Source organism: Lithobates pipiens, unplaced genomic scaffold (genome assembly GCF_037356315.1).
Source record: "Lithobates pipiens isolate NorthernLeopardFrog02 unplaced genomic scaffold, aLitPip1_a1.2 Scaffold_8, whole genome shotgun sequence".
Taxonomy (NCBI): Eukaryota; Metazoa; Chordata; class Amphibia; order Anura; family Ranidae; genus Lithobates; species Lithobates pipiens.
The window spans coordinates 692,566,145-692,637,612 of NW_027507903.1; the positions used below are offsets into that span (position 1 = coordinate 692,566,145).

General features: G+C 50.0%; 2 protein-coding genes across 2 annotated transcripts in view; both read left to right on the forward strand.

Moving 5' to 3' along the window:
• The window catches only part of LOC143962555 (uncharacterized), a 79,636-nt gene extending 60,733 nt beyond the window's left edge, over positions 1-18,903 (forward strand). The window contains exons 14-20 of the mRNA XM_077471821.1: positions 1,396-1,476; positions 4,020-4,100; positions 7,067-7,147; positions 10,423-10,503; positions 13,047-13,127; positions 15,907-15,987; positions 18,773-18,903. Of these exons, the coding sequence (XP_077327947.1) occupies positions 1,396-1,476; positions 4,020-4,100; positions 7,067-7,147; positions 10,423-10,503; positions 13,047-13,127; positions 15,907-15,987; positions 18,773-18,903 (617 nt within the window). The remainder of the gene's footprint in view (positions 1-1,395; positions 1,477-4,019; positions 4,101-7,066; positions 7,148-10,422; positions 10,504-13,046; positions 13,128-15,906; positions 15,988-18,772) is intronic.
• Positions 18,904-27,396: 8,493 nt separating this feature from the next.
• On the forward strand, positions 27,397-56,040 carry LOC143962455 (L-selectin-like). Its single transcript, XM_077471725.1, has 5 exons — positions 27,397-27,480; positions 29,427-29,606; positions 32,165-32,245; positions 47,037-47,096; positions 53,930-56,040. Exons 2-5 carry the CDS (start codon positions 29,516-29,518, stop codon positions 54,295-54,297), a joined length of 600 nt encoding a protein of 199 aa, XP_077327851.1. The 5' UTR covers positions 27,397-27,480; positions 29,427-29,515; the 3' UTR covers positions 54,298-56,040.
• The last annotated feature ends 15,428 nt before the right edge of the window (positions 56,041-71,468 follow it).

Here is a 71,468-nt window from a genome sequence, read left to right on the forward strand (position 1 = left end):
GTTTCACATTCCAAATACATTATAAACAGGTCTCAATGTGGTTCCATTTCTTGGGTAGCTCAGCTTTGCTTGTATGTCTGTGCTGACTATCTCCCAAGTCCAAATGTGTCTGCTGTGTCTGGCCATATCTCTTCTTGCAGAGCCACCTGAGATGCTGGACAGATCCCTGGGCAATTCCTTGACCAATCTTGCCTTGTGTCTTGTTAGTCTTGAACCTAGAACCCTTTGCTCCTCCCATGAACTTCCTATTCCTACTTTTGCACTTCCTGTTTGCCAGATTATTGAGCTCTCTCCAGCGGAGATCTCCCTCTTGTCACTCGTGCTGATGTCCCTATCTTCCCTACTGCTCATTACTGACCTTTGGCTTGCTCCTCTTCTATGCTTCCCTATGATCCCAAACTGCAACCAATCATTACTGACCTTTGGCTTGTTTACCAATTACACTTCTGCTCACTCCCTACCTGCTTTATCTGCTTCTGGACCCCGGCTTGTTCCCCTCCTGGTGGGGCGATCCTGAGGAGCACAACCTGGTACTAAAATGCAGCAAAACCCATCCCCTCCATCAGAAGCTCTGGTGAACACCGGTTAGTGCTTAGAGTCCACACCACGGCTGAGCTTGCCTCATCTACCAGGCTGACCTGCTTATATACCTATCCTGCTGTTTGGTGGGAGCCTCTCTACTAATATCATTTGTACTGACGTCCACATCTTCACTACTGCTCATTACCGACCTTTGGCTTGCTCCTTGACTACACTTCCCTATGATCTCAATCTGCAACCGCTCATTACCAACCTTTGCCTTGTTTACCAACTACGCTTTTGCTTGATGCCTACCTGCTATATCTGCTATTGGCCCCAAGCTTGTTCCACTCTTGGCGGAGCAATCTTGAGGACCCGTAACATGGTACTAACATGCAACAAAACCCATCCCCACCATCAGGAGCTCTGGTGAACACCGGATATTGCTTAGAGTCTGCACCTCGGTTAAGCTTGCCTCATTTGCCAGGGTGACCTCGCCTTCAACTTGGGTCTCCTCCACCCTTAGTCCGTGCAGTGGTCCTCTTCCAGGACTGCAGCATAGCCCATCAAGCAGTAATTCTCCAGCACACACGGGGGTCCTCCAGAATATTCTTTATTGAACACGCCTGAAAACACAGGGTGACCCTCTGGTGTGCTTCAGCCTCTTAGGGCTTTAATTGATGAAGGCCTAAGAGGCTGAAACACGTCAGGAGGTTGTCCCGTGTTCTTGTGCATGTTCAATGAAGAAGATTTTGGAGGAGCTATGTGTGTGCTGGAGATTTGCTGTTTTGGCAAACGCAGACCTGAGCTCGGCAATGGAGATGTGAGAAGTTTGTATCCCACATGATGTTCATTATGGGTCATTTTCCTTCACAGCTTCCACCATATCCAGTACCTCCAGCACCTCCATCTCTCCATCGCCAACAACATCATCCCAGACTCCTGAAACCATCACAGGTACACCAATGTCTTCAGCTTTCTTACTGGTCTTCCACCATATTTCCTGAACCAGTGCCAGGGGGTCTAGGTATCCTAGAGGTGTCAGTAATACAATTCAGCCGTCTTTGGGGAAGTAGATTGGAGAACGTAAGAAGTCATTTAGAATTGCCAAACAAAAACCCAACGCGGCACAAAATGGCGCCCACACCTCTCTTATCGAGAATACACGCTTTTATTCTGGCGCCCGATGTGGGGGATATAAATCATTTCTTCTGAAGTCAGAACCGAGGTTTGGAGGACTTTTTACCTTTTATTGCCCGCTGAGGCTGACTCAAGAGCTGGAGGGCCTTCCATCTGGGGGATTCCATTGGGATCAAACTGGAGATGAAGGTTTAAGTCTCACAGAGATTTTATCTCCTTATTAGTGGAAGTCGTTTTATAATGTCTCAAGTCTCCTCTTTTGTCTCATAATCTGCTTCTTCTCATAGGATTGGGGTGGGCAATTAATTTTCCAATGGGGCCACGTGAGAAACTGGGAATATATGGAGGACAGAAATTTTAGGTTGAACTTAAATCTGCTGAAGGAAACTTCCCAGGTGTACGGGTGCACAGAACGAGACATGATATATAAAATACAAATCCATATCGGGAACCAACCCGTATGTAATATAGTGATCTAGCACCTCCTTGGGCCAAACATACACAGGGCCAGCAGAGCAGCCTGTCTATGGGAACCCCGTGATGGTTTTTATACTTTCCCTCTATTGTAATTCACTCCCCTGGAATGTGACATCACATCAAGTCAATGCCGACCAGTGCGGGCAAAGATTCCATCCCTTACCTGTTGGTTAGGAGAGTAGAACTGGACCTGGCAACATCATCACACATGCCCTCACCACCATCATATCCTTGTTGCTCACCTCCAATGGTCTACCTCAGTCATTTGTGGTGCGGCGTCACCCTTTCTTCATGGCTGAAGCCTTTTAGAAAGGGCGGAAGTGTGACCACCGTCCAAATGTGTCTGCTGTGTCTGGCCATGTCTCTTCTTGCAGAGTCACCTGAGATGCTGGGCAGCTCCTTGGACAATTCCTTGATCAATCTTGCCTTGTGTCTTGTTTGTCTTGAACCTTGAACCCTTTGCTCCTCCCATGAACTTCCTATTCTTACTTTTGCACTTATTGTTTGCCAGATTATTGAGCTCTCTCCAGTGGAGATCTGCCTCTTGTCAGTCGTGCGGACGTCCATATCTTCGCTACTGCTCATTACCGACCTTTGGCTTGCTCCTTGACTACGCTTCCCTATGATTTCCAACCTGCAACCAATCATTACTGACCTTTGGCTTGTTTACCAATTACACTTCTGCTCACTCTCTACCTGCTTTATCTGCTTCTGGGCCCTGGCTTGTTCCCCTCCTGGTGGTTCAATCCTGAGGACTGCAACCTGATACTAAGATGCAGCAAAACCCATCCCCTACATCAGAAGCTGTGGTGAACACCGGTTAGTGCTTAGAGTCCACACCACGGTTGAGCTTGCCTCATCTACCAGAGTGACCTGCTTATATACCTATCCTGCTGTTTGGTGGAAGCCTCTCTACTAATATAGCTACTAGTCTCCATGCCTGACCCTTGACCATGACACCAAAGCTTGCAAACACAGTCCATAACAAAAATGGTACACCATTCACCTTCTCATTGGGTCTCCTCCACCCTCAAACAGTGCGTGGAACGTCCCCCTCAATTCCTTGACCAATCTTGCCTTGTTTGTCTTGAACCCTTTGCTCCTCCCATGGGACTTCCTCTTTTAGCCATGCCTTTGCACTTCCTGTTTACAAGATAGATTTTTGAGCCCTTTCCAGCGGTGATCTCCCTGTTGTCACCCGTACTGACGTCCACATCTTCACTACTGCTCATTACCGACCTTTGGCTTGCTGCTCGACTACGCTTCCCTATGATCTCAACCTGCAACTGCTCCTTACCAACCTTGGCCTTGTTTACCAACTACGCTTTTGTTTGATGCCTACCTGCTATATCTGATATTTGCCCCAAGCTTGGTCCCCTCCTGGTGGAGCTATCCTGAGGACTGCATCATGGTAGTAACATGTAACAAAACCCATCCCCACCATCAGGAGCTCTGGTGAACACTGGTTAGTGCTTAGAGTCTGCTAATCGGTTGAGCTTGCCTCATTTGCCAGGGTGAACTCGCCTTCTACTTGGGTCTCCTCCACCCTTAGTCATGGAGTGGTCCTCTTCCAGGACTGCAGCATAGCCCATCAAGCAGTAAATCTCCAGCACACACGGGGCTCCTCCAGAATATTCTTTATTAAACACGCCTGAAAACAAAGGGTGACTCTTAGGGCTTTATTTGATGAAGGCTTTAAGAGGCTGAAACGCGTCAGGAGGTTGTCCCGTGTTCTTGTGCATGTTCAATGAAGAAGATTTTGGAGGAGCTATGTGTGTGCTGGAGATCTGCTGTTTTGGCAAACGCAGACCTGAGCTCGGCAATGGAGATGTGAAAAGTTTGTATCCTACATGATGTTCATTATGGGTCATTTTCCTTCACAGCTTCCACCATATCCAGTACCTCCAGCACCTCCATCTCTCCATCGCCAACAACATCATCCCAGACTCCTGAAACCGTCACAGGTACACCAATGTCTTCAGCTTTCTTACTGGTCTTCCACCATATTTCCTGAACCAGTGCCAGGGGGTCTAGGTATCCTAGAGGTGTCAGTAATACAATTCAGCCGTCTTTGGGGAAGTAGATCGGAGAACGTAAGAAGTCATTTAGAATTGCCAAATAAAATCCCAACACGGCACAAAATGGCGCCCACACCTCTCTTATCGAGCATACACGCTTTTATTCTGACGCCCGATGTGGGGGATATCAATCATTTCTACTGAAGTCAGAACCGAGGTTTGTATGTAGTATAGTGATCTAGCACCTCCTTGGGCCAAACATACACGGGGCCAGCAGAGCAGCCTGTCTATGGGAACCCCGTGATGGTTTTTATATATATTCCCTCTATTGTAATTCAATCCCCTGGAATGTGACATCACATCAAGTCAATGCCGACCAGTGCGGGCAAAGATTCCGTCCCTTACCTGTTGGGGTGGAGACTAGAGCTGGACCTGGCAACATCTTCACACATGCCCTCACCACCATCGTATCCTTGTTGCTCACCTCCAATGGTCTACCTCAGTCATTTGTGGTGCGGCGTCACACTTTCTTCATGGCTGAAGCCTTTTAGAAAGGGCAAAAGTGTGACCACCGCCATCTTAGTGACTGGCAGATCAATGAGGCCAGAAGCACAGCTATCGCTAACCTGTTGACTGCCCGCCCCGGTCCAGGGAACCCGCACTCCTCCCCCAGAGTCATAGAGTAGTGACAAACCCGCTGGGGGAGAAAATGACGCCACCGCCATCTCTTGTAGACACCTGATCTTCAAGACATTACGGTGAAGGTGCCTAGGCACGCACACACAGAGTGTTATCTTCCCTCAACCAGGAGCTTCTTCTTCACACTCCTTCGTTCTGTAGTTCAGCAGGTCTATTCAGATCCTCATGTTAGTGTAACTGGGGCCTTCATCAGGGCCCTGGTGCAAGAAACCATAAAGGGCTCCCCTGAGAACTGTCTGGGATCCCCCCATGATGGCTGGACAGGGGATCAATAGCCCTGTGACCCCTGTACATACCCATCCTCCTATCCTGGATTAGAGGGGAGCCACACCGGGGGCCCCCTGGTGTATCGGGCTGAGGTGTAATTGAGACCCCTGTACATACACCCCTCTATCCAGGATTAGAGGGCACTAGATAGATTCCTCCTTGGTTGGGCTGGAGAAAGGTTGCTTGTGAGCACATCACCAGAACTCTGGATCTTCTGACAGGACCCCTCTGACCACAGTTGCTGCGCTCCTCCTGGCTTCACTCTCGTGGTCGGCCGTTTCACATTCCAAATACATTATAAACAGGTCTCAATGTGATTCCATTTCTTGCATAGCTCAGCTTTGCTTGTATGTCTGTGCTGACTATCTCCCAAATCCAAATGTGTCTGCTGTGTCTGGCCATGTCTCTTCTTGCAGAGTCACCTGAGATGCTGGACAGATCCCTGGGCAATTCCTTGATCAATCTTGCCTTGTGTCTTGTTTGTCTTGAACCTTGAACCCTTTGCTCCTCCCATGAACTTCCTATTCCTACTTTTGCACTTCCTGTTTGCCAGATTATTGAGCTCTCTCCAGTGGAGAGCTCCCTCTTGTCACTTGTGCTGACGTCCCCATCTTCGCTACTGCTCATTACCGACCTTTGGCTTGCACCTCTTCTATGCTTCCCTATGATCCCAAACTGCAACCAATCGTTACCGACCTTTGGCTTGTTTACCAATTACACTTCTGCTCACTCCCTATTTGCTTTATCTGCTTCTGGACCCCGGATTGTTCCCCTCCTGGTGGGGCGATCCTGAGGACCACAACCTGGTACTAAAATGCAGCAAAACCCATCCCCTCCATCAGGAGCTCTGGTGAACACCGGTTAGTGCTTAGAGTCCACACTACGGTTGAGCTTGCCTCATCTACCAGAGTGACCTGCTTATATACCTATCCTGCTGTTTGGTGGAAGCCTCTCTACTAATATAGCATCTAGTCTCCATGCCTGACCCTTGACCATGACACCAAAGCTTACAAACAGTCCATAACAAAAATGGTACACCATTCACCTTCTCATTGGGTCTCCTCCACCCTCAAACAGTGTGTGGAACTTTCCTCAATTCCTTGACCAATCTTGCCTTGTGTCTTGCTTGTCTTGAACCCTTTGCTCCACCCATGAGACTTCCTATATAAGCCATGCCTTTGCACTTCCTGTTTGCAAGATAGATTATTGAGCTCTCTCCAGCGGAGATCTCCCTGTTGTCACCCGTACTGACGTCCACATCTTCACTACTGCTCGTTACCGACCTTTGGCTTGCTCCGCGACTACGCTTCCCTATGATCTCAACCTGCAACCGCTCCTTACCAACCTTTGGCTTGTTTACCAACTACGCTTTTGCTTGATGCCTACCTGCTATATCTGCTATTGGCCCCAAGCTTGGTCCCCTGCTGGTGGAGCTATCCTGAGGACCGCAACATGGTACTAACATGCAACAAAACCCATCCCCACCATCGGGAGCTCTGGTGAACATCGGTTAGTGCTTAGAGTCTGCCCCTTGGTTGAGCTTGCCTCATTTGCCAGGGTGATCTCGCCTTCTACTTGGGTCTCCTCCACCCTTAGTCGTGGAGTGGTCCTCTTCCAGGACTGCAGCATAGCCCATCAAGCAGTAAATCTCCAGCACACATGGGGTTCCTCCAGAATATTCTTTATTGAACACGCCTGAAAACACAGGGTGACCCTCTGCTGTGCTTCAGCCTCTTAGGGCTTTAATTGATGAAGGACTTAAGAGGTTGAAACACGTCAGCAGGTTGTCCCGTGTTCTTGTGCATGTTCAATGAAGAAGATTTTGGAGGAGCTATGTGTGTGCTGGAGATCTGCTGTTTTGGCAAACACAGACCTGAGATCGGCAATGGAGATGTGAGAAGTTTGTATCCCACATGATGTTCATTATGGGTCATTTTCCTTCACAGCTTCCACCATATCCAGTACCTCCAGCATCTCCAACTCTCCATCGCCAACAACATCATCCCAGACTCCTGAAACCATCACAGGTACACCAATGTCTTCAGCTTTCTTACTGGTCTTCCACCAAATTTCCTGAACCAGTGCCAGGGGGTCTAGGTATCCTAGAGGTGTCAGTAATACAATTCAGCCGTCTTTGGGGAAGTAGATCGGAGAACGTAAGAAGTCATTTAGAATTGCCAAACAAAAACCCAACGCGGCACAAAATGGCGCCCACACCTCTCTTATCGAGAATACACGCTTTTATTCTGGCGCCCGATGTGGGGAAAATAAATAATTTCTACTAAAGTCAGAACCGAGGTTTGGAGGGCTTTTCACCTTTTATTGCCCGCTGAGGCTGACTCAAGAGCTGGAGGGCCTTCCATCTGGGAGATTCCATTGGGATCAAACTGGAGATGAAGGTTTCAGTCTCACAGAGATTTTATCTCCTGATTAGTGGAAGTCGTTTTATAATGTCTCAAGTCTCCTCTTTTGTCTCATAATCTGCTTCTTCTCATAGGATTGGGGTGGGCAATTCATTTTCCAATGGGGCAACGTGAGAAACTGGGAATATATGGAGGGCCAAACTATTAGGCTGAACTTAAATCTGCTGAAGGAAACTTCCCAGGCATACGGGTGCACAGAACGAGACATGATATATAAAATACAAATCCATATCGGGAACCAACCCGTATGTAATATAGTGATCTAGAACCTCCTTGGGCCAAACATACACGGGGCCAGCAGAGCAGCCTGTCTATGGGAACCCCGTTATGGTTTTTATATTTTTCCTCTATTGTAATTCACTCCCCTGGAATGTGACATCACATCAAGTCAATGCCGACCAGTACGGGCAAAGATTCCGTCCCTTACCTGTTGGGGTGGAGACTAGAGCTGGACCTGGCAACATCTTCACACATGCCCTCACCACCATCATATCCTTGTTGCTCACCTCCAATGGTCTACCTCAGTCATTCGTGGTGCGGCGTCACACTTTCTTCATGGCTGAAGCATTTTAGAAAGGGCGGAAGTGTGACCACCGCCATCTTAGTGACTGGCGGACCAATGAGGCCAGAAGCACAGCTGTCGCTAACCTGTTGACTGCCCGACCCCGTTCAGGGAACCCGCACTCCTCCCCCAGAGTCATAGAGTAGTGACAAACCCGCTGGGGGAGAAAATGACGCCAAAGCCATCTCTTGTAGATCTTCAGGACATTACGGTGAAGGTGCCTAGGCACGCACACACAGAGTGTTATCTTCCCTCAACCAGGAGCTCCTTCTTCACACTTCTCCATTCCATAGCTCAGCAGGTCTATTCAGATCCTCATGTTGGTGTGTCCAATGGGTATTGGTGTAACTAGGGCCTTCATCAGGGCCCTGGTGCAAGAAACCATAAAGGGCTCCCCTGAGCCCTGTCCGGAATCCCCCCATGGTGGCTGAAAACATAAAGGGCCCCCCTGAGCCCTGGCCCAGACCCCCCGTGGTGGCTGAAACCATAAAGGGCCTCCCTGAGCCCTGACCGGGACCCCCCCATGGTGGCTGTACAGGGTACCAATAGCCCTGTGACCCCTGTACATACACCCCTCCTATCCAGGATTAGAGGGAGCTGCACTGGGGGCCCCCTGGAGCATGGGGCTGAGTTGTAATTGAGACCCCTGTGACCCCTGAACCATACACCCCTCCTATCCAGGATTAGAGGGGAGCCACACTAGGGGGCCCCCGGAGTATGGGGCTGAGTTGCAATTGAGACCCCTGTGACCCCTGTACATACACCCCTCCTATCCAGGATTAGAGGGCACTAGATAGAATCCTCCCTGGTTGGGCTGGAGAAAGGTTGCTTGTGAGCACATCACCAGAACTCTGAATCTTCTGACAGGACCCCTCTGACCACAGTTGCTGCGCTCCTCCTGGCTTCACTCTCGTGGTTGGCCGTTTCACATTCCAAATACATTATAAACAGGTCTCAATGTGGTTCCATTTCTTGGGTAGCTCAGCTTTGCTTGTATGTCTGTGCTGACTATCTCCCAAGTCCAAATGTGTCTGCTGTGTCTGGCCATATCTCTTCTTGCAGAGCCACCTGAGATGCTGGACAGATCCCTGGGCAATTCCTTGACCAATCTTGCCTTGTGTCTTGTTAGTCTTGAACCTAGAACCCTTTGCTCCTCCCATGAACTTCCTATTCCTACTTTTGCACTTCCTGTTTGCCAGATTATTGAGCTCTCTCCAGCGGAGATCTCCCTCTTGTCACTCGTGCTGATGTCCCTATCTTCCCTACTGCTCATTACTGACCTTTGGCTTGCTCCTCTTCTATGCTTCCCTATGATCCCAAACTGCAACCAATCATTACTGACCTTTGGCTTGTTTACCAATTACACTTCTGCTCACTCCCTACCTGCTTTATCTGCTTCTGGACCCCGGCTTGTTCCCCTCCTGGTGGGGCGATCCTGAGGAGCACAACCTGGTACTAAAATGCAGCAAAACCCATCCCCTCCATCAGAAGCTCTGGTGAACACCGGTTAGTGCTTAGAGTCCACACCACGGCTGAGCTTGCCTCATCTACCAGGCTGACCTGCTTATATACCTATCCTGCTGTTTGGTGGGAGCCTCTCTACTAATATCATTTGTACTGACGTCCACATCTTCACTACTGCTCATTACCGACCTTTGGCTTGCTCCTTGACTACACTTCCCTATGATCTCAATCTGCAACCGCTCATTACCAACCTTTGCCTTGTTTACCAACTACGCTTTTGCTTGATGCCTACCTGCTATATCTGCTATTGGCCCCAAGCTTGTTCCACTCTTGGCGGAGCAATCTTGAGGACCCGTAACATGGTACTAACATGCAACAAAACCCATCCCCACCATCAGGAGCTCTGGTGAACACCGGATATTGCTTAGAGTCTGCACCTCGGTTAAGCTTGCCTCATTTGCCAGGGTGACCTCGCCTTCAACTTGGGTCTCCTCCACCCTTAGTCCGTGCAGTGGTCCTCTTCCAGGACTGCAGCATAGCCCATCAAGCAGTAATTCTCCAGCACACACGGGGGTCCTCCAGAATATTCTTTATTGAACACGCCTGAAAACACAGGGTGACCCTCTGGTGTGCTTCAGCCTCTTAGGGCTTTAATTGATGAAGGCCTAAGAGGCTGAAACACGTCAGGAGGTTGTCCCGTGTTCTTGTGCATGTTCAATGAAGAAGATTTTGGAGGAGCTATGTGTGTGCTGGAGATTTGCTGTTTTGGCAAACGCAGACCTGAGCTCGGCAATGGAGATGTGAGAAGTTTGTATCCCACATGATGTTCATTATGGGTCATTTTCCTTCACAGCTTCCACCATATCCAGTACCTCCAGCACCTCCATCTCTCCATCGCCAACAACATCATCCCAGACTCCTGAAACCATCACAGGTACACCAATGTCTTCAGCTTTCTTACTGGTCTTCCACCATATTTCCTGAACCAGTGCCAGGGGGTCTAGGTATCCTAGAGGTGTCAGTAATACAATTCAGCCGTCTTTGGGGAAGTAGATTGGAGAACGTAAGAAGTCATTTAGAATTGCCAAACAAAAACCCAACGCGGCACAAAATGGCGCCCACACCTCTCTTATCGAGAATACACGCTTTTATTCTGGCGCCCGATGTGGGGGATATAAATCATTTCTTCTGAAGTCAGAACCGAGGTTTGGAGGACTTTTTACCTTTTATTGCCCGCTGAGGCTGACTCAAGAGCTGGAGGGCCTTCCATCTGGGGGATTCCATTGGGATCAAACTGGAGATGAAGGTTTAAGTCTCACAGAGATTTTATCTCCTTATTAGTGGAAGTCGTTTTATAATGTCTCAAGTCTCCTCTTTTGTCTCATAATCTGCTTCTTCTCATAGGATTGGGGTGGGCAATTAATTTTCCAATGGGGCCACGTGAGAAACTGGGAATATATGGAGGACAGAAATTTTAGGTTGAACTTAAATCTGCTGAAGGAAACTTCCCAGGTGTACGGGTGCACAGAACGAGACATGATATATAAAATACAAATCCATATCGGGAACCAACCCGTATGTAATATAGTGATCTAGCACCTCCTTGGGCCAAACATACACAGGGCCAGCAGAGCAGCCTGTCTATGGGAACCCCGTGATGGTTTTTATACTTTCCCTCTATTGTAATTCACTCCCCTGGAATGTGACATCACATCAAGTCAATGCCGACCAGTGCGGGCAAAGATTCCATCCCTTACCTGTTGGTTAGGAGAGTAGAACTGGACCTGGCAACATCATCACACATGCCCTCACCACCATCATATCCTTGTTGCTCACCTCCAATGGTCTACCTCAGTCATTTGTGGTGCGGCGTCACCCTTTCTTCATGGCTGAAGCCTTTTAGAAAGGGCGGAAGTGTGACCACCGTCCAAATGTGTCTGCTGTGTCTGGCCATGTCTCTTCTTGCAGAGTCACCTGAGATGCTGGGCAGCTCCTTGGACAATTCCTTGATCAATCTTGCCTTGTGTCTTGTTTGTCTTGAACCTTGAACCCTTTGCTCCTCCCATGAACTTCCTATTCTTACTTTTGCACTTATTGTTTGCCAGATTATTGAGCTCTCTCCAGTGGAGATCTGCCTCTTGTCAGTCGTGCGGACGTCCATATCTTCGCTACTGCTCATTACCGACCTTTGGCTTGCTCCTTGACTACGCTTCCCTATGATTTCCAACCTGCAACCAATCATTACTGACCTTTGGCTTGTTTACCAATTACACTTCTGCTCACTCTCTACCTGCTTTATCTGCTTCTGGGCCCTGGCTTGTTCCCCTCCTGGTGGTTCAATCCTGAGGACTGCAACCTGATACTAAGATGCAGCAAAACCCATCCCCTACATCAGAAGCTGTGGTGAACACCGGTTAGTGCTTAGAGTCCACACCACGGTTGAGCTTGCCTCATCTACCAGAGTGACCTGCTTATATACCTATCCTGCTGTTTGGTGGAAGCCTCTCTACTAATATAGCTACTAGTCTCCATGCCTGACCCTTGACCATGACACCAAAGCTTGCAAACACAGTCCATAACAAAAATGGTACACCATTCACCTTCTCATTGGGTCTCCTCCACCCTCAAACAGTGCGTGGAACGTCCCCCTCAATTCCTTGACCAATCTTGCCTTGTTTGTCTTGAACCCTTTGCTCCTCCCATGGGACTTCCTCTTTTAGCCATGCCTTTGCACTTCCTGTTTACAAGATAGATTTTTGAGCCCTTTCCAGCGGTGATCTCCCTGTTGTCACCCGTACTGACGTCCACATCTTCACTACTGCTCATTACCGACCTTTGGCTTGCTGCTCGACTACGCTTCCCTATGATCTCAACCTGCAACTGCTCCTTACCAACCTTGGCCTTGTTTACCAACTACGCTTTTGTTTGATGCCTACCTGCTATATCTGATATTTGCCCCAAGCTTGGTCCCCTCCTGGTGGAGCTATCCTGAGGACTGCATCATGGTAGTAACATGTAACAAAACCCATCCCCACCATCAGGAGCTCTGGTGAACACTGGTTAGTGCTTAGAGTCTGCTAATCGGTTGAGCTTGCCTCATTTGCCAGGGTGAACTCGCCTTCTACTTGGGTCTCCTCCACCCTTAGTCATGGAGTGGTCCTCTTCCAGGACTGCAGCATAGCCCATCAAGCAGTAAATCTCCAGCACACACGGGGCTCCTCCAGAATATTCTTTATTAAACACGCCTGAAAACAAAGGGTGACTCTTAGGGCTTTATTTGATGAAGGCTTTAAGAGGCTGAAACGCGTCAGGAGGTTGTCCCGTGTTCTTGTGCATGTTCAATGAAGAAGATTTTGGAGGAGCTATGTGTGTGCTGGAGATCTGCTGTTTTGGCAAACGCAGACCTGAGCTCGGCAATGGAGATGTGAAAAGTTTGTATCCTACATGATGTTCATTATGGGTCATTTTCCTTCACAGATTCCACCATATCCAGTACCTCCAGCACCTCCATCTCTCCATCGCCAACAACATCATCCCAGACTCCTGAAACCGTCACAGGTACACCAATGTCTTCAGCTTTCTTACTGGTCTTCCACCATATTTCCTGAACCAGTGCCAGGGGGTCTAGGTATCCTAGAGGTGTCAGTAATACAATTCAGCCGTCTTTGGGGAAGTAGATCGGAGAACGTAAGAAGTCATTTAGAATTGCCAAACAAAAACCCAACGCGGCACAAAATGGCGCCCACACCTCTCTTATCGAGCATACACGCTTTTATTCTGACGCCCGATGTGGGGGATATCAATCATTTCTACTGAAGTCAGAACCGAGGTTTGGAGGACTTTTCACCTTTTATTGCCCGCTGAGGCTGACTCAAGAGCTGGAGGGCCTTCCATCTGGAAGATTCCATTGGGATCAAACTGGAGATGAAGGTTTCAGTCTCACAGAGATTTTATCTCCTTATTAGTGGAAGTCGTTTTATAATGTCTCAAGTCTCCTCTTTTGTCTCATAATCTGCTTCTTCTCATAGGATTGGGGTGGGCAATTCATTTTCCAATGGGGGCACATGATAAACTGGGAATATATGGAGGGCCAAACTATAAACCATAAAGGGCTGCCTCTGAACCCTGGCTGAGACCCCCCATGGTGGCTGAAAACATAAAGGGCCCCCCTGAGCCCTGGCCGGGACCCCCCCATGGTGGCAGTACAGGGGACCAATAGCCCTGTGACCCCTGTACATACACCCCTCCTATCCCGGATTAGAGGGGAGCCGCACTGGGGGCCTCCTGGAGCATGGGGCTGAGTTGTAATTGAGACCCCTGAACATACACCCCTCCTATCCAGGATTAGAGGGAGCTGCACTGGGGGCCCCCTGGAGTATGGGGCTGAGTTGTAATTGAGATCCCTGTGACCCCTGAACATACACCCCTCCTATTCAGGATTAGAGGGAGCCGCACTGGGGCCCCCTGGAGTATAGGGCTGAGTTGTAATTGAGACCCCTCTACATACACCCTCCTATCCAGGATTAGAGGGCACTAGATAGATTCCTCCCTGGTTGGGCTGGAGAAAGGTTGCTTGTGAGCACATCACCAGAACTCTGGATCTTCTGACAGGACCCCTCTGACCACAGTTGCTGCGCTTCTCCTGGCTTCACTCTCGTGGTCGGCCGTTTCACATTCCAAATACATTATAAACAGGTCTCAATGTGGTTCCATTTCTTGGGTAGCTCAGCTTTGCTTGTATGTCTGTGCTGACTATCTCCCAAGTCCAAATGTGTCTGCTGTGTCTGGCCATATCTCTTCTTGCAGAGCCACCTGAGATGCTGGACAGATCCCTGGACAATTCCTTGACCAATCTTGCCTTGTGTCTTGTTTGTCTTGAACCTTAAACCCTTTGCTCCTCCCATGAACTTCCTATTCCTACTTTTGCACTTCCTGTTTGCCAGATTATTGAGCTCTCTCCAGCGGAGATCTCCCTCTTGTCACTCGTGCGGACGTCCCTATCTTCCCTACTGCTCATTACCGACCTTTGGCTTGCTCATATTCTATGCTTCCCTATGATCCCAAACTGCAACCAATCGTTGCCGAACTTTGACTTGTTAACCAACTACACTTCTGCTCACTCCCTACCTGCTTTTTCTGCTTCTGGACCCCGACTTGCTCCCCTCCTGGTGGGGCAATCCTGAGGACCGCAACCTGATACTAAGATGCAGCAAAACCTATCCCCACCATCAGGTGCTCTGGTGAACACTGGTTAGTGCTTAGAGTTCAAACTACGGTTGAGCTTGCCTCATCTACCAGAGTGACCTGCTTGTATACCTATCCTGCTGTTTGGTGGAAGCCTCTCTACTAATATAGCTACTGGTCTCCATGCCTGACCCTTGACCATGACACCAAAGCTTGCAAACACAGTCCATAAGAAAAACAGTACACCATTCACCTTCTCATTGGGTCTCCTCCACCCTCAAACAGTGTGTGGAACTTCCTTAATTCCTTGACCAATCTTGCCTTGTGTCTTGCTTGTCTTGAACCCTTTGCTCCTCCCATGGGACTTCCTATTTTAGCCATGCTTTTGCACTTCCTGTTTGCAAGATATATTTTTAAGCTCTCTCCAGTGGAGATCTCCCTGTTGTCACCCGTACTGACGTCCACATCTTCACTACTGCTCATTACCGACCTTTGGCTTGCTCCTCGACTACGCTTCCCTATGATCTCAACCTGCAACCGCTCCTTACCAACCTTTGCCTTGTTTACCAACTACGCTTTTGCTTGATGCCTACCTGCTATATCTGCTATTGGCCCCAAGCTTGGTCCCCTGCTGGTGGAGCTATCCTGAGGACCGCAACATGGTACTAACATGCAACAAAACCCATCCCCACCATCAGGAGCTCTGGTGAACACCGGTTAGTGCTTAGAGTCTGCACCTTGGTTGAGCTTGCCTCATTTGCCAGGGTGAACTCGCCTTCTACTTGGGTCTCCTCCACCCTTAGTCGTGGAGTGGTCCTCTTCCAGGACTGCAGCATAGCCCATCAAGCAGTAAATCTCCAGCACACACGGGGCTCCTCCAAAATCTTCTTTATTGAACACGCCCGAAAACACAGGGTGACCCTCTGGTGTGCTTCAGCCTCTTAGGGCTTTAATTGATGAAGGCCTTAAGAGGTTGAAACGCGTCAGGAGGTTGTCCCGTGTTCTTGTGCATGTTCAATGAAGAAGATTTTGGAGGAGCTATGTGTGTGCTGGAGATCTGCTGTTTTGGCAAACACAGACCTGAGATCGGCAATGGAGATGTGAGAAGTTTGTATCCCACATGATGTTCATTATGGGTCATTTTCCTTCACAGCTTCCACCATATCCAGTACCTCCAGCACCTCCATCTCTCCATCGCCAACAACATCATCCCAGACTCCTGAAACCATCACAGGTACACCAATGTCTTCAGCTTTCTTACTGGTCTTCCACCATATTTCCTGAACCAGTGCCAGGGGGTCTAGGCATCCTAGAGGTGTCAGTAATACAATTCAGCCGTCTTTGGGGAAGTAGATCGGAGAACGTAAGAAGTCATTTAGAATTGTCAAACAAAAACCCAACGAGGCACAAAATGGCGTCCACACCTCTCTTATCGAGCATACACGCTTTTATTCTGACGCCCGATGTGGGGGATATCAATCATTTCTACTAAAGTCAGAACCGAGGTTTGGAGGGCTTTTCACCTTTTATTGCCCGCTGAGGCTGACTCAAGAGCTGGAGGGCCTTCCATCTGGGAGATTCCATTGGGATCAAACTGGAGATGAAGGTTTCAGTCTCACAGAGATTTTATCTCCTTATTAGCGGAAGTCGTTTTATAATGTCTCAAGTCTCCTCTTTTGTCTCATAATCTGCTTCTTCTCATAGGATTGGGGTGGGCAATTCATTTTCCAATGGGGGCACATGATAAACTGGGAATATATGGAGGGCCAAACTATAAACCATAAAGGGCTGCCTCTGAACCCTGGCTGAGACCCCCCATGGTGGCTGAAAACATAAAGGGCCCCCCTGAGCCCTGGCCGGGACCCCCCCATGGTGGCAGTACAGGGGACCAATAGCCCTGTGACCCCTGTACATACACCCCTCCTATCCCGGATTAGAGGGGAGCCGCACTGGGGGCCCCCTGGAGTATGGGGCTCAGTTGTAATTGAGACCCCTGTGACCCCTGAACATACACCCCTGGTATCTGCAATTAGGGGGAGCTGCACTGGGAGCCCCCTGGACTATGGGGCTAAGTTGTTATTGAGACCCCTGTGACCCCTGAACATACACCCCTCCTATCCATGATTAGAGGAGAGCCGCACTGGGGCCCCCTGGAGTATGGGGCTGAGTTGTATTTGAGACCCCTCTACATACACCCTCCTATCCAGGATTAGAGGGCACTACATAGATTCCTCCCTGGTTGGGCTGGAGAAAGGTTGCTTGTGAGCACATCACCAGAACTCTGGATCTTCTGACAGGACCCCTCTGACCACAGTTGCTGCGCTTCTCCTGGCTTCACTCTCGTGGTCGGCCGTTTCACATTCCAAATACATTATAAACAGGTCTCAATGTGATTCCATTTCTTGGGTAGCTCAGCTTTGCTTGTATGTCTGTGCTGACTATCTCCGAAGTCCAAATGTGTCTGCTGTGTCTGGCCATGTCTCTTCTTGCAGAGCCACCTGAGATGCTGGACAGATCCCTGGACAATTCCTTGACCAATCTTGCCTTGTGTCTTGTTTGTCTTGAACCTTGAACCCTTTGCTCATCCCATGAACTTCCTATTCCTACTTTTGCACTTCCTTTTTGCCAGATTATTGAGCTCTCTCCAGTGGAGATCTCCCTCTTGTTACTCGTGCGGACGTCCATATCTTCGCTACTGCTCATTACCGACCTTTGGCTTGCTCCTCTTCTATGCTTCCCTATGATCCCAAACTGCAACCAATCGTTACCGACCTTTGGCTTGTTAACCAACTACACTTCTGCTCACTCCCTACCTGCTTTTTCTGCTTCTGGACCCCGGCTTGTTCCCCTCCTGGTGGGGCAATCCTGAGGACCGCAACCTGATACTAAGATGCAGCAAAACCTATCCCCACCTTCAGGTGCTCTGGTGAACACCGGTTAGTGCTTAGAGTCCACACCACGGTTGAGCTTGCCTCATCTACCAGGATGACCTGCTTATATACCTGTCCTGCTGTTTGGTGGAAGCCTCTCTACTAATATAGCTACTGGTCTCCATGCCTGACCCTTGACCATGACACCAAAGCTTGCAAACACAGTTCATAAGAAAAATGGTACACCATTCCCCTTCTCATTGGGTCTCCTCCACCCTCAAATAGTGTGTGGAACATCCCCCTCAATTCCTTGACCAATCTTGCCTTGTTTGTCTTGAACCCTTTGCTCCTCCCATGGGACTTCCTATTTTAGCCATGCCTTTGCACTTCCTGTTTGCAAGATAGATTTTTGAGCTCTTTCCAGCGGAGATCTCCCGGTTGTCACCCGTACTGACGTCCACATCTTCACTACTGCTCATTACCAACCTTTGGCTTGCTCCTCGACTACGCTTCCCTATGATCTCAATCTGCAACCGCTCCTTACCAACCTTTGCCTTGTTTACCAACTACGCTTTTGCTTGATGGCTATCTGCTATATCTGCTATTGGCCCCAAGCTTGTTCCCCTCCTGGTGGAGCGATCCTGAGGACCCATAACATGATACTAACATGCAACAAACCCATCCCCACCATCAGGAGCTCTGGTGAACACTGGATATTGCTTAGAGTCTGCACCTCGGTTGAGCTTGCCTCATTTGCCAGGGTGAACTCGCCTTCTACTTGGGTCTCCTCCACCCTTAGTCGTGGAGTGGTCCTCTTCCAGGACTGCAGCATAGCCCATCAAGCAGTAATTTTCCAGCACACATGGGGATCCTCCAGAATATTCTTTATTGAACACGCTCGAAAACACAGGGTGACCCTCTGGTGTCCTTCAGCCTCTTAGGGCTTTAATTGATGAAGGCCTTAAGAGGTTGAAACACGTCAGCAGGTTGTCCCATGTTCTTGTGCATGTTCAATGAAGAAGATTTTGGAGGAGCTATGTGTGTGCTGGAGATCTGCTGTTTTGGCAAACACAGACCTGAGATCGGCAATGGAGATGTGAGAAGTTTGTATCCCACATGATGTTCATTATGGGTCATTTTCCTTCACAGATTCCACCATATCCAGTACCTCCAGCACCTCCAGCTCTACATCGCCAACAACATCATCCCAGACTCCTGAAACCATCACAGGTACACCAATGTCTTCAGCTTTCTTACTGGTCTTCCACCATATTTCCTGAACCAGTGCCAGGGGGTCTAGGTATCCTAGAGGTGTCAGTAATACAATTCAGCCGTCTTTGGGGAAGTAGATCGGAGAACGTAAGAAGTCATTTAGAATTGCCAAACAAAAACCCAACGAGGCACAAAATGGCGCCCACACCTCTCTTATCGAGCATACACGCTTTTATTCTGGCGCCCGATGTGGGGAAAAGAAATCATTTCTACTAAAGTCAGAACCGAGGTTTGGAGGGCTTTTTACCTTTTATTGCCCGCTGAGGCTGACTCAAGAGCTGGAGGGCCTTCCATCTGGGGGATTCCATTGGGATCAAACTGGAGATGAAGGTTTCAGTCTCACAGAGATTTTATCTCCTTATTAGTGGAAGTCGTTTTATAATGTCTCAAGTCTCCTCTTTTGTCTCATAATCTGCTTCTTCTCATAGGATTGGGGTGGGCAATTCATTTTCCAATGGGGCCACGTGAGAAACTGGGAATATATGGAGGGCCAAACTATTAGGCTGAACTTAAATCTGCTGAAGGAAACTTCCCAGGTGTACGGGTGCACAGAACGAGACATGATATATGAAATACAAATCCATATCGGGAACCAACCCGTATGTAATATAGTGATCTAGCACCTCCTTGGGCCAAACATACACGGGGCCAGCAGAGCAGCCTGTCTATGGGAACCCCGTGATGGTTTTTATATTTTCCCTCTATTGTAATTCACTCCCCTGGAATGTGACATCACATCAAGTCAATGCCGACCAGTGCGGGCAAAGATTCCGTCCCTTACCTGTTGGGGTGGAGACTAGAGCTGGACCTGGCAACATCATCACACATGCCCTCACCACCATCATATCCTTGTTGCTCACCTCCAATGGTCTACCTCAGTCATTCGTGGTGCGGTGTCACACTTTCTTCATGGCTGAAGCCTTTTAGAAAGGGCAAAAGTGTGACCACCGCCATCTTAGTGACTGGCAGATCAATGAGGCCAGAAGCACAGCTATCGCTAACCTGTTGACTGCCCGCCCCGGTCCAGGGAACCCGCACTCCTCCCCCAGAGTCATAGAGTACTGACAAACCCGCTGGGGGAGAAAATGACGCCACCGCCATCTCTTGTAGACACCTGATCTTCAAGACATTACGGTGAAGGTGCCTAGGCACGCACACACAGAGTGTTATCTTCCCTGAACCAGGAGCTTCTTCTTCACACTCCTTCGTTCGGTAGTTCAGCAGGTCTATTCAGATCCTCATGTTGGTGTAACTGGGGCCTTCATCAGGGCCCTGGTGCAAGAAACCATAAAGGGCTCCCCTGAGAACTGTCTGGGATCCCCCCATGATGGCTGGACAGGGGACCAATAGCCCTGTGACCCCTGTACATACACCCCTCCTATCCTGGATTAGAGGGGAGCCACACTGGGGGCCCCCTGGTGTATCGGGCTGAGGTGTAATTGAGACCCCTGTACATACACCCCTCTATCCAGGATTAGAGGGCACTAGATAGATTCCTCCCTGGTTGGGCTGGAGAAAGGTTGCTTGTGAGCACATCACCAGAACTCTGGATCTTCTGACAGGACCCCTCTGACCACAGTTGCTGCGCTCCTCCTGGCTTCACTCTCGTGGTCGGCCTTTTTACATTCCAAATACATTATAAACAGCTCTCAATGTGATTCCATTTCTTGGGTAGCTCAGCTTTGCTTGTATGTCTGTGCTGACTATCTCCGAAGTCCAAATGTGTCTGCTGTGTCTGGCCATATCTCTTCTTGCAGTGTCACCTGAGATGCTGGACAGATCCCTGGGCAATTCCTTGACCAATCTTGCCTTGTGTCTTGTTTGTCTTGAACCCTTTGCTCCTCCCATGAACTTCCTATTCTTACTTTTGCACTTATTGTTTGCCAGATTATTGAGCTCTCTCCAGTGGAGATCTGCCTCTTGTCACTCGTGCTGACGTCCTTATCTTCGCTACTGCTCATTACCGACCTTTGGCTTGCTCCTCGACTACGCTTCCCTATGATCCCAAACTGCAACCAATCATTACTGACCTTTGGCTTGTTTACCAATTACACTTCTGCTCACTCCCTACCTGCTTTTTCTGCTACTGGACCCCGTCTTGTTCCCCTCCTGGTGGGGCTATCTTGAGGACCGCAACCTGGTACTAAGATGCAACAAATCCTATTCCCACCATCAGGAGCTCTGGTGAACACTGGTTAGTGCTTAGAGCCCACACTACGGTTGAGCTTGCCTCATCTACCAGGCTGACCTGCTTATATACCTATCCTGCTGTTTGGTGGAAGCCTCTCTACTAATATCACCCGTACTGGCATCCACATCTTCACATTACCGACCTTTGGCTTGCTCCTCGACTACGCTTCCCTATGATCTCAATCTGCAACCGCTCCTTACCAACCTTTGCCTTGTTTACCAACTACGCTTTTGCTTGATGCCTACCTGCTATATCAGGTATTGGCCCCAAGCTTGGTCCCCTCCTGGTGGAGCGATCCTGAGGACCCGTAACATGATACTAACATGCAACAAACCCATCCCAACCATCAGGAGCTCTGGTGAACACCGGTTATTGCTTAGAGTCTGCACCTCGGTTGAGCTTGCCTTATTTTCCAGGGTGACTTCGCCTTCTACTTGGGTCTCCTCCACCCTTAGTCGTGGAGTGGTCCTCTTCCAGGACTGCAGCATAGCCCATCAAGCAGTAAATCTCCAGCACACACGGGGCTCCTCCAGAATCTTCTTTATTGAACACGCTCGAAAACAAAGGGTGACCCTCTGGTGTGCTTCAGCCTCTTAGGGCTTTAATTGATGAAGGCCTTAAGAGGTTGAAACACGTCAGCAGGTTGTCCCGTGTTCTTGTGCATGTTCAATGAAGAAGATTTTGGAGGAGCTATGTGTGTGCTGGAGATCTGCTGTTTTGGCAAACATAGACCTTAGCTCGGCAATGGAGATGTGAGAAGTTTGTATCCCACATGATGTTCATTATGGGTCATTTTCCTTCACAGATTCCACCATATCCAGTACCTCCAGCACCTCCATCTCTCCATCGCCAACAACATCATCCCAGACTCCTGAAACCATCACAGGTAAACCAATGTCTTCAGCTTTCTTACTGGTCTTCCACCATATTTCCTGAACCAGTGCCAGGGGGTCTAGGTATCCTAGAGGTGTCAGTAATACAATTCAGCCGTCTTTCGGGAAGTAGATCGGAGAACGTAAGAAGTCATTTAGAATTGCTAAATAAAAACCCAACGAGGCACAAAATGGCGCCCACACCTCTCTTATCGAGCATACACGCTTTTATTCTGGCGCCCGATGTGGGGGATATCAATCATTTCTACTAAAGTCAGAACCAAGGTTTGGAGGGCTTTTCACCTTTTATTGCCCGCTGAGGCTGACTCAAGAGCTGGAGGGCCTTCCATCTGGGAGATTCCATTGGGATCAAACTGGAGATGAAGGTTTCAGTCTCACAGAGATTTTATCTCCTTATTAGTGGAAGTCGCTTTATAATGTCTCAAGTCTCCTCTTTTGTCTCATAATCTGCTTCTTCTCATAGGATTGGGGTGGGCAAATCATTTTCCAATGGGGCCACGTGAGAAACTGGGAATATATGGAGGACAGAAATTTTAGGTTGAACTTAAATCTGCTGAAGGAAACTTCCCAGGTGTACGGGTGCACAGAACGAGACATGATATATAAAATACAAATCCATATCGGGAACCAACCCGTATGTAATATTGTGATCTAGAACCTCCTTGGGCCAAACATACACGGGGCCAGCAGAGCAGCCTGTCTATGGGAACCCTGTGATGTTTTTTATATTTTTCCTCTATTGTAATTCACTCCCCTGGAATGTGACATCACATCAAGTCAATGCCGACCAGTGCGGGCAAAGATTCCATCCCTTACCTGTTGGGTAGGAGACTAGAACTGGACCTGGCAACATCGTCATACATGCCCTCACCACCATCATATCCTTGTTGCTCACCTCCAATGGTCTACCTCAGTCATTTGTGGTGCGGCGTCACACTTTCTTTATGGCTGAAGTCTTTTAGAAAGAGCAAAAGTGTGACCACCGTCCAAATGTGTCTGCTGTGTCTGGCCATGTCTCTTCTTGCAGAGTCACCTGAGATGCTGGGCAGCTCCTTGGACAATTCCTTGACCAATCTTGCCTTGTGTCTTGTTTGTCTTGAACCTTGAACCCTTTGCTCCTCCCATGAACTTCCTATTCTTACTTTTGCACTTATTGTTTGCCAGATTATTGAGCTCTCTCCAGTGGAGATCTGCCTCTTGTCAGTCGTGCTGACGTCCTTATCTTCGCTACTGCTCATTACCGACCTTTGGCTTTCTCCTTGACTACGCTTCCCTATGATTTCCAACCTGCAACCAATCATTACCGACCTTTGGCTTGTTTACCAATTACACTTCTGCTCACTCCCTACCTGCTTTATCTGCTTCTGGGCCCCGGCTTGTTCCCCTCCCGGTGGGGCAATCCTGAGGACTGCAACCTGCTACTAAGATACAGCAAAACCCATCCCCTACATCAGAAGCTGTGGTGAATACCGGTTAGTGCTTAGAGTCTGCGCCACGGTTGAGCTTGCCTCATCTACCAGGGTGACCTGCTTATATACCTATCCTGGTGTTTGGTGGAAGCCTCTCTACTAAAATAGCTACTAGTCTCCATGCCTAACCCTTGACCATGACACCAAAGCTTGCAAACAGAGTCCATAACAAAAATGATACACCGTTCACCTTCTCATTGGGTCTCCTCCACCCTCAAACAGTGCGTGGAACTTCCTTAATTCCTTGACCAATCTTGCCTTGTGCCTTGTTTGTCTTGAACCCTTTGTTCTTCCCATGGGACTTCCTATTTTAGCCATGCCTTTGCACTTCCTGTTTGCAAGATAGATTTTTGAGCCCTTTCCAGCGGAGATCTCCCGGTTGTCACCCGTACTGACGTCCACATCTTCACTACTGCTCATTACCAACCTTTGGCTTGCTGCTCGACTACGCTTCCCTATGATCTCAACCTGCAACTGCTCCTTACCAACCTTGGCCTTGTTTACCAACTACGCTTTTGTTTGATGACTACCTGCTATATCTGATATTTGCCCCAAGCTTGGTCCCCTCCTGGTGGAGCTATCCTAAGGACTGCAACATGGTACTAACATGCAACAAAACCCATCCCCACCATCAGGAGCTCTGGTGAACACCGGTTAGTGCTTACAGTCTGCACCTTGGTTGAGCTTGCCTCATTTGCCAGGGTGGACTCGCCTTCTACTTGGGTCTCCTCCACCCTTAATCTGTGGAGTGGTCCTCTTCCAGGACTGCAGCATAGCCCATCAAGCAGTAAATCTCCAGCACACACGGGCTCCTCCAGAATATTCTTTATTGAACACGCTCGAAAACACAGGGTGACCCTCTGGTGTGCTTCAGCCTCTTAGGGCTTTAATTGATGAAGGCCTTAAGAAGTTGAAACGCGTCAGCAGGTTGTCCCGTGTTCTTGTGCATGTTCAATGAAGAAGATTTTGGAGGAGCTATGTGTGTGCTGGAGATCTGCTGTTTTGGCAAACACAGACCTGAGATCGGCAATGGAGATGTGAGAAGTTTGTATCCCACATGATGTTCATTATGGGTCATTTTCCTTCACAGATTCCACCATATCCAGTACCTCCAGCACCTCCATCTCTCCATCGCCAACAACATCATCCCAGACTCCTGAAACCGTCACAGGTACACCAATGTCTTCAGCTTTCTTACTGGTCTTCCACCATATTTCCTGAACCAGTGCCAGGGGGTCTAGGTATCCTAGAGGTGTGAGTAGTACAATTCAGCCGTCTTTGGGGAAGTAGATTGGAGAACGTAAGAAGTCATTTCGAATTGCCAAACAAAAACCCAATGCACCACAAAATGGCACCCACACCTCTCTTATCGAGCACACACGCTTTTATTCTGGCGCCCAATGTGGGGAAAATAAATCATTTCTACTAAAGTCAGAACCGAGGTTTGGAGGACTTTTTACCTTTTATTGCCCGCTGAGGCTGACTCAAGAGCTGGAGGGCCTTCCATCTGGGAGATTCCATTGGGATCAAACTGGAGATGAAGGTTTCAGTCTCACAGAGATTTTATCTCCTTATTAGTGGAAGTCGTTTTATAATGTCTCAAGTCTCCTCTTTTGTCTCATAATCTGCTTCTTCTCATAGGATTGGGGTGGGCAATTCATTTTCCAATGGGGGCCACGTGAGAAACTGGGAATATATGGAGGGCCAAACTATAAACCATAAAGGGCTGCCTCTGAACCCGGGCTGAGACCCCCCATGGTGGCTGAAAACATAAAGGGCCCCCCTATGCCCTGGCCGGGACCCCCCCCATGGTGGCAGTACAGGGGACCAATAGCCCTGTGACCCCTGTACATACACCCCTCCTATCCCGGACTAGAGGGGAGCTGCACTGGGGGCCCCCTGGAGTATGGGGCTGAGTTACAATTGAGACCCCTGTGACCCCTGAACATACACCCCTCCTATTCAGGATTAGAGGGAGCCGCACTGGGGGCCCCCTGGAGTATGGGGCCGAGTTCTAATTGAGACACCTATGACCCCTCAACATAACCCCTCCTATCCATGATTAGAGGAGAGCCGCACTGGGGCCCCCTGGAGTATGGGGCTGAGTTGTATTTGAGACCCCTCTACATACACCCTCCTATCCAGGATTAGAGAGCATTACATAGATTCCTCCCTGGTTGGGCTGGAGAAAGGTTGCTTGTGAGCACATCACCAGAACTCTGGATCTTCTGACAGGACCCCTCTGACCACAGTTGCTGCGCTCCTCCTGGCTTCACTCTCGTGGTCGGCCGTTTCACATTCCAAATACATTATAAACAGGTCTCAATGTGATTCCATTTCTTGGGTAGCTCAGCTTTGCTTGTATGTCTGTGCTGACTATCTGCGAAGTCCAAATGTGTCTGCTGTGTCTGGCCATATCTCTTCTTGCAGAGTCACCTGAGATGCTGGACAGATCCCTGGACAATTCCTTGACCAATCTTGCCTGGTGTCTTGTTTGTCTTGAACCCTTTGCTCCTCCCATGAACTTCCTATTCTTACTTTTGCACTTATTGTTTGCCAGATTATTGAGCTCTCTCCAGTGGAGATCTGCCTCTTGTCACTCGTGCTGACGTCCTTATCTTCCCTACTGCTCATTACCGACCTTTGGCTTGCTCCTCGACTACGCTTCCCTATGATCCCAAACTGCAACCAATCATTACTGACCTTTGGCTTGTTTAACAATTACACTTCTGCTCACTCCCTACCTGCTTTTTCTGCTACTGGACCTCGTCTTGTTCCCCTCCTGGTGGGGCTATCTTGAGGACCGCAACCTGGTACTAAGATGCAACAAATCCTATCCCCACCATCTGGAGCTCTGGTGAACACTGGTTAGTGCTTAGAGTCCACACTACGGTTGAGCTTGCCTCATCTACCAGGCTGACCTGCTTATATACCTATCCTGCTGTTTGGTGGAAGCCTCTCTACTAATATAGCTACTAGTCTCCATGCCTGACCCTTGACCATGACACCAAAGCTTGCAAACAGTCCATAAGAAAAATGTTACACCATTCACCATCTCATTGGGTCTCCTCCACCCTCGAATAGTGTGTGGAACTTCCTTAATTCCTTGACCAATCTTGCCTTGTGTCTTGCTTGTCTTGAACCCTTTGCTCCTCCCATGGGACTTCCTATTTTAGCCATGCCTTTGTACTTCCTGTTTGCAAGATAGATTTTTAAGCCCTTTCCAGCGGAGATCTCCCTGTTGTCATCCGTACTGACGTCCACATCTTCACTACTGCTCATTACCGACCTTTGGCTTGCTCTTCGACTACGCTTCCCTATGATCTCAACCTGCAACCGCTCCTTACCAACCTTTGCCTTGTTTACCAACTACGCTTTTGCTTGATGCCTACCTGCTATATCTGCTATTGGCCCCAAGCTTGGTCCCCTGCTGGTGGAGCTATCCTGAGGACTGCAACATGGTACTAACATGCAACAAAACCCATCCCCACTATCAGGAGCTCTGGTGAACACCGGTTAGTGCTTAGAGTCTGCACCTTGGTTGAGCTTGCTTCATTTGCCAGGGGGAACTCGCCTTCTACTTGGGTCTCCTCCACCCTTAGTCGTGGAGTGGTCCTCTTCCAGGACTGCAGCATAGCCCATCAAGCAGTAAATCTCCAGCACACATGGGGCTCCTCCAGAATCTTCTTTATTGAACACGCTGAAAACAAAGGGTGACCCTCTGGTGTGCTTCAGCCTCTTAGGGCTTTAATTGATGAAGGCCTTAAGAGGTTGAAACGCGTCAGCAGGTTGTCCCGTGTTCTTGTGCATGTTCAATGAAGAAGATTTTGGAGGAGCTATGTGTGTGCTGGAGATTTGCTGTTTTGGCAAACACAGACCTGAGCTCGGCAATGGAGATGTGAAAAGTTTGTATCCTACATGAGGTTCATTATGGGTCATTTTCCTTCACAGCTTCCACCATATCCAGTACCTCCAGCACCTCCATCTCTCCATCGCCAACAACATCATCCCAGACTCCTGAAACCATCACAGGTACACCAATGTCTTCAGCTTTCTTACTGATCTTCCACCAAATTTCCTGAACCAGTGCCAGGGGGTCTAGGTATCCTAGAGGTGTCAGTAATACAATTCAGCCGTCTTTGGGGAAGTAGATCGGAGAACGTAAGAAGTCATTTAGAATTGCCAAACAAAAACCCAACGAGGCACAAAATGGCGCCCACACCTCTCTTATCGAGAATACACGCTTTTATTCTGACGCCCGATGTGGGGAAAAGAAATCATTTCTACTAAAGTCAGAACCGAGGTTTGGAGGGCTTTTCACCTTTTATTGCCCACTGAGGCTGACTCAAGAGCTGGAGGGCCTTCCATCTGGGAGATTCCATTGGGATCAAACTGGAGATGAAGGTTTCAGTCTCACAGAGATTTTATCTCCTTATTAGTGGAAATCGTTTTATAATGTCTCAAGTCTCCTCTTTTGTCTCATAATCTGCTTCTTCTCATAGGATTGGGGTGGGCAATTCATTTTCCAATGGGGCCACGTGAGAAACTGGGAATATATGGAGGGCCAAACTATAAACCATAAAGGGCTGCCTCTGAACCCTGGCTGAGACCCCCCATGGTGGCTGAAAACATAAAGGGCCCCCCTGAGCCCTGGCCGGGACCCCCCCATGGTGGCAGTACAGGGGACCAATAGCCCTGTGACCCCTGTACATACACCCCTCCTATCCCGGACTAGAGGGGAGCTGCACTGGGGGCCCCCTGGAGTATGGGGCTGAGTTGCAATTGAGACCCCTGTGACCCCTGAACATACACCCCTCCTATTCAGGATTAGAGGGAGCCGCACTGGGGGCCCCCTGGAGTATGGGGCCGAGTTCTAATTGAGACCCCTATGACCCCTCAACATAACCCCTCCTATCCATGATTAGATGAGAGCCGCACTGGGGCCCCCTGGAGTATGGGGCTGAGTTGTATTTGAGACCCCTCAACATACACCCTCCTATCCAGGATTAGAGGGCACTAGATTACACTTCTGCTCACTCCCTACCTGCTTTATCTGCTTCTGGACCCTGGCTTGTTCCCCTCCTGGTGGGGCGATCCCGAGGAGCACAACCTGGTACTAAAATGCAGCAAAACCCATCCCCTCCATCAGAAGCTCTGGTGAACACCGGTTAGTGCTTAGAGTCCACACCACGGCTGAGCTTGCCTCATCTACCAGGCTGACCTGCTTATATACCTATCCTGCTGTTTGGTGGGAGCCTCTCTACTAATATCATTTGTACTGACGTCCACATCTTCGCTACTGCTCATTACCGACCTTTGGCTTGCTCCTTGACTACACTTCCCTATGATCTCAATCTGCAACCGCTCATTACCAACCTTTGCCTTGTTTACCAACTCTGCTTTTGCTTGATGCCTACCTGCTATATCTGCTATTGGCCCCAAGCTTGTTCCACTCTTGGCGGAGCAATCTTGAGGACCCGTAACATGGTACTAACATGCAACAAAACCCATCCCCACCATCAGGAGCTCTGGTGAACACCGGATATTGCTTAGAGTCTGCACCTCGGTTGAGCTTGCCTCATTTGCCAGGGTGACCTCGCCTTCTACTTGGGTCTCCTCCACCCTTAGTCGTGGAGTGGTCCTCTTCCAGGACTGCATCATAGCCCATCAAGCAGTAAATCTCCAGCACACATGGGGCTCCTCCAGAATATTCTTTATTGAACACGCCTGAAAACACAGGGTGACCCTCTGCTGTGCTTCAGCCTCTTAGGGCTTTAATTGATGAAGGCCTTAAGAGGTTGAAACACGTCAGCAGGTTGTCCCGTGTTCTTGTGCATGTTCAATGAAGAAGATTTTGGAGGAGCTATGTGTGTGCTGGAGATCTGCTGTTTTGGTAAACATAGACCTGAGATCGGCAATGGAGATGTGAGAAGTTTGTATCCCACATGATGTTCATTATGGGTCATTTTCCTTCACAGATTCCACCATATCCAGTACCTCCAGCACCTCCATCTCTCCATCGCCAACAACATCTTCCCAGAGCCCCAAAAGCGTCACAAGTACACCAATGTCTTCAGATTCCACCATATCCAGTACCTCCAGCACCTCCATCTCTCCATCGCCAACAACATCATCCCAGACTCCTGAAACCGTCACAGGTACACCAATGTCTTCAGCTTTCTTACTGGTCTTCCACCATATTTCCTGAACCAGTGCCAGGGGGTCTAGGCATCCTAGAGGTGTCAATAATACAATTCAGCCGTCTTTGGGGAAGTAGATCGGAGAACGTAAGAAGTCATTTAGAATTGCCAAACAAAAACCCAACGCGGCACAAAATGGCACCCACACCTCTCTTATCGAGCATACACGCTTTTATTCTGACGCCCGATGTGGGGGATATCAATCATTTCTACTAAAGTCAGAACCGAGGTTTGGAGGGCTTTTCACCTTTTATTGCCCGCTGAGGCTGACTCAAGAGCTGGAGGGCCTTCCATCTGGAAGATTCCATTGGGATCAAACTGGAGATGAAGGTTTCAGTCTCACAGAGATTTTATCTCCTGATTAGTGGAAGTCGTTTTATAATGTCTCAAGTCTCCTCTTTTGTCTCATAATCTGCTTCTTCTCATAGGATTGGGGTGGGCAATTCATTTTCCAATGGGGCCACGTGAGAAACTGGGAATATATGGAGGGCCAAACTATTAGGCTGAACTTAAATCTGCTGAAGGAAACTTCCCAGGTGTACGGGTGCACAGAACGAGACATGATATATAAAATACAAATCCATTTCGGGAACCAACCCGTATGTAATATAGTGATCTAGCACCTCCTTGGGCCAAACATACACGGGGCCAGCAGAGCAGCCTGTCTATGTGAACCCCGTGATGGTTTTTATATTTTCCCTCTATTGTAATTCACTCCCCTGCAATGTGACATCACATCAAGTCAATGCCGACTAGTGCGGGCAAAGATTCCGTCCCTTACCTGTTGGGGTGGAGACTAGAGCTGGACCTGACAACATCGTCACACATGCCCTCACCACCATCATATCCTTGTTGCTCACCTCCAATGGTCTACCTCAGTCATTCGTGGTGCGGCGTCACACTTTCTTCATGGCTGAAGCCTTTTAGAAAGAGCGGAAGTGTGACCACCGTCCAAATGTGTCTGCTGTGTCTGGCCATGTCTCTTCTTGCAGAGCCTCCTGAGATGCTGGGCAGATCCCTAGACAATTCCTTGACCAATCTTGCCTTGTGTCTTGTTTGTCTTGAACCCTTTGCTCCTCCCATGAACTTCCTATTCTTACTTTTGCACTTATTGTTTGCCAGATTATTGAGCTCTCTCCAGTGGAGATCTGCCTCTTGTCACTCCTGCTGACGTCCTTATCTTCGCTACTGCTCATTACCAACCTTTGGCTTGCTCCTCGACTACGCTTCCCTATGATCCCAAACTGCAACCAATCATTACTGACCTTTGGCTTGTTTACCAATTACACTTCTGCTCACTCCCTACCTGCTTTTTCTGCTACTGGACCCCGTCTTGTTCCCCTCCTGGTGGGGCTATCTTGAGGACCGCAACCTGGTACTAAGATGCAACAAAACCTATCCCCTCCATCAGGAGCTCTGGTGAACACTGGTTAGTGCTTAGAGTCCACACTACGGTTGAGCTTGCCTCATCTACCAGGGTGACCTGCTTATATACCTATCCTGCTGTTTGGTGGAAGCCTCTCTACTAATATAGCATCTAGTCTCCATGCCTGACCCTTGACCATGACACCAAAGCTTGCAAACACAGTCCATAACAAAAATGGTACACCATTCACCTTCTCATTGGGTCTCCTCCACCCTCAAATAGTGTGTGGAACTTCCTTAATTCCTTGACCAATCTTGCCTTGTGTCTTGCTTGTCTTGAACCCTTTGCTCCTCCCATGGGACTTCCTATTTTAGCCATGCTTTTGCACTTCCTGTTTGCAAGATAGATTTTTAAGCTCTCTCCAGTGGAGATCTCCCTGTTGTCACCCGTACTGACGTCCACATCTTCACTACTGCTCATTACCGACCTTTGGCTTGCTCTTCGACTACGCTTTCCTATGATCTCAACCTGCAACCGCTCCTTACCAACCTTTGCCTTGTTTACCAACTACGCTTTTGCTTGATGCCTACCTGCTATATCTGCTATTGGCCCCAAGCTTGGTCCCCTGCTGGTGGAGCTATCCTGAGGACCGCAACATGGTACTAACATGCAACAAAACCCATCCCCACCATCGGGAGCTCTGGTGAACACCGGTTAGTGCTTAGAGTCTGCCCCTTGGTTGAGTTTGCCTCATTTGCCAGGGTGACCTCACCTTCTACTTGGGTCTCCTCCACCCTTAGTCGTGGAGTGGTCCTCTTCCAGGACTGCAGCATAGCCCATCAAGCAGTAAATCTTCAGCACACATGGGGTTCCTCCAGAATCTTCTTTATTGAACACGCTCGAAAACACAGGGTGACCCTCTGGTGTGCTTCAGCCTCTTAGGGCTTTAATTGATGAAGGCCTTAAGAGGTTGAAACACGTCAGCAGGTTGTCCCGTGTTCTTGTGCATGTTCAATGAAGAAGATTTTGGAGGAGCTATGTGTGTGCTGGAGATCTGCTGTTTTGGCAAACATAGACCTGAGTTCGGCAGTGGAGATGTGAAAAGTTTGTATCCTACATGATGTTCATTATGGGTCATTTTCCTTCACAGATTCCACCATATCCAGTACCTCCAGCACCTCCATCTCTCCATCGCCAACAACATCATCCCAGACTCCTGAAACCATCACAGGTACACCAATGTCTTCAGCTTTCTTACTGGTCTTCCACCAAATTTCCTGAACCAGTGCCAGGGAGTCTAGGTATCCTAGAGGTGTCAGTAATACAATTCAGCCGTCTTTGGGGAAGTAGATCGGAGAACGTAAGAAGTCATTTAGAATTGCCAAATAAAAACCCAACGTGGCACAAAATGGCGCCCACACCTCTCTTATCGAGCATACAAGCTTTTATTCTGGCGCCCGATGTGGGGAAAAGAAATCATTTCTACTAAAGTCAGAACCGAGGTTTGGAGGGCTTTTCACCGTTTATTGCCCGCTGAGGCTGACTCAAGAGCTGGAGGGCCTTCCATCTGGAAGATTCCATTGGGATCAAACTGGAGATGAAGGTTTCAGTCTCACAGAGATTTTATCTCCTTATTAGTGGAAGTCGTTTTATAATGTCTCAAGTCTCCTCTTTTGTCTCATAATCTGCTTCTTCTCATAGGATTGGGGTGGGCAATTCATTTTCCAATGGGGGCACGTGAGAAACTGGGAATATATGGAGGACAGAAATTTTAGGTTGAACTTAAATCTGCTGAAGGAAACTTCCCAGGTGTACGGGTGCACAGAACGAGACATGATATATAAAATACAAATCCATATCGGGAACCAACCGGTATGTAATATAGTGATCTAGCACCTCCTTGGGCCAAACATACACGGGGCCAGCAGAGCAGCCTGTCTATAGGAACCCCGTGATGGTTTTTATATTTTCCCTCTATTGTAATTCACTCCCCTGGAATGTGACATCACATCAAGTCAATGCCGACCAGTGCGGGCAAAGATTCCGTCCCTTACCTGTTGGGGTGGAGACTAGAGCTGGACCTGGCAACATCGTCATACATGCCCTCACCACCATCATATCCTTGTTGCTCACCTCCAATGGTCTACCTCAGTCATTTGTGGTGCGGCGTCACACTTTCTTCATGGCTGAAGCCTTTTAGAAAGGGCGGAAGTGTGACCACCGTCCAAATGTGTCTGCTGTGTCTGGCCATGTCTCTTCTTGCAGAGTCACCTGAGATGCTGGGCAGCTCCTTGGACAATTCCTTGACCAATCTTGCCTTGTGTCTTGTTTGTCTTGAACCTTGAACCCTTTGATCCTCCCATGAACCTCCTATTCTTACTTTTGCACTTATTGTTTGCCAGATTATTGAGCTCTCTCCAGTGGAGATCTGCCTCTTGTCAGTCGTGCGGACGTTCATATCTTCGCTACTGCTCATTACCGACCTTTGGCTTTCTCCTTGACTACGCTTCCCTATGATTTCCAACCTGCAACCAATCATTACCGACCTTTGGCTTGTTTACCAACTACATTTCTGCTCACTCCCTACCTGCTTTATCTGCTTCTGGGCCCCGGCTTGTTCCCCTTCTGGTGGGGCAATCCTGAGGACTGCAACCTGCTACTAAGATACAGCAAAACCCATCCCCTACATCAGAAGCTGTGGTGAACACCGGTTAGTGCTTAGAGTCTGCGCCACGGTTGAGCTTGCCTCATCTACCAGAGTGACCTGCTTATATACCTATCCTGGTGTTTGGTGGAAGCCTCTCTACTAAAATAGCTACTAGTCTCCATGCCTGACCCTTGACCATGACACCAAAGCTTGCATACACAGTCCATAACAAAAATGGTACACCATTCACCTTCTCATTGGGTCTCCTCCACCCTCAAACAGTGCGTGGAACTTCCTTAATTCCTTGACCAATCTTGCCTTGTGTCTTGTTTGTCTTGAACGCTTTGCTCCTCCCATGGGACTTCCTATTTTAGCCATACCTTTGCACTTCCAGTTTGCAAGATAGATTTTTGAGCCCTCTCCAGTGGAGATCTCCCTGTTGTCACCCGTACTGACGTCCACATCTTCACTACTGCTCATTACCGACCTTTGGCTTGCTCTTCGACTACGCTTCCCTATGATCTCAACCTGCAACCGCTCCTTACCAACCTTTGCCTTGTTTACCAACTACGCTTTTGCTTGATGCCTACCTGCTATATCTGCTATTGGCCCCAAGCTTGGTCCCCTCCTGGTGGAGCTATCCTGAGGACCGCAACATGGTACTAACATGCAACGAAACCCATCCCCACCATCAGGAACTCTGGTGAACACCGGTTAGTGCTTACAGTCTGCACCTTGGTTGAGCTTGCCTCATTTTCCAGGGTGAACTCGCCTTCTACTTGGGTCTCCTCCACCCTTAGTCGTGGAGGGGTCCTCTTCCAGGACTGCAGCATAGCCCATCAAGCAGTAAATCTCCAGCACACATGGGGCTCCTCCAGAATCTTCTTTATTGAACATGCCTGAAAACAAAGGGTGACCCTCTGGTGTGCTTCAGCCTCTTAGGGCTTTAATTGATGAAGGCCTTAAGAGGTTGAAACACGTCAGCAGGTTGTCCCGTGTTCTTGTGCATGTTCAATGAAGAAGATTTTGGAGGAGCTATGTGTGTGCTGGAGATCTGCTGTTTTGGCAAACACAGACCTGAGATCGGCAATGGAGATGTGAAAAGTTTGTATCCTACATGATGTTCATTATGGGTCATTTTCCTTCACAGCTTCCACCATATCCAGTACCTCCAGCACCTCCATCTCTCCATCGCCAACAACATCTTCCCAGACTCCTGAAACCGTCACAGGTACACCAATGTCTTCAGCTTTCTTACTGGTCTTCCACCAAATTTCCTGAACCAGTGCCAGGGGGTCTAGGTATCCTAGAGGTGTCAGTAATACAATTCAGCCGTCTTTGGGGAAGTAGATCGGAGAACGTAAGAAGTCATTTAGAATTGCAAAATAAAATCCCAACGCGGCACAAAATGGCGCCCACACCTCTCTTATCGAGCATACACGCTTTTATTCTGGCGCCCGATGTGGGGAAAAGAAATCATTTCTCACTTCCTACCTGCTTTATCTGCTTCTGGACCCCGGCTTGTTCCCCTCCTGGTGGGGCGATCCTGAGGACCGCAACCTGGTACTAAAATGCAGCAAAACCCATCCCCACCATCAGGAGCTCTGGTGAACACCGGTTAGTGCTTAGAGTCCACACCACGGTTGAGCTTGCCTCATCTACCAGGCTGACCTGCTTATATACCTATCCTTCTGTTTGGTGGAAGCCTCTCTACTAATATCACCCGTACTGACGTCCACATCTTCACTACTGCTCATTACCGACCGTTGGCTTGCTCCTCGACTACGCTTCCCTATGATCTCAATCTGCAACCGCTCATTACCAACCTTTGCCTTGTTTACCAACTACGCTTTTGCTTGATGCCTACCTGCTATATCTGCTATTGGCCCCAAGCTTGGTCCACTCCTGGTGGGGCGATCCTGAGGACCCGTAGCATGATACTAACATGAAACAAACCCCACCCCCACCTTTAGGAGCTCTGGTGAACACCGATTAGTGCTTAGAGTCTGCTCCTCGGTTGAACTTGTCTCATTTTCCAGGGTGACCTCACCTTCTACTTGGGTCTCCTCCACCCTTAGTCGTGGATTGGTCCTCTTCCAGGACTGCAGCATAGCCCATCAAGCAGTGAATCTCCAGCACACACGGGGCTCCTCCAGAATCTTCTTTATTGAACATGCCTGAAAACAAAGGGTGACCCTCTGGTGTGCTTCAGCCTCTTAGGGCTTTAATTGATGAAGGCCTTAAGAGGTTGAAACGCGTCAGCTGGTTGTCCCGTGTTCTTGTGCATGTTCAATGAAAAGATTTTGGAGGAGCTATGTGTGTGCTGGAGATTTGCTGTTTTGGCAAACACAGACCTGAGATCGGCAATGGAGATGTGAGAAGTTTATATCCCACATGATGTTCATTATGGGTCATTTTCCTTCACAGCTTCCACCATATCCAGTACCTCCAGCACCTCCATCTCTCCATCGCCAACAACATCATCCCAGACTCCTGAAACCGTCACAGGTACACCAATGTCTTCAGCTTTCTTACTGGTCTTCCACCATATTTCCTGAACCAGTGCCAGGGGGTCTAGGTATCCTAGAGGTGTCAGTAATACAATTCAGCCGTCTTTGGGGAAGTAGATCGGAGAACGTAAGAAGTCATTTAGAATTGCCAAACAAAAACCCAACGAGGCACAAAATGGCGTCCACACCTCTCTTATCGAGCATACACGCTTTTATTCTGACGCCCGATGTGGGGGATATCAATCATTTCTACTAAAGTCAGAACCGAGGTTTGGAGGGCTTTTCACCTTTTATTGCCCGCTGAGGCTGACTCAAGAGCTGGAGGGCCTTCCATCTGGGAGATTCCATTGGGATCAAACTGGAGATGAAGGTTTCAGTCTCACAGAGATTTTATCTCCTTATTAGCGGAAGTCGTTTTATAATGTCTCAAGTCTCCTCTTTTGTCTCATAATCTGCTTCTTCTCATAGGATTGGGGTGGGCAATTCATTTTCCAATGGGGGCACATGATAAACTGGGAATATATGGAGGGCCAAACTATAAACCATAAAGGGCTGCCTCTGAACCCTGGCTGAGACCCCCCATGGTGGCTGAAAACATAAAGGGCCCCCCTGAGCCCTGGCCGGGACCCCCCCATGGTGGCAGTACAGGGGACCAATAGCCCTGTGACCCCTGTACATACACCCCTCCTATCCCGGATTAGAGGGGAGCTGCACTGGGGGCCCCCTGGAGTATGGGGCTGAGTTGTAATTGAGACCCCTGAACATACACCCCTGGTATCCTCAATTAGGGGGAGCTGCACTGGGAGCCCCCTGGACTATGGGGCTAAGTTGTAATTGAGACCTCTGTGACCCCTGAACATACACCCCTCCTATCCATGATTAGATGAGAGCCGCACTGGGGCCCCCTGGAGTATGGGGCTGAGTTGTATTTGAGACCCCTCTACATACACCCTCCTATCCAGGATTAGAGGGCACTACATAGATTCCTCCCTGGTTGGGCTGGAGAAAGGTTGCTTGTGAGCACATCACCAGAACTCTGGATCTTCTGACAGGACCCCTCTGACCACAGTTGCTGCGCTCCTCCTGGCTTCACTCTCGTGGTCGGCCGTTTCACATTCCAAATACATTATAAACAGGTCTCAATGTGATTCCATTTCTTGGGTAGCTCAGCTTTGCTTGTATGTCTGTGCTGACTATCTCCCAAGTCCAAATGTGTCTGCTGTGTCTGCCGATGTCTCTTCTTGCAGAGCCACCTGAGATGCTGGACAGATCCCTGGACAATTCCTTGACCAATCTTGCCTTGTGTCTTGTTTGTCTTGAACCCTTTGCTCCTCCTATGAACTTCCTATTCCTACTTTTGCACTTCCTTTTTGCCAGATTATTGAGCTCTCTCCAGCGGAGATCTCCCTCTTGTCACTCGTGCGGACGTCCATATCTTCGCTACTGCTCATTACCGACCTTTGGCTTGCTCCTCTTCTATGCTTCCCTATGATCCCAAACTGCAACCAATCGTTACCGACCTTTGGCTTGTTAACCAACTACACTTCTGCTCACTCCCTACCTGCTTTTTCTGCTTCTGGACCCCGACTTGCTCCCCTCCTGGTGGGGCAATCCTGAGGACCGCAACCTGATACTAAGATGCAGCAAAACCTATCCCCACCATCAGGTGCTCTGGTGAACACCGGTTAGTGCTTAGAGTCCACACCACGGTTGAGCTTGCCTCATCTACCAGGATGACCTGCTTATATACCTGTCCTGCTGTTTGGTGGAAGCCTCTCTACTAATATAGCTACTAGTCTCCATGCCTGACCCTTGACCATGACACCAAAACTTGCAAACACAGTCCATAAGAAAAATGGTACACCATTCCCCTTCTCATTGGGTCTCCTCCACCCTCAAATAGTGTGTGGAACTTCCCCCTCAATTCCTTGACCAATCTTGCCTTGTTTGTCTTGAACCCTTTGCTCCTCCCATGGGACTTCCTATTTTAGCCATACCTTTGCACTTCCAGTTTGCAAGATAGATTTTTGAGCCCTTTCCAGTGGAGATCTCCCGGTTGTCACCCGTACTGACGTCCACATCTTCACTACTGCTCATTACCGACCTTTGGCTTGCTCTTCGACTATGCTTCCCTATGATCTCAATCTGCAACCGCTCCTTACCAACCTTTGCCTTGTTTACCAACTACGCTTTTGCTTGATGGCTATCTGCTATATCTGCTATTGGCCCCAAGCTTGTTCCCCTCCTGGTGGAGCGATCCTGAGGACCCGTAACATGATACTAACATGCAACAAACCCATCCCCACCATCAGGAGCTCTGGTGAACACTGGATATTGCTGAGCTTGCCTCATTTGCCAGGGTGACCTCGCCTTCTACTTGGGTCTCCTCCACCATTAGTCCGTGGAGTGGTCCTCTTCCAGGACTGCAGCATAGCCCATCAAGCAGTAAATCTCCAGCACACACGGGGCTCCTCCAGAATCTTCTTTATTGAACACGCTCGATAACACAGGGTGACCCTCTGCTGTGCTTCAGCCTCTTAGGGCTTTAATTGATGAAGGCCTTAAGAGGTTGAAACACGTCAGCAGGTTGTCCCGTGTTCTTGTGCATGTTCAATGAAGAAGATTTTGGAGGAGCTATGTGTGTGCTGGAGATTTGCTGTTTTGGCAAACACAGACCTGAGATCGGCAATGGAGATGTGAGAAGTTTGTATCCCACATGATGTTCATTATGGGTCATTTTCCTTCACAGCTTCCACCATATCCAGTACCTCCAGCACCTCCATCTCTCCATCGCCAACAACATCATCCCAGACTCCTGAAACCGTCACAGGTACACCAATGTCTTCAGCTTTCTTACTGGTCTTCCACCATATTTCCTGAACCAGTGCCAGGGGGTCTAGGTATCCTAGAGGTGTCAGTAATACAATTCAGCCGTCTTTGGGGAAGTAGATCGGAGAACGTAAGAAGTCATTTAGAATTGCCAAATAAAAACCCAACGCGGCACAAAATGGCGCCCACACCTCTCTTATCGAGAATACACGCTTTTATTCTGGCGCCCGATGTGGGGGATATCAATCATTTCTACTGAAGTCAGAACCAAGGTTTGGAGGGCATTTCACCTTTTATTGCCCGCTGAGGCTGACTCAAGAGCTGGAGGGCCTTCCATCTGGGAGATTCCATTGGGATCAAACTGGAGATGAAGGTTTCAGTCTCACAGAGATTTTATCTCCTTATTAGTGGAAGTCGTTTTATAATGTCTCAAGTCTCCTCTTTTGTCTCATAATCTGCTTCTTCTCATAGGATTGGGGTGGGCAATTAATTTTCCAATGGGGCCACGTGAGAAACTGGGAATATATGGAGGACAGAAATTTTAGGTTGAACTTAAATCTGCTGAAGGAAACTTCCCAGGTGTACGGGTGCACAGAACGAGACATGATATATAAAATACAAATCCATATCGGGAACCAACCCGTATGTAATATAGTGATCTAGAACCTTCTTGGGCCAAACATACACGGGGCCAGCAGAGCAGCCTGTCTATGGGAACCCCGTGATGGTTTTTATATTTTCCCTCTATTGTAATTCACTCCCCTGGAATGTGACATCACATCAAGTCAATGCCGACCAGTGCGGGCAAAGATTCCGTCCCTTACCTGTTGGGGTGGAGACTAGAGCTGGACCTGGCAACATCGTCACACATGCCCTCACCACCATCATATCCTTGTTGCTCACCTCCAATGGTCTATGGTGGCTGTACAGGGGACCAATAGCCCTGTGACCCCTGAACATACACCCCTCCTATCCCGGATTAGAGGGGAGCTGCACTGGGGGCCCCCTGGAGTATGGGGCTGAGTTTTAATTGAGACCCCTGTGACCCCTGAACATACACTCCTGGTATCTAGAATTAGAGGGAGCCGCACTGGGGGCCCGCTGGAGTATGGGGCCGAGTTGTAATTGAGACCCCTGTACATACACCCCTCCTATCCAGGATTAGAGGGCACTAGATAGATTCCCCCCTGATTGGGCTGGAGAAAGGTTGCTTGTTAGCACATCACCAGAACTCTGGATCTTCTGATAGGACCCCTCTGACCACAGTTGCTGCTCTCCTCCTGGATTCACTCTCGTAGTCGGTCGTTTCACATTCCAAATACATTATAAGCGGGTCTCAATGTGATTCCATTTCTTGGGTAGCTCAGCTTTGCTTGTATGTCTGTGCTGACTATCTCCGAAGTCCAAATGTGTCTGCCGATGTCTCTTCTTGCAGAGCCACCTGAGATGCTGGACAGCAATCTTGCCTTGTGTCTTGTTTGTCTTGAACCTTGAACCCTTTGCTCCTCCCATGAACTTCCTATTCCTACTTTTGCACTTCCTGTTTGCTAGATTATTGTGCTCTCTCCAGCGGAGATCTCCCTCTTGTCACTTGTGCAGACGTCCCTATCTTCGCTACTGCTCATTACCGACCTTTGGCTTGCTCCTCGACTTTGCTTCCCTATGATCCCAAACTGCAACCAATCGTTACCGACCTTTAGCTTGTTTACCAATTACACGTCTACTCACTCCCTACCTGCTTTAGTCCACACCACGGTTGAGCTTGCCTCATCTACCAGGGTGACCTGCTTATATACCTATCCTGCTGTTTGGTGGAAGCCTCTCTACTAACATAGCTACTGGTCTCCAAGCCTGACCCTTGACCATGACACCAAAGCTTGTAAACACAGTCTATAACAAAAATGGTACACCATTCACCTTCTCATTGGGTCTCCTCTATCCTTAAACAGTGCGTGAAACTTCCTTAATTCCTTGACCAACCTTGCCTTGTGTCTTGCTTGTCTTGAACCCTTTGTTCTTCCCATGGGACTTCCTATTTTAGCCATGCCTTTGCACTTCCAGTTTGCAAGATAGATTTTTGAGCCCTTTCCAGCGGAGATCTCCCGGTTGTCACCTGTATTGACGTCCACATCTTCACTACTGCTCATTACCGACCTTTGGCTTGCTCCGCAACTACGCTTCCCTATGATCTCAACCTGCAACCGCTCCTTACCAACCTTTGCCTTGTTTACCAACTACGCTTTCGCTTGATGCCTATCTGCTATATCTGCTATTGGCCCAAAGCTTGGTCCCCTCCTGGTGGAGCGATTCTGTAACATGATACCAACATGCAACAAAACCCATCCCCACCATCAGGAGCTCTGGTGAACACCGGTTATTGCTTAGAGTCTGCTCCTCGGTTGAGCTTGCCTCATTTGCCAGGATGACTTCGCCTTCTACTTGGGCCTCCTCCACCCTTAGTCGTGGAGTGGTCCTCTTCCAGGACTGCAGCATAGCCCATCAAGCAGTAAATCTCCAGAACACACGGGGCTCCTCCAGAATATTCTTTATTGAACACGCTCAAAAACAAAGGGTGACCCTCTGGTGTGCTTCAGCCTCTTAGGGCTTTAATTGATGAAGGCCTTAAGAGGTTGAAACGCGTCAGCAGGTTGTCCCGTGTTCTTGTGCATGTTCAATGAAGAAGATTTTGGAGGAGCTATGTGTGTGCTTGAGATCTGCTGTTTTGGCAAACACAGACCTGAGATCGGCAATGGAGATGTGAGAAGTTTATATCCCACATGATGTTCATTATGGGTCATTTTCCTTCACGGCTTCCACCATATCCAGTACCTCCAGCACCTCCATCTCTCCATCACCAACAACATCATCCCAGAGCCCCAAACACGTCACAGGTACACCAATGTCTTCAGCTTCCACCATATCCAGTACCTCCAGCTCTACATCGCCAACAACATCATCCCAGAGCCCCAAACACGTCACAGGTACACCAATGTCTTCAGCTTCCACCATATCCAGTACCTCCAGCACCTCCAGTTCTACATCGCCCACAACATCATCCCAGACTCCTGAAACCGTCACAGGTACACCAATGTCTTCAACTTCCACCATATCCAGTACCTCCAGCACCTCCAGTTCTACATCGCCAACAACATCATCCCAGACTCCTGAAACCGTCACAGGTACACCAATGTCTTCAGCTTCCACCATATCCAGTACCTCCAGCACCTCCAGCTCTACATCGCCCACAACATCATCCCAGAGCCCCAAAAACGTCACAAGTACACCAATGTCTTCAGCTTCCACCATATCCAGTACCTCCAGCACCTCCAGCTCTACATCGCCAACAACATCATCCCAGAGCCCCAAAACCGTCACAGGTACACCAATGTCTTCAGCTTCCACCATATCCAGTACCTCCAGCACCTCCAGCTCTACATCACCAACAACATCATCCCAGAGCCCCAAAACCGTCACAGGTACACCAATGTCTTGAGCTTTCTTACTGGTCTTCCACCATATTTCCTGAACCAGTGCCAGGGGGTCTAGGTATCCTAGAGGTGTCAATAATACAATTCAGCCGGCTTTAGGGAAGTAGATTGGAGAACGTAAGAAGTCATTTAGAATTACCACACAAAAAACCCAACGAGGCACAAAATCACACCTACACCTCTCTTATCGAGCATACACCATTTATTCTGACGTCTGATGTGGGGGGGGGGATATAAATCCCTTCTAGTGAAGTCAGAGCACATAGGAGCCCGATCACAGCAGGAGGTGGATAATGGGGGCAGTAGAAGAACTGATCCATTCTATTTTCAGTGGCTGCAGAAGGAAAAACGAGGGGATTAGTTCCTCTTAGCACCGCCGGTGCAGGGCTTGCTCAGGAATGGCAGCGGGCAGGTGTGAGGACATCGGCACGCACGGTGAGGAGAAGACTTTTGGCCTGGTGTCATGAACGGCAGCAAAGAAGCCACTTTTCTCCAGGAAAAGCATCAGGGACAGACTGATATTCTGCAAAAGGTCCAGGCATTGGACTGCTGAGGACTGGGGGAAAAGTCATTTTCTCTGGTGAATCCCCTTTCTGATTGTCTAGGGCAGTGACGGTGAACCTCGGCACCCCAGATGTTTTGGAACTACGTTTCCCATGATGCTCATCAACACTGCAGAGTGCTTCAGCATCATGGGAAATGTAGTTCCAAAACACCTGGAGTGCCGAGGTTCGCCATCACTGGTCTAGGGCATCCAGAAAAAACCTTGTCTGGAGAAGAAAAGGTGAGTGCTACCATCAGTCCTGTGTCATGCCAACAGTAAAGCTTCCTGAGACCATTCATGTTTGCTTAAGGGTTCTCAACCAAGAGAGCGGGGGGCTCCTAAGAACACAGCCATGAATAAAGAATGGTACAAAAACATCCCCAAAAAGCAACTTCTCCCAACCATCCAAGAAGAGTTGGGTGAGGGACAATGACTTCTCCAGCATGATGAAGCACCTTGCCATAAGGCAAAAGTCATAACTAAGTGGCTTGGGGAACAAAACATGGACATGTTGGGTCCATGGCCAGGAAACTCCCCCAGACCTTAATACCATTGAGAACTTGTGGTCAATCTTCAAGAGGCGGGGGAACAAAAAACACCCCACAAACTCTGACCAACTCCAAGCATTGATTGGGGGGGGGGGGGGCATCAGTCAGGGCGTGGCCCAGAAGTTGATTGACAGCTTGTCAGGGGGGAATTGCAGAGGTCTTGAAAAATATTGACTCTTTGCATAAACGTCATGTAAATTGTCAGTAAACGCCTCTGACACTCATGGAATGCTCGTAATTATACGTCAGCATCCTATAGTACCATCTGACAAAAAGATCTGAAAACACTGAGGCAGCAGACTTTGTGAAAATTAATATTTGTGTCATTCTCGATACGTTTCGTCCCGGTTGTACATTATAAACAGGTCTCAATGTGATTCCATTTCTTGGGTAGCTCAGCTTTGCTTGTATGTCTGTGCTGACTATCTCCCAAGTCCAAATGTGTCTGCTGTGTCTGGCCATGTCTCTTCTTGCAGAGCCACCTGAGATGCTGGACAGATCCCTGGACAATTCCTTGACCAATCTTGCCTTTTGTCTTGTTTGTCTTGAACCCTTTGCTCCTCCCATGAACTTATTCATAAGTTACCTATTTTAGCCATGCCTTTGCACTTCCTGTTTGCCAGATTATTGAGCTCTCTCCAGCGGAGATCTCCCTCTTGTCACTCCTGCTGACGTCAATATCTTCGCTACTGCTCATTACCGACCTTTGGCTTGCTCTTCGACTACGCTTCCCTATGATTCCAACCTGCAACTGATCGTTACTGCCCTTTGGCTTGCTCCTTGACTACGCTTCCCTATGATTCCAACCTGCAACTGATCGTTACTGCCCTTTGGCTTGCTCCTTGACTACGCTTCCCTATGATTCCAACCTGCAACTGATCGTTACTGCCCTTTGGCTTGCTCCTTGACTACGCTTCCCTATGATTCCAACCTGCAACTGATCGTTACTGCCCTTTGGCTTGTTTACCAACTACGCTTCTGTTCACTGCCTACCTGCTTTATCTGCTACTGGACCCCGGCTTGGTCACCTCTTGGGGTGATCCTGAGGACCGCAACCTGGTACTAAGATGCAGCAAAACCCATCCCCTCCATCGGGTGCTCTGGTGAACACCGGTTAGTGCTTAGTGCTGTACCACGGTTGAGCTTGCCTCATCTACCAGAGTGACCTGCTTGTATGCCTATCCTGCTGTTTGGTGGGAGCCTCTCTACTAATATAGCTACTGGTCTCCAAGCTTGACCCTGGCACTAAAGCTTGCAAACACAGTCTACAGTTCACCTTCTCCTTGTGTCTCCTCCACCCTGAAACAGTGTGTGGAGTGGTCCTCTTCCAGGATGGCAGAATTGCCCATCAAACAGTAAATCTCCAGCACACATGTGGCTTCTCCTCCAGAATCTTCTTTATTGAACACGCAATAAACACAGGGTGACCCTCTGCTATGCTTCAGCCTCTTAGGGCTTCAATTGATGAAGGCCTTAAGAGGCCGAAACATGTCAGGAAGTTGTCCTGTGTTCTTGTGCATGTTCAATAAAGAATATTTTGGAGGAGCTATGTGTGTGCTGGAGATTTGCTGTTTTGGCAAACACAGACCTGAGATCGGCAATGGAGATGTGAGAAGTTTGTATCCCACATGATGTACATTATGGGTCATTTTCCTTCACAGATTCCACCATATCCAGTACCTCCAGCACCTCCAGCTCTCCATCGCCAACAACATCATCCCAGACTCCTGAAACCGTCACAGGTACACCAATGTCTTCAGCTTTCTTGCTGGTCTTCTACCATATTTCCCGAACCAGTGCCATTGTGTGTCTGCAACCTCCCCGCCCTCTGACTGGGACGTGTACGGGATCTTATCCTTTATCCTAGAGGTGTCATTAATACAATTCAGCCGGCTTTGGGGAAGTAGATCGGAGAATATAAAAAAGTAATTTAGAACCCAAAAACCCAACGCGGCACAAAATGGCGCCCACACCTCTCTTATACACGCTTTTATTCTGACTTCCGATGTGGGGGATATAAATCACTTCTTCTGAAATCAGAACATTGTGCCGAGGTTTGGAGGGCTTTTCACCTTTTATTGCCCGCTGAGGCTGACTCAAGAGCTGGAGGGCCTTCCATCTGGGAGATTCCATTGGGATCAAACTGGAGATGAAGGTTTCAGTCTCACAGAGATTTTATCTCCTTATTAGTGGAAGTCGTTTTATAATGTCTCAAGTCTCCTCTTTTGTCTCATAATCTGCTTCTTCTCATAGGATTGGGGTGGGCAATTCATTTTCCAATGGGGGCACGTGAGAAACTGGGAATATATGGAGGGCCAAACTATTAGGCTGAACTTAAATCTGCTGAAGGAAACTTCCCAGGTGTACGGGTGCACAGAACGAGACATGATATATAAAATACAAATCCATATCGGGAACCAACCTGTATGTAATATAGTGATCTAGCACCTCCTTGGGCCAAACATACACGGGGCCAGCAGAGCAGCCTGTCTATGGTCACTCCCCTGGCATGTGACCTCACATGAAGTTAAAGCTGACTAGTGGGGGCATTAACTCCGTCCCTGACTTGTGGGGTGGAGACTAGAGCAGGACCTGGCAACACCTTCCTACATGCCCTCACCCGCATCATTGCTCACCTCCAATGGTCTACCCCAGTCATTTGAGGTGTGGCGCCACCCCTCCTGCATGGCTGAAGCTCTTTGGAAAGGGCAGAAGTGTGACCACCACTGGTATCTTGGCATCTGCCAGACCAATGAGAGCAGAAGCACAGCTGCCGCCATCCTGTTGACTGGTCGCCCTGGTCCAGGAAACTCACACTCCTCCCCCAGAGCCATAGAGTAGTGTCACACACCCTGGGGCGGAGGGGGGGGGGGGGTGCAAGTTAGGCAGCTGCCATCTTTTGAAGACACCTGTTCCCCAGCACATTAAGGTGAAGGAGCCTAGCCTAATAAAAGCAACACGGTTGTAGTGCATATATGCAGGGCTAGAATAACATAAGTGCTATTGGAGCTGCAGCTCCAGGCCCTTACCTTAATATACGCCCAGCCACCCAAAAAGAACACACTGGTCATGAAAAGCCAACAGAGTTCTCCCCTGATGGGCCCTGCATTCTGCATGCACCGCCTGGGCAGGGTGGTGGGATTGATAAGGGGCACCGCATGAGCTGTTCTAATGGAATCCTGGGGCATACCAGTGCAGGGCTCTTGCAGAATTCTGGGGCTTCCATAGTGTTAGGCCCTCTTGAGGGTATCTGGGACTAGAGTGAACTAGTTGACTTCTGCACTGGAAAGCAAATGTACGTGTATGTGTGGCAGAGAAGGTGAGTTGAGTGGGGTACATAGTGCCCGGCATGTGTAGAGAATGGGTTGGCGATGCTGTGAGACGTTGTATATCGGTTCTTGGAGACCATTGCTCTGTCAGTCGGCCCATTTTTTAAAACAGTTCATTTTCTGACAGGTTCTACCAGCTCCAGCACAGCATCACAAGTGTGGACAGGCCCCAATGGACTGGTTTCAGGTATGCCGATCCATCTTTCCTGATGTTCTTTCCCATATTTATTGAGGTCTGTCTGCCTTCCCTTCTTACCATAAGTTATACAACTGGAACCTTCCCTTCTTACCATGTGTTATATGACCGGAACCTTCCCTTCTTACCATGTGTTATATGACCGGAACCTTCCCTTCTTACCATGTGTTATATGACCGGAACCTTCCCTTCTTACCATGTGTTATATGACCGGAACCTTCCCTTCTTACCATGTGTTATATGACCGGAACCTTCCCTTCTTACCATGTGTTATATGACCGAAACCTTCCCTTCTTACCATACGCTCTATGACTGGAACCTTCCCTTCTTACCATACGCTCTATGACCGGAACCTTCCCTTCTTACCATAGGCTCTATGACCGGAACCCTCCCTTCTTACCATACGCTCTATGACTGGAACCTTCCCTTCTTACCATACGCTCTATGACTGGAACCTTCCCTTCTTACCATACGCTCTATGACTGGAACCTTCCCTTCTTACCATACGCTCTATGACTGGAACCTTCCCTTCTTACCATACGCTCTATGACTGGAACCTTCCCTTCTTACCATACGCTCTATGACCTCAACCTTCCCTTCTTACCATACGCTCTATGACCGGAACCTTCCCTTCTTACCATAGGCTCTATGACCGGAACCCTCCCTTCTTACCATACGCTCTATGACTGGAACCTTCCCTTCTTACCATACGCTCTATGACTGGAACCTTCCTTTCTTACCATACGCTCTATGACTGGAACCTTCCCTTCTTACCATACGCTCTATGACTGGAACCTTCCCTTCTTACCATACGCTCTATGACTGGAACCTTCCCTTCTTACCATGTGTTATATGACCGGAACCTTCCCTTTTTACCATACGCTCTATGACTGGAACCTTCCCTTCTTACCATACGCTCTATGACCTCAACCTTCCCTTCTTACCATACGCTCTATGACCGGAACCTTCCCTTCTTACCATAGGCTCTATGACCTCAACCTTCCCTTTTTAACATGCGTTCTATGACCTGAACCTGCCAGTCACATTTCCCTTGTTGTGGGTGATCTGCACCTTCCCGGAGGGATAATTTTTGACTTTTATGGATGTTTCCAAGCTGCAATTGTAAAACATTATTTGCATAGCCATCATTCAAATACAATCTGCAATCATCTTTTATGGCCTGCACACTACAGCTATTGTAGACTATGTGACTGCAGAGGGGCCTGGCGATGGACAGTCTCCATTACACTGAGCAAGAGACGAGCAAGTGCAGGTGGCTGGGGCTCTACTGTAAGATCTCCTCTGATCTCAGAGGCTAAGCAGGGTCCGCCTGGTTCGTAATTTCTTTTTGTTTTTCTAGCCTAATTAACCATGTGACTAAGATACAACACAGGACAATGCAGTGTAACATTGGCCAGCAGCAGGAGGAGATCTGTCATCGGGGATAATAGGCCCAACTGATGGATGGTTAACAATAGGCCCAACCCTCCCTTCTTACCATACACTCTATGACTGGAACCTTCCCTTCTTCCCATGTGCTATACAACTGGAACCTTCCCTTCTTCCCATGTGTTATACAACTGGAACCTTCCCTTCTTACCATGTGTTATACAACTGGAACCTTCCCTTCTTACCATACGCTCTATGACCGGAACCTTCCCTTCTTACCATGTGTTATTCAACCTGAACCCTCCCTTCTTACCATACACTCTATGACCGTAACCTTCCCTTCTTACCATACACTCTATGACCGTAACCTTCCCTTCTTACCATAGGCTCTATGACCGGAACCCTCCCTTCTTACCATACGCCTATGACTGGAACCTTCCCTTCTTACCATACGCCTATGACTGGAACCTTCCCTTCTTACCATACGCTCTATGACCGGAACCTTCCCTTCTTACCATGTGTTATATGACCGGAACGTTCCCTTCTTATCATGTGTTATTCAACCTGAACCCTCCCTTCTTACCATACACTCTATGACCGTAACCTTCCCTTCTTACCATACGCTCTATGACTGGAACCTTCCCTTCTTACCATACGCTCTATGACCTCAACCTTCCCTTCTTACCATACGCTCTATGACTGGAACCTTCCCTTCTTACCATACGCTCTATGACCGGAACCTTCCCTTCTTACCATAGGCTCTATGACCGGAACCCTCCCTTCTTACCATACGCCTATGACTGGAACCTTCCCTTCTTACCATACGCTCTATGACCGGAACCTTCCCTTCTTACCATAGGCTCTATGACTTCAACCTTCCCTTTTTAACATGCGTTCTATGACCTGAACCTGCCAGTCACATTTCCCTTGTTGTGGGTGATCTGCACCTTCCCGGAGGGATAATTTTTGACTTTTATGGATGTTTCCAAGCTGTAATTGTAAAGCATTATTTGCATAGCCATCATTCAAATACAATCTGCAATCATCTTTTATGGCCTGCACACTACAGCTATTGTAGACTATGTGACTGCAGAGGGGCCTGGCGATGGACAGTCTCCATTACACTGAGCAAGAGACGAGCAAGTGCAGGTGGCTGGGGCTCTACTGTAAGATCTCCTCTGATCTCAGAGGCTAAGCAGGGTCCGCCTGGTTCGTAATTTCTTTTTGTTTTTCTAGCCTAATTAACCATGTGACTAAGATACAACACAGGACAATGCAGTGTAACATTGGCCAGCAGCAGGAGGAGATTAGTCATCGGGGATAATAGGCCCAACTAATGGATGGTTAACAATAGGCCCAACTAACGGATGCCGAACTATATGCCCAACTAATGGATGCCTAACTATAGGCCCAACTAATGGATGCCAAACTATAGGCCCAACTAACGGATGCCTAACAATATGCCCAACTAATGGATGCCTAACAATATGCCCAACTAATGGATGCCTAACAATAGGCCCAACTAATGGATGCCTAACAATAGGCCCAACTAATGGATGCTGAACTATAGGCCCAACTAACGGATGCCTAATAATATGCCCAACTAATGGATGCCTAACAATAGGTCCAGCTAATGGATGCCTAACAATATGCCCTACTAACGGATGCCTAACTATAGACCCAATTAATGGATGCCTAACTATAGGCCCAACTAACGGATGCCTAACAATAGACCCAATTAATGGATGCCTAACTATAGACCCAATTAATGGATGCCTAACTATAGACCCAATTAATGGATGCCTAACAATAGGCCCAACTAATAGATGCCTAACAATATGCCCGACTAATGAAGGCCTAACCATAGGCCCAACTAATGGATGCCTAACAATTTGCCCAACTAACGGATGCCTAACTATAGACCCAATTAATGGATGCCTAACTATAGACCCAATTAATGGATGCCTAACAATAGGCCCAACTAATGGATGCCTAACAATATGCCCGACTAATGAAGGCCTAACAATAGGCCCAACTAATGGATGCCTAACAATAGGCCCAACTAATGGATGCCTAACAATAGGCCCAACTAATGGATGCCTAACTATATGCCCAACTAATGGATGCCTAACTATAGGCCCAACTAATGGATGCCTAACTATAGGCCCAACTAATGGATGCCTAACTATAGGCCCAATTAATGGATGCCTAACAATAGGCCCAACTAATAGATGCCTAACAATAGGCTCAATTAATGGATGCCTAACAATATGCCCAATTAATGGATGCTGAACTATAGACCCAACTAATGGATGCCTAACAATAGGCCCAACTAATGGATGCCTAACAATAGGCCCAACTAATGGATGCCTAACAATAGGGCCCAACTAATGGATGCCTAACTATATGCCCAACTAATGGATGCCTAACTATAGGCCCAACTAATGGATGCCTAACTATAGGCCCAACTTATGGATGCCTAACTATAGGCCCAACTTATGGATGCCTAACTATAGGCCCAATTAATGGATGCCTAACAATAGGCCCAACTAATGGATGCCTAACAATAGGCTCAATTAATGGATGCCTAACAATATGCCCAATTAATGGATGCTGAACTATAGACCCAACTAATGGATGCCTAACAATAGGCCCAACTAATGGATGCCTAACAATAGGCCCAACTAATGGATGCCTAACAATAGGCCCAACTAATGGATGCCTAACTATATGCCCAACTAATGGATGCCTAACTATAGACCCAATTAATGGATGCCTAACTATAGGCCCAACTAATGGATGCCTAACAATAGTCCCAACTAATGGATGCCTAACAATAGGCCCAACTAATGGATGCCTAACAATAGGCCCAACTAATGGATGCCTAACAATAGGCCCAACTAATGGATGCCTAACTATAGACCCAATTAATGGATGCCTATCTATAGACCCAATTAATGGATGCTTAACTATAGACCCAATTAATGGATGCCTAACAATAGGCCCAACTAATGGATGCCTAACAATATGCCCGACTAATGAAGGCCTAACAATAGGCCCAACTAATGGATGCCTAACAATATGCCCGACTAATGAAGGCCTAACAATAGGCCCAACTAATGGATGCCTAACAATATGCCCAACTAACGGATGCCTAACTATAGGCCCAACTAACGGATGCCTAACTATAGACCCAATTAATGGATGCCTAACTATAGACCCAATTAATGGATGCCTAACAATAGGCCCAACTAATGGATGCCTAACAATATGCCCGACTAATGAAGGCCTAACAATAGGCCCAACTAATGGATGCCTAACAATAGGCCCAACTAATGGATGCCTAACTATAGGCCCAATTAATGGATGCCTAACTATAGGCCCAACTAATGGATGCCTAACTATAGGCCCAATTAATGGATGCCTAACAATAGGCCCAACTAATGGATGCCTAACAATAGGCTCAATTAATGGATGCCTAACAATATGCCCAATTAATGGATGCCTAACTATAGGCCCAACTAATGGATGCCTAACTATAGGCCCAATTAATGGATGCCTAACAATAGGCCCAACTAATGGATGCCTAACAATAGGCTCAATTAATGGATGCCTAACAATATGCCCAATTAATGGATGCTGAACTATAGACCCAACTAATGGATGCCTAACAATAGGCCCAACTAATGGATGCCTAACAATAGGCCCAACTAATGGATGCCTAACAATAGGCCCAACTAATGGATGCCTAACTATATGCCCAACTAATGGATGCCTAACTATAGGCCCAACTAATGGATGCCTAACTATAGGCCCAACTTATGGATGCCTAACTATAGGCCCAATTAATGGATGCCTAACAATAGGCCCAACTTATGGATGCCTAACTATAGGCCCAATTAATGGATGCCTAACAATAGGCCCAACTAATGGATGCCTAACAATAGGCTCAATTAATGGATGCCTAACAATATGCCCAATTAATGGATGCTGAACTATAGACCCAACTAATGGATGCCTAACAATAGGCCCAACTAATGGATGCCTAACAATAGGCCCAACTAATGGATGCCTAACAATAGGCCCAACTAATGGATGCCTAACTATATGCCCAACTAATGGATGCCTAACAATAGTCCCAACTAATGGATGCCTAACAATAGTCCCAACTAATGGATGCCTAACAATAGGCCCAACTAATGGATGCCTAACTATAGACCCAATTAATGGATGCCTAACTATAGACCCAATTAATGGATGCTTAACTATAGACCCAATTAATGGATGCCTAACAATAGGCCCAACTAATGGATGCTTAAAAAAAGGCCCAACTAATGGATGCCTAACTTATTTTATTCATTGGAATAGGGGGCTGTGGTCAGTTCAACCATAAATTTCCCAAGACCACAAATTCTAAACCCGCAGAATTTGCCACAGGCTTAACCCTTGCAGTCATGATTTGGGTTGAAGCTAGCAACCTTATTACATGACCCGCCTGGTCGGTGATTCCTGATGTAAGAATAGGTGAATCTCACCGGCCATGCTGAACACGAGTCCCACCACTGAGAAGAAGAAAACTGAAAGTCCGTAAATAACAGAATGAACCCAAAGAGGAAGAAAAGAGTGTAGTGCAGACAAGAGGGGATCAAGGAAGGTTTCCCGGCCTGGCCTTTAGCATTGATGGCACTAAAAGCCCCGCTATTGTCCCTCCCACAGTTTTCAAAGACACCCTATGGAGGATTTCTCAAAGTACCCACTGCCCCCTTTTTTTAATCCCTGTGTATGTACCTTGACTCCAAAAGCCACCCCCCATATGCCAGTCCCCTATGATGGGTAATATCTCTTACTTGGCTAGCAAAGCAGAAAGGTCGCCCATTTGGTCATGTGCTCCTACCTGACACCCACCCTCCCATCAACCCACTGAGCCCTCCCTATTGGTCCAACTCCCTCTCCCAGTGACCAAAGGGCACCAATGGGGCAATTCTTATTAAGCCTCAACCAGGAACTGAGCACCTTCACCCATGCCTTATCCCCTTTCCCCAACAGGTATGCTGCACTTGGTACAAACCTTCATGTCTTACCCCCTCTCATGTAATTTTCTCTCCCCCCAGGTATGCTGCACTTGGTACAAACCTTCATGTCTTACCCCCTCTCATGTAATTTTCTCTCCCCCAGGTATGCTGCACTTGGTACTGACCCCCATGTCTTACCCCCTCTCATGTAATTTTCTCTCCCCCCAGGTATGCTGCACTTGGTACTGACCCCCATGTCTTACCCCCTCTCATGTAATTTTCTCACCCCCCAGGCATGCTGCACTTGGTACTGACCCCCATGTCTTACCCCCTATCATGTAATTTTCTCTCCCCCCAGGTATGCTGCACTTGGTACTGACCCCCATGTCTTACCCCCTCTCATGTAATTTTCTCTCCCCCCAGGTATGCTGCACTTGGTACTGACCCCCATGTCGTGGTTGAACGCACGTGTATACTGCCGCAATAATTTTACCGACATGGCTGCAGTGTTGTCTCAGCAGGACCAGAAGAACGTGGCCACCCTCCTGTCCCCCTACACCCCCAGTACAGGTTTCTGGATGGGGCTGAGGTTCAACCGCTTCAAAAGTAACTGGTACTGGAGCGGCACACAGCTATGGGGGGGATTCAGCTACTGGGGGTCCAGAGAGCCTAACACCCCTTTCACCAATGCCTGCGGAATGATATCAGGGGCCCCCGCACAGAATTTTACCTGGAGCTCCAAGTGCTGTGGACAAGAGCTGCCATTCATCTGTTATGAAGGTTCCTCCTGATTCTGATCCAGCACACCTCTTATCTACAGAGCTCTCATCCAAGTCGGTTCCTGAACCTAGGGACAGACCAGTCCTTTCTCACATTTCATGTTCTAATGGACTGATCAACATGTCCCTGCACCTACAGACTCTGTCCCTGCACCTAGAGACTCTGTCCCTGTACCTAGAGACAATGTCCCTGCACCCAGAAACTCTGTCCCTGTACCTAGAGACTCTGTCCCTGCACCTAGAGACTCTGTCCCTGCACCTAGAAACAATGTCCCTGCACCTATAGGCTCTGTCCCTGCACCTATAGGTTCTGTCCCTGCACCTAAAGGCTCTGTCCCTGCACCTATAGGCTCTGTCCTTTCACTTAAGACCATGTCCCTTAACCTAGAGACCATATCCCTGCACCTAGAGACTCTGTCCCTGCACCTATAGGCTCTGTCCCTGCACCTATAGGCTCTGTCCCTGTACCTATAGGCTCTGTCCCTGCACCTAGAGACCATGTCCCTGCACCTAGAGATCATGTCCCAGCACCTACAGACTATGTTCCTGAACCTAGAGACTCTGTCTCTGCACCTAGAGACTCAGTCCCTGCACCTAGAGACTCTGTCCCTGCACCTAGAAACAATGTCCCTGCACCTATAGGCTCTGTCCCTGCACCTAGAGACTCTGTCCCTGCACCTATAGGTTCTGTCCCTGCACCTAAAGGCTCTGTCCCTGCACCTATAGGCTCTGTCCTTTCACTTAAGACCATGTCCCTGAACCTAGAGACCATATCCCTGCACCTAGAGACTCTGTCCCTGCACCTATAGGCTCTGTCCCTGCACCTATAGGCTCTGTCCCTGCACCTAGAGACCATGTCCCTGCACCTAGAGACCATGTCCCTACACCTAGAGATCATGTCCCAGCACCTACAGACTCTGTTCCTGAACCTAGAGACTCTGTCTCTGCACCTAGAGGCTCTGTCTCTGCACCTAGAGACTCTGTCTCTAAACCTAGAAACTCTGTCTCTGCACCTAGAGACTCTGTCCCTCCACCTATAGGCTCTGTCCCTGCACCTAGAGGCTCTGTCCCTGCACCTAGAGGCTCTGTCCCTGCACCTAGAGGCTCTGTCCCTGCACCTAGAGACTCTGTCCCTGCACCTAGAGACTCTGTCCCTCCACCTATAGGCTCTGTCCCTGCACCTAGAGACTCTGTAACTCCACCTATGGGCTCTGTCCCTGCACCTATAGGCTCTGTCCCTGCACCTAGAGGCTCTGTCCCTGCACCTAGAGACTCTGTCTCTGCACCTAGAGACTCTGTTCCTGCACCTACAGACTCTGTCCCTGCACTTAGAGACTCTGTCCTTGCACCTAGAGACCATGTCCCAGCACCTACAGACTCTGTTCCTGAACCTAGAGACTCTGTCTCTGCACCTAGAGGCTCTGTCTCTGCACCTAGAGGCTCTGTCTCTGCACCTAGAGACTCTGTCCCTGCACCTAGAGGCTCTGTCCCTGCACCTAGAGGCTCTGTCCCTGCACCTAGAGACTCTGTCCCTGCACCTAGAGACAATGTCCCTCCACCTATAGGCTCTGTCCCTCCACCTATAGGCTCTGTCTCTGCACCTAGAGACTCTGTCCCTCCACCTATAGGCTCTGTCCCTGCACCTAGAGACTCTGTCCCTGCACCTAGAGACTCTGTCCCTCCACCTATAGGCTCTGTCCCTCCACCTATAGGCTCTGTCCCTGCACCTAGAGACTCTGTAACTCCACCTATAGGCTCTGTCCCTGCACCTAGAGACTCCGTCCCTGCACCTAAAGGGCTCTGTCTCTGCACCTAGAGGCTCTGTCCCTCCACCTAGAGGCTCTGTCTCTGCACCTAGAAACTCTGTCCCTGCACCTATAGGCTCTGTCCCTGCACCTAGAGGCTCTGTCTCTGCACCTAGAAACTCTGTCCCTGCACCTATAGGCTCTGTCCCTGCACCTATATACTCTGTCCCTGCACCTAGAGACCATGTCCCTGCACCTAGAGACCATGTCCCTGCACCTAGAGACTCTGTCCCTGCACCTAGAGACTCTGTCCCTGCACCTAGAGACCATGTCCCAGCACCTAGAGACTCTGTCCCTGCACCTAGAGACCATGTCCCTGCACCTAGAGACTCTGTCCCTGCACCTAGAGACTCTGTCCCTGCACTTAGAGACTCTGTCCCTGCACCTAGAGACCATGTCCCAGCACCTAGAGACTCTGTCCCTGCACCTAGAGACCATGTCCCTGCACCTATAGGCTCTGTTCCTGCACCTAGAGACCATGTACCAGCACCTAGAGACTCTGTCCCTGCACCTAGAGACCATGTCCCTGCACCTAGAGACTCTGTCCCTGCACCTAGAGACTCTGTCCCTGCACTTAGAGACTCTGTCCCTGCACCTAGAGACCATGTCCCAGCACCTAGAGACTCTGTCCCTGCACCTAGAGACCATGTCCCTGCACCTATAGGCTCTGTTCCTGCACCTAGAGACCATGTACCAGCACCTAGAGACCATATCCCTGCATCTAGAGACCATATCCCTGCACCTAGAGACCATGTCCCAGAACCTAGAGACCATGTCCCTGCACCTAGAGACCATGTCCCTGCACCTAGAGGCTCTGTCCCTGCACCTATAGGCTCTGTCCCTGCACCTAGAGACAATGTCCCTGCACCTAGAGTCTCTGTCCCTGCACCTAGAGACCATGTCCCAGCACCTATAGCCTCTTTCCCTGCACCTAGAGACCATGTCCCTGAACCTATATGCTCTCTCCCTGCACCTAGAGACTCTGTCCCTGCACCTAGAGTATCTCTCCCTGCACCTAGAGACCATGTTCTAGCATCTATAGACTCCGTCCCTGCACCTAGAGACTCTGTTCCTGTACCTAGAGACCATGTCGCAGCACCTAGAAACTCTGTCTCTGTACCTAGAGACCATGTCCCAGCACCTAGAGACTCTGTCCCTGCACCTAGAGCCTCTGTCCCTGCACCTATAGGCTCTGTCCCTGCACCTAGAGAGCATGTCCCAGCACCTAGAGACTCTGTCTCTGCACCTAGAGACTCTGTCCCTGCACCTAGAGACTCTGTCCCTGCACCTAGAGACTCTGTCTCTGCACCTATAGACTATGCCCCTGAACCTATATGCTCTCTCCCTGCACCTAGAGACTCTGTCCCTGCACCTAGAGTATCTCTCCCTGCACCTAGAGACCATGTTCTAGCATCTATAGACTCCGTCCCTGCACCTAGAGACTCTGTTCCTGTACCTAGAGACCATGTCGCAGCACCTAGAAACTCTGTCTCTGTACCTAGAGACCATGTCCCAGCACCTAGAGACTCTGTCCCTGCACCTAGAGCCTCTGTCCCTGCACCTATAGGCTCTGTCCCTGCACCTAGAGAGCATGTCCCAGCACCTAGAGACTCTGTCTCTGCACCTAGAGACTCTGTCCCTGCACCTATAGGCTCTGTTCCTGCACCTAGAGACCATGTACCAGCACCTAGAGACCATATCCCTGCATCTAGAGACCATATCCCTGCACCTAGAGACCATGTCCCAGAACCTAGAGACCATGTCCCAGCACCTAGAGACTCTGTCCCTGCACCTAGAGACTCTGTCCCTGCACCTAGAGACTCTGTCCCTGCACCTAGAGACTCTGTCCCTGCACCTAGAGACTCTGTCCCTGCACCTAGAGACTCTGTCCCAGCACCTAGAGACTCTGTCTCTGCACCTATAGACTCTGTCTCTGCACCTATAGACTCTGTCTCTGCACCTAGAGACTCTGTTCCTGCACCTACAGACTCTGTCCCTGCACCTATAGGCTCTGTCTCTGCACCTAGAGACTATGTCCCAGCAGCTAGAGACTCTGTCTCTGCACCTAGAGACTCTGTCCCTGCACCTAGAGACCATGTCCCTGCACCTATAGCCTCCGTCCCTGCATCTATAGACTCCGTCCCTGCACCTAGAGACCATGTCCCTGCACCTAGTGACTCTATCCCTGCACCTAGAGACTCTGTCCCTGCACCTAGAGACCATGTCCCTGCACCTAGTGACTCTATCCCTGCACCTAGAGACTCTGTCCCTGCACCTAGAGACCATGTCCCTGCACCTAGAGACCATGTCCCTGCACCTAGAGACTATCTCCCTGCATCTAAAGACTCTGTCCCTGCATCCATACACTTTGTCCCTGCACCTAGAGACCATGTCCCTGCACCTAGAGACTCTGTCTCTGCACCTAGAGACTCTGTTCCTGCACCTACAGACTCTGTCCCTGCACTTAGAGACTCTGTCATTGCACCTATAGGCTCTGTCCTTGCACCTAGAGACCATGTCCCAGCAGCTAGAGACTCTGTCTCTGCACCTAGAGACTCTGTCCCTGCACCTAGAGACCATGTCCCTGCACCTATAGCCTCCGTCCCTGCACCTAGAGACCATGTCCCTGCACCTAGAGACTCTGTCCCTGCACCTAGAGACTCTGTCCCTGCACCTAGAGACCATGTCCCAGCACCTAGAGACTCTGTCCCTGCACCTAGAGACCATGTCCCTGCACCTAGAGACTCTGTCCCTGCACCTAGAGACTCTGTCCCTGCACCTAGAGACTCTGTCCCTGCACTTAGAGACTCTGTCCCTGCACCTAGAGACCATGTCCCAGCACCTAGAGACTCTGTCCCTGCACCTAGAGACCATGTCCCTGCACCTATAGGCTCTGTTCCTGCACCTAGAGACCATGTACCAGCACCTAGAGACCATATCCCTGCATCTAGAGACCATATCCCTGCACCTAGAGACCATGTCCCAGCACCTAGAGTCTCTGTCTCAGAACCTAGAGACCATGTCCCTGCACCTAGAGGCTCTGTCCCTGCACCTAGAGGCTCTGTCCCTGCACCTATAGGCTCTGTCCCTGCACCTAGAGACAATGTCCCTGCACCTAGAGTCTCTGTCCCTGCACCTAGAGACCATGTCCCAGCACCTATAGCCTCTTTCCCTGCACCTAGAGACCATGTCCCTGAACCTATATGCTCTCTCCCTGCACCTAGAGACTCTGTCCCTGCACCTAGAGTATCTCTCCCTGCACCTAGAGACCATGTTCTAGCATCTATAGACTCCGTCCCTGCACCTAGAGACTCTGTTCCTGTACCTAGAGACCATGTCGCAGCACCTAGAAACTCTGTCTCTGTACCTAGAGACCATGTCCCAGCACCTAGAGACTCTGTCCCTGCACCTAGAGCCTCTGTCCCTGCACCTATAGGCTCTGTCCCTGCACCTAGAGAGCATGTCCCAGCACCTAGAGACTCTGTCTCTGCACCTAGAGACTCTGTCCCTGCACCTAGAGACTCTGTCCCTGCACCTAGAGACTCTGTCCCAGCACCTAGAGACTCTGTCTCTGCACCTATAGACTCTGTCTCTGCACCTAGAGACTCTGTTCCTGCACCTACAGACTCTGTCCCTGCACCTATAGGCTCTGTCTCTGCACCTAGAGACTATGTCCCAGCAGCTAGAGACTCTGTCTCTGCACCTAGAGACTCTGTCCCTGCACCTATAGCCTCCGTCCCTGCATCTATAGACTCCGTCCCTGCACCTAGAGACCATGTCCCTGCACCTAGTGACTCTATCCCTGCACCTAGAGACTCTGTCCCTGCACCTAGAGACCATGTCCCTGCACCTAGTGACTCTATCCCTGCACCTAGAGACTCTGTCCCTGCACCTAGAGACCATGTCCCTGCACCTAGAGACCATGTCCCTGCACCTAGAGACCATGTCCCTGCACCTAGAGACAATGTCCCTGCACCTAGAGTCTCTGTCCCTGCACCTAGAGACCATGTCCCAGCACCTATAGCCTCTTTCCCTGCACCTAGAGACTCTGTCCCTGCACCTAGAGTATCTCTCCCTGCACCTAGAGACCATGTTCTAGCATCTATAGACTCCGTCCCTGCACCTAGAGACTCTGTTCCTGTACCTAGAGACCATGTCGCAGCACCTAGAAACTCTGTCTCTGTACCTAGAGACCATGTCCCAGCACCTAGAGACTCTGTCCCCGCACCTAGAGCCTCTGTCCCTGCACCTATAGGCTCTGTCCCTGCACCTAGAGAGCATGTCCCAGCACCTAGAGACTCTGTCTCTGCACCTAGAGACTCTGTTCCTGCACCTAGAGACTCTGTCCCTGCACCTAGAGACTCTGTCCCAGCACCTAGAGACTCTGTCTCTGCACCTATAGACTCTGTCTCTGCACCTAGAGACTCTGTTCCTGCACCTACAGACTCTGTCCCTGCACCTATAGGCTCTGTCTCTGCACCTAGAGACTATGTCCCAGCAGCTAGAGACTCTGTCTCTGCACCTAGAGACTCTGTCCCTGCACCTATAGCCTCCGTCCCTGCATCTATAGACTCCGTCCCTGCACCTAGAGACCATGTCCCTGCACCTAGTGACTCTATCCCTGCACCTAGAGACTCTGTCCCTGCACCTAGAGACCATGTCCCTGCACCTAGTGACTCTATCCCTGCACCTAGAGACTCTGTCCCTGCACCTAGAGACCATGTCCCTGCACCTAGAGACCATGTCCCTGCACCTAGAGACCATGTCCCTGCACCTAGAGACTATCTCCCTGCATCTAAAGACTCTGTCCCTGCATCCATACACTTTGTCCCTGCACCTAGAGACCATATCCCTGCACCTAGAGACTCTGTCTCTGCACCTAGAGACTCTGTTCCTGCACCTACAGACTCTGTCCCTGCACTTAGAGACTCTGTCCTTGCACCTATAGGCTCTGTCCCTGCACCTAGAGACCATGTCCCAGCAGCTAGAGACTCTGTCTCTGCACCTAGAGACTCTGTCCCTGCACCTAGAGACCATGTCCCTGCACCTATAGCCTCCGTCCCTGCACCTAGAGACCATGTCCCTGCACCTAGTGACTCTATCCCTGCACCTAGAGACTCTGTCCCTGCACGTAGAGACCATGTCCCTGCACCTAGAGACCATGTCCCTGCACCTAGAGACCATGTCCCTGCACCTAGAGACTCTCTCCCTGCATCCATACACTTAGTCCCTGCACCTAGAGACCATGTCCCTGCACCTAGAGCCTCTGTTCCTGCACATGGAGACTCTGTTCCTGCACGCAGAGAAAGGTGCTCCTCTGGGGTTGATTGGCTGAGGGTTGGAGTCCCGCCCACATCAATGTCTCCATGAATGGAGGAGTGTATGGACGGGGTGATTGATATGGAGCCAGTCCCGGACCTGACCAGTGTGCTCCCCTCCCCCCACCCCCTGCAGGAGAAACATTTATGTCGGCTTTTTTCTCTTGTTTGATTTCAGAGTCTCCATAATGTGAATGTCGTTATCTGTATCGTATCTCTCTATTAAACGATGAAAGACAATCTGTGTCCTCTCTTTTTTATGCTCAATCTCCCATCCCCGGAGAGATCGTGGATCTAGTTGTGTTCTCAGGTATTTGGGTGGAGTCTCCCTCTAGTGGTGGCCTCAGGTATTTGGGTGGAGTCTCCTTCTAGTGGTGGCCTCAGGTATTTGGGAGGAGTCTCCCTCTAGTGGTGGCCTCAGGTATTTGGGTGGAGTTTCCCTCTAGTGGTGGCCTCAGGTATTTGGGAGGAGTCTCCCTCTAGTGGTGGCCTCAGGTATTTGGGTGGAGTTTCCCTCTAGTGGTGGCCTCAGGTATTTGGGAGGAGTCTCCCTCTAGTGGAGGCCTCAGGTATTTGGGTGGAGTCTCCTTCTAGTAGTGGCCTCAGGTATTTGGGTGGAGTCTCCCTCTAGTGGAGGCCTCAGGTATTTGGGTGGAGTCTCCCTCTAGTGGTGGCCTCAGGTATTTGGGTGGAGTCTCCCTCTAGTGGTGGCCTCAGGTATTTGGGTGGAGTCTCTCTCTAGCGGAGGCCTCAGGTATTTGGGTGGAGTCTCCCTCTAGTGGTGTTCTCAGGTATTTGGGTGGAGTCTGCCTCTAGTGGTGGCCTCAGGTATTTGGGTGGAGTCTCCTTCTAGTGGTGGCCTCAGGTATTTGGGTGGAGTCTCCCTCTATTGGTGGCCTCAGGTATTTGGGTGGAGTCTCCCTCTAGTGGTGGCCTCGGGTATTTGGGTGGAGTCTCCTTCTAGTGGTGGCCTCAGGTAGTTGGGTGGAGTCTCCCTCTAGTGGTGGCCTCAGGTATTTGAGTGGAGTCTCCCTCTAGTGGTGGCCTCAGGTATTTGGGTGGAGTCTCCCTCTAGTGGTGGCCTCAGGTATTTGAGTGGAGTCTCCCTCTAGCGGTGGCCTCAGGTATTTGGGTGGAGTTTCCCTCTAGTGGTGGTCTCAGGTATTTGGGTGGAGTCTCCCTCTAGTGGTGGCCTCAGGTATTTGGATGGAGTCCCCTTCTAGTGGTGGCCTCAGGTATTTGGGTGGAGTCTCCTTCTAGTGGTGGCCTCAGGTATTTGAGTGGAGTCTCCCTCTAGCGGTGGCCTCAGGTATTTGGGTGGAGTCTCCTTCTAGTGGTGGCCTCAGGTATTTGAGTGGAGTCTCCCTCTAGCGGTGGCCTCAGGTATTTGGGTGGAGTCTCCCTCTAGTGGAGGCCTCAGGTATTTGGGTGGAGTCCCCTTATAGTGGAGGCCTCAGGTATTTGGGTGGAGTCTCCCTCTAGTGGTGGCCTCAGGTATTTGGGTGGAGTCTCCCTCTAGTGGTGGCCTCAGGTATTTGGGTGGAGTCTCCCTCTAGCGGTGGCCTCAGGTATTTGGGTGGAGTCCCCTTCTAGTGGTGGCCTCAGGTATTTGGGTGGAGTCTCCTTCTAGTGGTGGCCTCAGGTATTTGGGTGGAGTCTCCCTCTAGTGGTGGCCTCAGGTATTTGGGTGGAGTCTCCCTCTAGTGGTGTTCTCAGGTATTTGGGTGGAGTCTCCCTCTAGTGGTGTTCTCAGGTATTTGGGTGGAGTCTCCCTCTAGTGGTGTTCTCAGGTATTTGGGTGGAGTCTCCCTCTAGTGGTGGCCTCAGGTATTTGGGTGGAGTCTCCCTCTAGTGGTGGCCTCAGGTATTTGGGTGGAGTCTCCCTCTAGTGGTGGCCTCAGGTATTTGGGTGGAGTCTCCTTCTAGTGGTGGCCTCAGGTATTTGGGTGGAGTCTCCCTCTAGTGGTGGCCTCAGGTATTTGGGTGGAGTCTCCTTCTAGTGGTGGCCTCAGGTATTTGGGTGGAGTCCCCTTCTATTGGTGGCCTCAGGAATTTGGGTGGAGTCTCCCTCTAGTGGAGGCCTCAGGTATTTGGGTGGAGTCCCCTTCTAGTGGTGGCCTCAGGTATTTGGGTGGAGTCTCCTTCTAGTGGTGGCCTCAGGTATTTGGGTGGAGTCTCCCTCTAGTGGTGGCCTCAGGTATTTGGGTGGAGTCTCCCTCTAGTGGTGGCCTCAGGTATTTGGGTGGAGTCTCCCTCTAGTGATGGCCTCAGGTATTTGGGTGGAGTCTCCCTCTAGTGGTGGCCTCAGGTATTTGGGTGGAGTCTCCTTCTAGTGGTGGCCTCAGGTATTTGGGTGGAGTCTCCCTCTAGTGGTGGCCTCAGGTATTTGGGTGGAGTCTCCTTCTAGTGGTGGCCTCAGGTATTTGGGTGGAGTCTCCCTCTAGTGGTGGCCTCAGGTATTTGGGTGGAGTCCCCTTCTATTGGTGGCCTCAGGAATTTGGGTGGGGTCTCCCTCTAGTGGAGGCCTCAGGTATTTGGGTGGAGTCTCCCTCTAGTGGTGGCCTCAGGTATTTGGGTGGAGTCTCCCTCTAGTGGTGGCCTCAGGTATTTGGGTGGAGTCTCCCTCTAGTGATGGCCTCAGGTATTTGGGTGGAGTCTCCCTCTAGTGGTGGCCTCAGGTATTTGGGTGGAGTCTCCCTCTAACGGTGGCCTCAGGTATTTGGGTGGAGTCTCCTTCTAGTGGTAGCCTCAGGTATTTGGGTGGAGTCTCCCTCTAGTGGTGGCCTCAGGTATGTGGGTGGAGTTTCCCTCTAGTGGTGGCCTCAGGTATTTGGGTGGAGTCTCCCTCTAGTGGTGGCCTCAGGTATTTGGGTGGAGTCTCCCTCTAGTGGTGGCCTCAGGTATTTGGGTTGAGTCTCCCTCTAGTGGGGTTCTCAGGAATTTGGGTGGAGTCCCCCTCTAGTGGAGGCCTCAGGTATTTGGGTGGAGTCTCCTTCTAGTGGTGGCCTCAGGTATTTGGGTGGAGTCTCCCTCTAGTGGTGGCCTCAGGTATTTGGGTGGAGTCTCCCTCTAGTGGTGGCCTCAGGTATTTGGGTGGAGTCTCCCTCTAGTGATGGCCTCAGGTATTTGGGTGGAGTCTCCCTCTAGTGGTGGCCTCAGGTATTTGGGTGGAGTCTCCCTCTAGCGGTGGCCTCAGGTATTTGGGTGGAGTCTCCCTCTAGTGATGGCCTCAGGTATTTGGGTGGGGTCTCCCTCTAGTGGTGGCCTCAGGTATTTGGGTGGAGTCTCCCTCTAGTGATGGCCTCAGGTATTTGGGTGGAGTCTCCCTCTAGTGGTGGCCTCAGGTATTTGGGTGGAGTCTCCCTCTAGCGGTGGCCTCAGGTATTTGGGTGGAGTCTCCTTCTAGTGGTAGCCTCAGGTATTTGGGTGGAGTCTCCCTCTAGTGGTGGCCTCAGGTATTTGGGTGGAGTTTCCCTCTAGTGGTGGCCTCAGGTATTTGGGTGGAGTCTCCCTCTAGTGGTGGCCTCAGGTATTTGGGTGGAGTTTCCCTCTAGTGGTGGCCTCAGGTATTTGGGTGGAGTCTCCTTCTAGTGGTGGCCTCAGGTATTTGGGTGGAGTCTCCCTCTAGTGGTGGCCTCAGGTATTTGGGTGGAGTCTCCTTCTAGTGGTGGCCTCAGGTATTTGGGAGGAGTCTCCCTCTAGTGGTGGCCTCAGGTATTTGGGTGGAGTTTCCCTCTAGTGGTGGCCTCAGGTATTTGGGAGGAGTCTCCCTCTAGTGGTGGCCTCAGGTATTTGGGTGGAGTTTCCCTCTAGTGGTGGCCTCAGGTATTTGGGAGGAGTCTCCCTCTAGTGGAGGCCTCAGGTATTTGGGTGGAGTCTCCTTCTAGTAGTGGCCTCAGGTATTTGGGTGGAGTCTCCCTCTAGTGGAGGCCTCAGGTATTTGGGTGGAGTCTCCCTCTAGTGGTGGCCTCAGGTATTTGGGTGGAGTCTCCCTCTAGTGGTGGCCTCAGGTATTTGGGTGGAGTCTCTCTCTAGCGGAGGCCTCAGGTATTTGGGTGGAGTCTCCCTCTAGTGGTGTTCTCAGGTATTTGGGTGGAGTCTGCCTCTAGTGGTGGCCTCAGGTATTTGGGTGGAGTCTCCTTCTAGTGGTGGCCTCAGGTATTTGGGTGGAGTCTCCCTCTATTGGTGGCCTCAGGTATTTGGGTGGAGTCTCCCTCTAGTGGTGGCCTCGGGTATTTGGGTGGAGTCTCCTTCTAGTGGTGGCCTCAGGTAGTTGGGTGGAGTCTCCCTCTAGTGGTGGCCTCAGGTATTTGAGTGGAGTCTCCCTCTAGTGGTGGCCTCAGGTATTTGGGTGGAGTCTCCCTCTAGTGGTGGCCTCAGGTATTTGAGTGGAGTCTCCCTCTAGCGGTGGCCTCAGGTATTTGGGTGGAGTTTCCCTCTAGTGGTGGTCTCAGGTATTTGGGTGGAGTCTCCCTCTAGTGGTGGCCTCAGGTATTTGGATGGAGTCCCCTTCTAGTGGTGGCCTCAGGTATTTGGGTGGAGTCTCCTTCTAGTGGTGGCCTCAGGTATTTGAGTGGAGTCTCCCTCTAGCGGTGGCCTCAGGTATTTGGGTGGAGTCTCCTTCTAGTGGTGGCCTCAGGTATTTGAGTGGAGTCTCCCTCTAGCGGTGGCCTCAGGTATTTGGGTGGAGTCTCCCTCTAGTGGAGGCCTCAGGTATTTGGGTGGAGTCCCCTTATAGTGGAGGCCTCAGGTATTTGGGTGGAGTCTCCCTCTAGTGGTGGCCTCAGGTATTTGGGTGGAGTCTCCCTCTAGTGGTGGCCTCAGGTATTTGGGTGGAGTCTCCCTCTAGCGGTGGCCTCAGGTATTTGGGTGGAGTCCCCTTCTAGTGGTGGCCTCAGGTATTTGGGTGGAGTCTCCTTCTAGTGGTGGCCTCAGGTATTTGGGTGGAGTCTCCCTCTAGTGGTGGCCTCAGGTATTTGGGTGGAGTCTCCCTCTAGTGGTGTTCTCAGGTATTTGGGTGGAGTCTCCCTCTAGTGGTGTTCTCAGGTATTTGGGTGGAGTCTCCCTCTAGTGGTGGCCTCAGGTATTTGGGTGGAGTCTCCCTCTAGTGGTGGCCTCAGGTATTTGGGTGGAGTCTCCCTCTAGTGGTGGCCTCAGGTATTTGGGTGGAGTCTCCTTCTAGTGGTGGCCTCAGGTATTTGGGTGGAGTCTCCCTCTAGTGGTGGCCTTAGGTATTTGGGTGGAGTCTCCTTCTAGTGGTGGCCTCAGGTATTTGGGTGGAGTCCCCTTCTATTGGTGGCCTCAGGAATTTGGGTGGAGTCTCCCTCTAGTGGAGGCCTCAGGTATTTGGGTGGAGTCCCCTTCTAGTGGTGGCCTCAGGTATTTGGGTGGAGTCTCCTTCTAGTGGTGGCCTCAGGTATTTGGGTGGAGTCTCCCTCTAGTGGTGGCCTCAGGTATTTGGGTGGAGTCTCCCTCTAGTGGTGGCCTCAGGTATTTGGGTGGAGTCTCCCTCTAGTGATGGCCTCAGGTATTTGGGTGGAGTCTCCCTCTAGTGGTGGCCTCAGGTATTTGGGTGGAGTCTCCTTCTAGTGGTGGCCTCAGGTATTTGGGTGGAGTCTCCCTCTAGTGGTGGCCTCAGGTATTTGGGTGGAGTCTCCTTCTAGTGGTGGCCTCAGGTATTTGGGTGGAGTCTCCCTCTAGTGGTGGCCTCAGGTATTTGGGTGGAGTCCCCTTCTATTGGTGGCCTCAGGAATTTGGGTGGGGTCTCCCTCTAGTGGAGGCCTCAGGTATTTGGGTGGAGTCTCCCTCTAGTGGTGGCCTCAGGTATTTGGGTGGAGTCTCCCTCTAGTGGTGGCCTCAGGTATTTGGGTGGAGTCTCCCTCTAGTGATGGCCTCAGGTATTTGGGTGGAGTCTCCCTCTAGTGGTGGCCTCAGGTATTTGGGTGGAGTCTCCCTCTAACGGTGGCCTCAGGTATTTGGGTGGAGTCTCCTTCTAGTGGTAGCCTCAGGTATTTGGGTGGAGTCTCCCTCTAGTGGTGGCCTCAGGTATGTGGGTGGAGTTTCCCTCTAGTGGTGGCCTCAGGTATTTGGGTGGAGTCTCCCTCTAGTGGTGGCCTCAGGTATTTGGGTGGAGTCTCCCTCTAGTGGTGGCCTCAGGTATTTGGGTTGAGTCTCCCTCTAGTGGGGTTCTCAGGAATTTGGGTGGAGTCCCCCTCTAGTGGAGGCCTCAGGTATTTGGGTGGAGTCTCCTTCTAGTGGTGGCCTCAGGTATTTGGGTGGAGTCTCCCTCTAGTGGTGGCCTCAGGTATTTGGGTGGAGTCTCCCTCTAGTGGTGGCCTCAGGTATTTGGGTGGAGTCTCCCTCTAGTGATGGCCTCAGGTATTTGGGTGGAGTCTCCCTCTAGTGGTGGCCTCAGGTATTTGGGTGGAGTCTCCCTCTAGCGGTGGCCTCAGGTATTTGGGTGGAGTCTCCCTCTAGTGATGGCCTCAGGTATTTGGGTGGGGTCTCCCTCTAGTGGTGGCCTCAGGTATTTGGGTGGAGTCTCCCTCTAGTGATGGCCTCAGGTATTTGGGTGGAGTCTCCCTCTAGTGGTGGCCTCAGGTATTTGGGTGGAGTCTCCCTCTAGCGGTGGCCTCAGGTATTTGGGTGGAGTCTCCTTCTAGTGGTAGCCTCAGGTATTTGGGTGGAGTCTCCCTCTAGTGGTGGCCTCAGGTATTTGGGTGGAGTTTCCCTCTAGTGGTGGCCTCAGGTATTTGGGTGGAGTTTCCCTCTAGTGGTGGCCTCAGGTATTTGGGTGGAGTCTCCTTCTAGTGGTGGCCTCAGGTATTTGGGTGGAGTCTCCCTCTAGTGGTGGCCTCAGGTATTTGGGTGGAGTCTCCCTCTAGCGGTGGCCTCAGGTATTTGGGTGTAGTCTCCCTCTAGTGGAGGCCTCAGGTATTTGGGTGGAGTCTCCCTCTAGTGGTGGCCTCAGGTATTTGGGTGGAGTCTCCCTCTAGTGGTGGCCTCAGGTATTTGAGTGGAGTCTCCCTCTAGCGGTGGCCTCAGGTATTTGGGTGTAGTCTCCCTCTAGTGGAGGCCTCAGGTATTTGGATGGAGTCCCCTTCTAGTGGTGGCCTCAGGTATTTGAGTGGAGTCTCCCTCTAGCGGTGGCCTCAGGTATTTGGGTGGAGTCTCCTTCTAGTGGTGGCCTCAGGTATTTGGGTGGAGTCCCCTTCTAGTGGAGGCCTCAGGTATTTGGGTGGAGTCTCCCTCTAGTGGTGGCCTCAGGTATTTGGGTGGAGTCTCCCTCTAGTGGTGGCCTCAGGTATTTGGGTGGAGTCTCCCTCTAGTGGTGGCCTCAGGTATTTGGGTGGAGTCTCCCTCTAGTGGTGGCCTCAGGTATTTGGGTGGAGTCTCCCTCTAGTGGTGGCCTCAGGTATTTGGGTGGAGTCCCCTTCTAGTGGTGGCCTCAGGTATTTGGGTGGAGTTTCCCTCTAGTGGTGGCCTCAGGTATTTGGGTGGAGTCTCCCTCTAGTGGTGGCCTCAGGTATTTGGGTGGAGTTTCCCTCTAGTGGTGGCCTCAGGTATTTGGGTGGAGTCTCCTTCTAGTGGTGGCCTCAGGTATTTGGGTGGAGTCTCCCTCTAGTGGTGGCCTCAGGTATTTGGGTGGAGTCTCCCTCTAGCGGTGGCCTCAGGTATTTGGGTGTAGTCTCCCTCTAGTGGAGGCCTCAGGTATTTGGGTGGAGTCTCCCTCTAGTGGTGGCCTCAGGTATTTGGGTGGAGTCTCCCTCTAGTGGTGGCCTCAGGTATTTGAGTGGAGTCTCCCTCTAGCGGTGGCCTCAGGTATTTGGGTGTAGTCTCCCTCTAGTGGAGGCCTCAGGTATTTGGATGGAGTCCCCTTCTAGTGGTGGCCTCAGGTATTTGAGTGGAGTCTCCCTCTAGCGGTGGCCTCAGGTATTTGGGTGGAGTCTCCTTCTAGTGGTGGCCTCAGGTATTTGGGTGGAGTCCCCTTCTAGTGGAGGCCTCAGGTATTTGGGTGGAGTCTCCCTCTAGTGGTGGCCTCAGGTATTTGGGTGGAGTCTCCCTCTAGTGGTGGCCTCAGGTATTTGGGTGGAGTCTCCCTCTAGTGGTGGCCTCAGGTATTTGGGTGGAGTCTCCCTCTAGTGGTGGCCTCAGGTATTTGGGTGGAGTCTCCCTCTAGTGGTGGCCTCAGGTATTTGGGTGGAGTCCCCTTCTAGTGGTGGCCTCAGGTATTTGGGTGGAGTCTCCTTCTAGTGGTGGCCTCAGGTATTTGGGTGGAGTCTCCCTCTAGTGGTGGCCTCAGGTATTTGGGTGGAGCCCCCTTCTAGTGGTGGCCTCAGGTATTTGGGTGGAGTCTCCCTCTAGTGGTGTTCTCAGGTATTTGGGTGGAGTCTCCCTCTAGTGGTGTTCTCAGGTATTTGGGTGGAGTCTCCCTCTAGTGGTGTTCTCAGGTATTTGGGTGGAGTCTCCCTCTAGTGGTGGCCTCAGGTATTTGGGTGGAGTCTCCCTCTAGTGGTGGCCTCAGGTATTTGGGTGGAGTCTCCCTCTAGTGGTGGCCTCAGGTATTTGGGTGGAGTCTCCCTCTAGTGGTGGCCTCAGGTATTTGGGTGGAGTCTCCTTCTAGTGGTGGCCTCAGGCATTTGGGTGGAGTCTCCCTCTAGTGGTGGCCTCAGGTATTTGGGTGGAGTCTCCTTCTAGTGGTGGCCTCAGGTATTTGGGTGGAGTCTCCCTCTAGTGGTGGCCTCAGGTATTTGGGTGGAGTCTCCCCTAGTGGTGTTCTCAGGTATTTGGGTGGAGTCTCCCTCTAGTGGTGGCCTCAGGTATTTGGGTGGAGTCTCCTTCTAGTGGTGGCCTCAGGTATTTGGGTGGAGTCTCCCTCTAGTGGTGGCCTCAGGTATTTGGGTGGAGTCTCCTTCTAGTGGTGGCCTCAGGTATTTGGGTGGAGTCTCCCTCTAGTGGTGGCCTCAGGTATTTGGGTGGAGTCTCCCTCTAGTGGTGTTCTCAGGTATTTGGGTGGAGTCTCCCTCTAGTGGTGTTCTCAGGTATTTGGGTGGAGTCTCCCTCTAGTGGTGTTCTCAGGTATTTGGGTGGAGTCTCCCTCTAGTGGTGGCCTCAGGTATTTGGGTGGAGTCTCCCTCTAGTGGTGGCCTCAGGTATTTGGGTGGAGTCTCCCTCTAGTGGTGGCCTCAGGTATTTGGGTGGAGTCTCCTTCTAGTGGTGGCCTCAGGTATTTGGGTGGAGTCTCCCTCTAGTGGTGGCCTCAGGTATTTGGGTGGAGTCTCCTTCTAGTGGTGGCCTCAGGTATTTGGGTGGAGTCCCCTTCTATTGGTGGCCTCAGGAATTTGGGTGGAGTCTCCCTCTAGTGGAGGCCTCAGGTATTTGGGTGGAGTCCCCTTCTAGTGGTGGCCTCAGGTATTTGGGTGGAGTCTCCTTCTAGTGGTGGCCTCAGGTATTTGGGTGGAGTCTCCCTCTAGTGGTGGCCTCAGGTATTTGGGTGGAGTCTCCCTCTAGTGGTGGCCTCAGGTATTTGGGTGGAGTCTCCCTCTAGTGATGGCCTCAGGTATTTGGGTGGAGTCTCCCTCTAGTGGTGGCCTCAGGTATTTGGGTGGAGTCTCCTTCTAGTGGTGGCCTCAGGTATTTGGGTGGAGTCTCCCTCTAGTGGTGGCCTCAGGTATTTGGGTGGAGTCTCCTTCTAGTGGTGGCCTCAGGTATTTGGGTGGAGTCTCCCTCTAGTGGTGGCCTCAGGTATTTGGGTGGAGTCCCCTTCTATTGGTGGCCTCAGGAATTTGGGTGGGGTCTCCCTCTAGTGGAGGCCTCAGGTATTTGGGTGGAGTCTCCCTCTAGTGGTGGCCTCAGGTATTTGGGTGGAGTCTCCCTCTAGTGGTGGCCTCAGGTATTTGGGTGGAGTCTCCCTCTAGTGATGGCCTCAGGTATTTGGGTGGAGTCTCCCTCTAGTGGTGGCCTCAGGTATTTGGGTGGAGTCTCCCTCTAACGGTGGCCTCAGGTATTTGGGTGGAGTCTCCTTCTAGTGGTAGCCTCAGGTATTTGGGTGGAGTCTCCC

What these genes read in the sequence shown, in the direction of transcription:
- LOC143962455 (XM_077471725.1), top strand. Translation starts at nt 29,516, where the DNA reads ATGTCTTCAGATTCCACCATATCCAGTACCTCCAGCACCTCCATCTCT. An exon ending in GACTCCTGAAACCGTCACAG is followed by an intron (nt 29,607 to 32,164) that starts GTACACCAATGT and finishes TTTCCTTCACAG; the next exon opens with ATTCCACCATATCCAGTACC. An exon ending in CCCCAATGGACTGGTTTCAG is followed by an intron (nt 47,097 to 53,929) that starts GTATGCCGATCC and finishes CTCTCCCCCCAG; the next exon opens with GTATGCTGCACTTGGTACTG.